This window comes from Nicotiana tabacum, chromosome 10 (genome assembly GCF_000715075.1).
Source record: "Nicotiana tabacum cultivar K326 chromosome 10, ASM71507v2, whole genome shotgun sequence".
NCBI lineage: Eukaryota > Viridiplantae > Streptophyta > Magnoliopsida > Solanales > Solanaceae > Nicotiana > Nicotiana tabacum.
Genome location: NC_134089.1, coordinates 51,897,526 through 51,969,614, shown reverse-complemented (window position 1 = coordinate 51,969,614; position 72,089 = coordinate 51,897,526). Strand labels below are relative to the sequence as shown.

The 72,089-nt window shown below is 43.3% G+C and overlaps 1 protein-coding gene across 1 annotated transcript; it reads left to right on the top strand.

Annotated features, from left to right (window-relative positions):
* Window positions 1-43,217: 43,217 nt before the first annotated feature.
* On the top strand, window positions 43,218-44,339 carry LOC142165121 (uncharacterized). The gene has a single exon (XM_075223745.1). It carries the CDS (start codon window positions 43,218-43,220, stop codon window positions 44,337-44,339), a length of 1,122 nt encoding a protein of 373 aa, XP_075079846.1.
* The last annotated feature ends 27,750 nt before the right edge of the window (window positions 44,340-72,089 follow it).

Here is a 72,089-nt window from a genome sequence, read left to right as displayed (position 1 = left end):
TCTGCAAGAGGAATTCATTTGAAGCTTGTTAGTATCAGAACACTTAGTGAATGACATAATTGTAGGAAACAGAAGAAAATAGTTGCAGATAGCATACTGTGGACCGCATAAAATGCAGTGTGGCAGCAAAGGGACCATCGTGGATGGCACAAAATAGCACCGCAGTCCGCATTGAGGTAGGGGTCAGACTACCCACTCTCTGATAAAGGACAACGTAGACTGCACAAAATGGTACCATGGTCCGCATTAAGCCACCGCGGACTGCACAAAATTCACCGCGGCCGCGGTCCTCAATTTGGGACTTTCTGAAGTTTCACCACCGCGGTCCGCACAAAATGGCATTGTGGACCGCAGAGAAGCACCGCAGACTGCAATAAATCCACCGTGGACCGCGGTAAGCCACAAGCAGTAATACCAACCTAGGGTTTTAGATTTTCCTCATTTTAAGCCTAAATGCACATATTGTGAACCTACTAGGTAGTTAATCATTGTATTTAACTAATTGATCCTAATCTAAACACATTATCCAACCCTAAGCTAAAAGTTAAAGGGAAGAAGAAGACGTATAACTAATCAATTAAAAGAAAATAAGCACAATTAAAGACTAAGGGAAGGTTAAAAGTACCAATAATGGGATGCAACACAGATGAATGAGAGTCAGAGATTGAATTCATGCAGTTAGGGCATGGATGAATAGTATTTTTCTCTATTTAGTGTGAAAATGAGCAAAAAGTTTTAAATGAAGGCCTCAAGTCCTATTTATAGAAAAAGGACATGGGGCCCACTTCACCTACCCACCGCGGACCGCAAGAAATGCTTTGCGGCCGCAGTAGTCCACCGCGGTCCGCACAAAATGCATTGTGGCCGCGGTGGCAAACTTCAGATAATCGCATTTTTTACCAATCAACTTTGAGGACCATATTGAAATGTTGCTCCCACACTAAGGCCTTTGCGGCCGCAAGAAAGGCAATACGGCTGCAGTGCAAACTTCAGAGAGTGCACATTTTTCCCAACTTGGTCCTGCACTACATCAAAACAATCCTACACACATCTCACAACCCGTTAGTCCAAAAGAACATCCTATACTATAAAGAAAATCAAAGAAAAACATAAACAAAGACACATGGGTTGCCTCCCAAGAAGCGGCTGATTTAACGTTGCGGCATGACGCAGGTTACCATCAAATCACTTAGATGGAGCAGTGCCACCACGTGGCTGTAATTTTGCCCAGGCAGTGCTTGACCCTGTGCCCATTAACTCTGAAAACCTCCCCATTTTTGTTCTTCAAGTCAAGTGCACCAAACGGAGTCACAAACACCACTTCAAAAGGTCCACTCCATTTCGACTTAAGCTTTCCCGGAAACAGACGTAACCGAGAATTGAACAAGAGAACCAAATCACCCACTTTGAACTCCTTGCCACGAGCATACTTATCATGAAGGTACTTCATCTTATCCTTTACAAGGACAAACTGGAGTAGGCATGGAATCCGAATTCATCAAGTTCATTAAGCTGCTCCAACACGAAGATTTGCTGCTACATCCCATTCAAGATTCAGCTTCCTCAAAGCCCACATGGCCTTGTGCTCTAATTCAACTGGTAGATGGCAAGCTTTCTCAAATACCAATTGGTACAGAGACATAACAATCGGAGTCTTGTAAGCAGTTCTATAAACCCATAGAGCATCATCCAATTTCTTTGACCAAACGGTCCGATTTGCATTGACCGTCTTTGACAATATACTCTTGATTTCCCTGTTTGAGACTTCAACTTGGCCACTCGCCTGAGAATGATAAGGAGTAGAAACTTTGTGATTGACACCATACTTTGCAAGCAAAGTGTCAAAAGCTCGATTACAAAAATAAGACCCCCCATCACTTATGATTGCACGAGGAGTGCCAAACCTAGTAAAAATGCTCTTTTTGAGAAACACAACAACACTCGGGGCCTCATTGTTGGGTAAAGCCATGACTTCAACCCACTCTGAAACATAGTCAACCGTCACAAGAATGTATGTGTTCCCACACGAGCTAACAAATGGGCCCATGAATCAGTGCCCCACACATCAAAAATATCAACTTCAAGAATGGTATTGAGAGGCATCTCATCTTTCTTCGAAATTCCACCCGCTCTTGACATTCGTCGCATCTCTTCAAAAGATCACTCACATCTTTGTACAAAGTTGGCCAATAAAACCCACAACTAAGAACTTTTGAAGCCGTCCTTGCCCCGCCATGATGGCCACCATAGGGAGGGGAATGACAAGGCTCTAAGATACTCAATTGCTCCTCCTCTGGGACACACCTTTGGATCACACCATCAGTGCAGATCTTGAACAAGTACGGATCATCCCAATAGAAGTCCAAACTATCTCGTTTGAGCTTCTTACTTTGGTTAGAAGAGATCTCACATGAGATTATACCAGTCACCAGGAAATTAGCAACGTGCGCAAACCATGTCATACCATTCACCGACACAAAAAGGAGTTTCTTAGAGGTATTAAGAAACTTGGTTTTCACTACCCTTCCAGTCCATAATCTCCAAATCAAACTCTTGAAGTAATAAGACCCATCGCATCAGTCTAACTTTGGAATCCTTCTTCGTCATCAAGTACTGGAGTGTGGCATGATCGGTATCAACTATGACCTTGGCACCCATGAGATATGGCCGAAATTTCTCCATTGCGAACACAATAGCCAAAAGCTCTTTCTCAGTCACCGTGTAGTTCACTTGAGCATCATTCATTATCTTGCTCACATAATACACCAGATGAAACATTTTGTTCACTCTTTGACCCTAGACCACCCCAACCGCAACATCACTCATGTCACACATGAGCTCAAAAGGCAAGCTCCAATTAGGTGTGGTAATAATAGGAGTGGTAGTCAACTTGTGATTGAGAAGTTCAAAGTCTTGTATACATCTCTCATCGAACACGAACTTGGCATCTTCTTCCAATAACTTGCATAAGGGATTCACTACCTTCGAAAAGTCTTTGATAAATCTCCGAAAGAACCCCGCATGCCCGAGAAAACTTCTAACTCCCTTGACAGAAGTAGGGGGAGGGAGCCTTGAAATAACATAAATTTTTGCTTTGTCCACCTATATACCATGCCTTGAAATTTTATGCCCAAGAACTATGCCCTCCTCAACCATGAAGTGGCATTTCTCCCAATTAAGAACAAGATTGGTTTCTTTACAAAGGGCCAACACTCTATCAAGATTTTTCAAACATTCATCAAACGAGTCACCCACAACACTAAAGTCGTCCATGAACACCTCTGAAATATCTTCCACCATATTAGTGAAAATGGCCATCATACACCGCTGAATGTAGCTGGTGCATTACATAACCCAAAAGGCATCCTAGAAAAGGCAAAGGTGCCATATGGACAAGTGAAGATGGTTTCTCCTAATCTTCTGAAGCAATCAAAATTTGGTTGTACCCAGAATACCCATCCAAGAAATAGTAGAAGGCACGACCAGCAAGTCTGTCTAACATCTGATCAAGAAAAGGCAAAGGAAAGTGATCCTTGCGGGTCACTTTATTTAACTTGCGGTAGTCCATGCACACCCTCCACCAGGTGACAGTCCTTGTTGGAATCAACTCATTCTGCGAATTTGTAACCACGGTCATACCACTCTTCTTTGGCACACATTGCACCGGCGAAGTCCAAGAGCTATCAGAGATGGGGTACACAACCCTGGCATCCAACCACTTGATCATCTCCTTTTTCACAACTTCTTGCATTGCCTCGTTCAACCTTCTTTGATGTTCCAAGGAGGGCTTTGCATCATCTTCTAGAATGATCTTGTGCATACAGAATGCGGGGCTTATCCCCCGAATATTAGCTAAGGTCCATCCAATTGCCTTCTTTCACTTTTAAAGCACCACCAATGTGGCATCAACTTGCATGTTAGCAAGACAAGAGGAAAGAATAACTGGAAAAGTTGAACTAGGGCCTAAGAATTCATACTTGAGGTATGGAGGCAACGACTTCAACTCCAACACCGGAGGTTCCTCGATTGAAGGTTTTGTTGGTGGAGTCTTCCGATTCTCAAGATCCAAAGAGAGTTTCCTAGGCTCATAAGAGTAAGATCCCATTCCATGCAAAGCATTCACACACTCCACTCGGCCTTCATCCTTATTTACATCAACTATCACTGCCGTGACAAGGTCCACAAAGGAGCACACTTTAGACTGTTGGGCTGCTTCATTGACTTGCACACATGAAAGACCACTTTCTCATCACCCACCCGGAAGGTGAGTTCCCCTGCTTCCACATCAACTAAGGCCTTCCCAGTAGTAAGGAAAGGTCTTCCCAAGATGATTGGAACCTCATAATCTACCTCACAATCCAAGATCACAAAATTAGCCAGCAAGATAAATTTGTCCACCCGGACAAGAACATCATTAATAATACCTAATGGTCTCTTCATAGTTCGATCCGCCATTTGCAATCTCATGGAAGTTGGCCTCGGTTGCCCAATACCCAAAGTCTTGAAAACTGAGTAGGGCATCAAGTTGATACTTGCCCCAAATCATATAGAGCTTTTGCAAAGTATGCACTCCCAATGATGCATGGAATGGTGAAAGCACCGTGATCTTCTAGCTTCGGGGCCATTGAGTGCACTATTGCACTAACTTGGTGAGTCCTCTTGATAGTTTCACAATTTATGGATCGTTTCTTTATCACCAAGTCCTTCATGAATTTAGCATAACCCGGTATTTTCTCTAGAGCCTCTACCAAAGGCACATTAATAGATAAGCTCTTCATCATGTCAATAAATGTTTTAAACTGATTCTCATTTTTCTGCTTCGCGAGACTTTGAGGATAAGGTGGAGGTGGCCTTGGCAAAGGAGCCTTAGCTTTAGGCACAACCATTTCTAGCATGTCTATTACGTGTTCCCTAGACGGGTTCACATCATTCTGAGTTTCCACCTCGGTATCTTGGATATCAATCCACACTTCCTCATTCACATTCTCATCAATCACATTTTCAACCACCAAAGGAATCTCATCTTCTTGAAATTCAACTTCATCACTCAAAATTTCTTTTTGTTTGGAGGCATTCACATCACCGCCTCGTCCACTTCTTGTAGTTACCACCATTACATGACCGGAATTGTTTCCACCCTTCGGGTTCACCACCGTATCACTTGGTAGAGTCCTCTTAGGTCAAGTATTCAAGAATTGTGAGATTTGGCCTAATTGAACCTCCAAGTTTCTGATTGAAGTATTGTGGGAAGCCAACTGAGCATCAGAGTCTGCATTCTTTTTCATCATATGTTCAAACATCATTTCAATTCTCCCCATTTCATTGTTGGAAGAACTAGGACCTTGGGATGGAAATGGGGGTGGATTGTTCGGTTGTTGATACATTGGGGGCCTTTGAAAGCCTTGCCCCCGATTTCCTTGATTTCCATTGTTCCAACCACCCTAAATATTGTTACCACCCAGTTGTTGTTGTTGCAATTACAATTACCCTGATTGTTGTTCTGATTGCCCAATTGGAATTTTGGTTGTTTTTCTCCCAATTACTATTCCCTTGTTGTTGTTGATTGCCCCAATTGCCTTGGGGTATCCATTGTTGTTGGTTGGAAGATTTACCCCTTTGGCCCTGATAATTATTCATATATTGCACTTCTTCATTCTGCCCATCATAACCATCATCTTGGAATCAACCTCAATCATTGTCATATTGATCCGAACTCCCTTGGTTCTGTTGACCTCTTTGTCTTCTTTTGTTCACTAGCATGTTGACACCCTCCATAGAATTTACTTGGCTTGGATTTTGAACCTGCTGTAACTATGCCTTTACTAGCTGGTTCATTGTTGTTGTCAGCTCTGCTATTGCCTGCCCATGATCATGTAGCTCTTTGTACAAGTGAATGACCGTGGGGTCACCCTATGGCACATTGGCTCTACTTTGCCAAGCGGAGGACGTGTCAGCCATCTCATCAAGAATGTCACAAGCCTCATCATAAGACAGCTTCATGAGTTACCCCCAGCAAGTTGGTTCACTATGCACTAATTTGTTGTATTAATGCCCCGGTAGAATGTCTGTTGTATCATTGCCTCAGTCATATCATTGTTGGAATATTCCTTTACCATGGTTCTATATCTCTCCCATATCTCATGTAATGGTTCGGTGGGCTCCTGCTTGAAAGCTAAGATATCATCCCTCAATGCTTCCATGTGCCCTAGCGAGAAAAACTTTGCAATGAATTTATCCGCCAACTCATCTCAAGAAGTGATGAAATGGTTGGGAAGTCTTTCAAGCCAATCCAATGCCTTCCTTCTAAGTTAGAAAGGGAATAATCTCAACCGAAGTGCATCCTCTGACACATTAGTTTGCTTGCTCCCCCAACAGGTATCCACGAAACCCTTGAGATGTTTGTAAGCATTCTGATGGGAAGCACCCGTGAAATACCCTCGCTGCTCCAACAACGTCAACATCACATTGGTAATTTGAAAATTGCCCCCGGATCCAGGGTGGGACAATTGCACTAGCATATCCTTGGTTGGGAAGCACTCGAGGAGCCACTCTTGGAGGTGGCGGGGGAGGGTCTAGAAAATTATCATTAGCTTGGCGGCCTCTTCTTTGTCCTTGAGGTCCAATAGTAACCTAATCATCTATATTGTCATCTACCTCCTCCCTCGACGGAAGATCTCCAAGAGGTGCATTGTTTGCAGACATTTTGTACCTAAATTAGCGACACACACAAATTAGTAACGCAAAAGGAAAGAAGAACAATACACAAAACTATTTAGATAGATAGCCAAAATCGTTAGCTCCCCGACAATGGCGCCAAAAAGTGATCGGAGCTAACCCTACACCACTACAAAGTGGAGAGAGTGGTCGAAGCAGCTTTTACCCGAGATTGTTGGGATCGAATCCACAGGGAGCTAGAATGGGAAGTTGGATTCCTATCTAAACTAGAAATGCATAGTGCTCTTAATTACACTTCCAATCATCTTTGGTTGTTTAGTACTTCTAATTTTTAAGATAATGATAAGCTAAATCAAACTAAGAATGATTGCTTGAAGGGTTTTCTAAATAGTTAAGGAGGCACTAGGGAAGTGACTTTCTCCTAGGTGAATACTTGACGGGATATAAAGCCTAAGGCAAAGACGTTATGTTAGGGATTGCGATATAGGCAATGCACGAAATTACTCACTCTATACCTCTCGGTAGCTTGAGTGACTTTGCCCTAATTGGCTTTCTCAAGACCAATTAGCTGTCAAAATTGTGCAAGCAATATAGGCTTAAGTCGGGTATTACTATCTCTAGGTTTAACCCTTTAATTGGGGCTATCAATCTCTTGATTATACCCCAATTCCTTGTTGGACTGATTTTCCTAGACTCAAGCTCTCTTTCTCAAGAAGAGCCCAAGTTAAATAGGCACAAATTAGTGTTTGCAACCACTAATTCAACATGGAAAACACAAATCAGTCCAAATATCAACTACCCATAAACATCTAAGCCCTAAATCAAAAGACCCATCAAATACCCACACTAGGGTTGAGCCACAACCCTAGCTAATGGGACTAGCTACTCATAATAATGGAAGAAAACAGAGACATAGGTGAAGAATAACCCATATGATTTAATTACAAACTAAAATAAAGAAGATTCAGTGTTAATCTAGCTACAAATTACTCAAAATTGACATAAAATGATGTTCACGTGCTCTGGTCTTTCACAGATTACAAAAGAGATACCCTAAAAATGTGAAAAGAAAGTATTTATACTAGGCCAAATTTTTTTGACGAAAATACCCCTGAGGAGGTATTGCGGTCCGCATAAAATGCACCACGGACTGCAATGAGGCTTCTTGGCTTGATTAATCATTCTCTGAATCGGGCCACCGCGGGCCGCATAAAATGCACCACGACTGCAGTGGCTTCAATTGCGGTCCTCACAAAAAGGACCGCGGACCGCATTAGCCTCTGTCTTCAAACTCCCAACTCTCTGAACCCTTATCTTCATGGACCACACAAAATGGGTTGCAGCCACGAAGAGGCTACTGCAACTGCACGAATCCTCCGCGGACCGCATTGCCTTAGTCTCCCAAAGGTGCACCTCTCTGAATCTCCTCAGTACGGACCGCACTAAATCGCTTGCGGCTGCGGTGGGTCTATTGTAGCTGTGCTTTGACTTGTTCTTAGTACTTGTGCATGTTTCACTCCTTTTTGAGCTGGTTTTGACTAATTGTCACCTTTTTTGCCCAAACCCTGCAAACAAGTACAACATGTAAGCCTTTGGGACTATTTTGTATATATTTTTAATCAAAACTCAAGTAAAAAGGGTTATAAAATGAACTATAATCCCTAGGTATCACATGGCAGTAATGAATCATAGCTCGATCTTACACTTCTTTGTTGTATTTTCCTTGAATATTTATTTTTCTTTTTTCATGTTGCGCACAATAATTCTGCTATAATTATTCCTGAAAAATAAAGTTAAGAATATGGATGAAACATGATAATTTATATGTTTTATGAGAGAAATTATGTGGTTAGCATCTGGTAAAATGCACTTACCAACAACTCTTTTAAGAAAGGGTTTTAAAAGAGAGAGTGCCACCTAACGAATGAAGGTGCGCTAGGGTACCTATTTGCAGATAACTCTGTTTAACCAGTTTGCGTCACCAAAGATCAAGTAAAGGCTCGAAATTACCTCAAAGAGAAGGTGTTAGGCACTCTTCAAGGTCCACAACTATGGGTCCCGACTAAACTCAATTATATGAATTAGTCTATGTGATCAAAGATAAGAAAAAAATAGGGAATCTGGAAGTTCATTAAACGCAAATAATTGATGAAAGACAAGGTGGGGGGGGGATCCTAAATTTTTTAGCCTAAAGTATCACTCAATGCAACATAAATAATACTTCGTAACTCCCTCAAGATGGGGTGTTACTCATATTATTCAGCGGATACAGACTATCATCTCCTGCTACCCGATTACTATCTTTAAGTTGTTACCTAACGTGCACTAGTTGATTCTAAATCGTACCCTATGTGTGCACCACCCGTCCTATGCCTATGGTCCAGGAGGCTTTGGACCTCTATTTAGGTAGTTCTAGACCTTAACCTAGGTTGCTTAAAAGGAAAAATAATAAGCGACAGACAAAACAGTTAGGATTTTCATTTATAAGCAAATAAGGTCTCAAGTTGGCCTCCGCAATTAGGCAACAAATGCACGCAAGTTAGGTTAACAAAGACAGTTGTTGATTTTAAATAGTTAAGATTATAGAAACCTATAGGCAGGATCTCTATATAAATCTGGATTTGTATGGGCAGACAATTTCATATATAGAATCCAATTTCTTACTATGATTTCTGAAAGACTACGCAGCTGCCTACTGATTATACATTGTATGCGGTTAAACCTATATGCATGATATCTAGGTGATTTATGCAATAGTAGACAGTGACAGGTCACAGAAATAGATCCAGAATCATTTGTTGAATCCTATAGGCATGTTGTCTAGTGAGAGTAACGGTGGCAGTGTTTGGAAACTCATGAACAAACGGGTAGAAATGATAAATTGGTTGCTTCAAACCTATAGGCATGTTTTCTGCATTTTGTTCCAATTTTTTAGATCCTATAAACATGATTTCTATAAATTTGTAAACAGAATAGCATGTGACTGAGGTTTTGCACACACATTGAATATGCAATTTCCTATAGGCATGGTTTATAACACAATTAAACTAAGTATTGAACCTAAAGGAAGGATTGCTAACATATAATGGCTGAACATAATAGGATACCTATAGGCATGATTTCTAACTGAACATGTAATAGCACATTGTTGAACCTATAGGAAGGATTTCTACCCAATTTGTGGCAAGTATAAAATACGAACCCATTCCCATTCTTACTAATACCCTAGAATTGTTATTACAAATAATTATTACAGCCCATAATTTAATGAATGAATTACAAAAATAAGTAAAACTATAAGGAGCCTACAGCAGGCCCAAATACACCTGGACAGGCCAGACCTTCAACTCACAACAGCTCCAAAAGCCCATGTTCATAGATACACAATAACCAGTAGTGAATGATTTACCCATATTTCAAGGATAAGCATACATAACCCAAATCTCTAGTGTGTCAGAGTTCCCAAGGGCTTCAAGAACACAGGGCATTGCTCACACTAGAGAAACTGATCGGAAATAGTTCAAGGAAGACTAGAGACCAAATCCTAGTATGTCAGAGTTCACAAGGGTCTCACATGGAACCCAAGCAATGCTCACACTAGGGAGGTCAAGGACAAAACCTAAATAACCTTGGCTTTCAGCCGGTTAAGAATGAGGATTCAAAATAGCATAGGTAACAAATGAAAGAGAATGGGCAATGGTTAAGGGACATAATTTGAAAAGATGTACTTAGTTTTAGGAACCAAATATAGAAAAGTTTAAAACACAGAACAATTGATCAAAAGGTGAACACGACTTAGAAAGAGGTTTATCATTTAGCAAAACAATACATAGGCAGAATCATGTTGAAAGAGTTAGGGAGAAACAAGTTTGCAGGATTTACAAAGATTGTCATACACAGATGCATAATACCAAACAAGTTAAAGCCTAAAAGGTATAATTCATGCTAAGTATATATCCCACTATTAAAAGAAAGCCACGTTAACTCACATCAGGAAACAAAACAACATTTAGGCATGGTAGGAAAACACAAATTTGATAACTACCCTAGAGTCAAGTAATCACTGAAGGAATATGGAATCAAGTGAGCCAAAAACATGTTGAGAGACATATTAGCAGGGAAGCAAGTCACAAATTATTACAAATGTGAAGCAGTTATTGCAAGAACTCAAAGTAGAGTAGGAAAATAGACTCAAGTTAATCAATAATGTAGACATTCGGGTATTGACCAGTAGACTAATATTAACTTAAAAGATTCAATGCAAGTGCAAAACTAACAAAGTTGCATACAGGAGCAGTCCGGAATTCATTAGTTAAACAAACTTAAGAGGGTTCAGATTATTCAAGTTAGGCGTGACCAATCTCAAAACTAGCAGCATTAGGTGAAATTAAAATACTAAAGAGACTTAAAACGAGTGCAAAGTTAACATAATCCCGCATAAAAATAACCCAGAAACACATTAGGCCATGAACTTTAGAGATGAGACCATATGCAAATCATAGATACATAGGAATGAAACGGCAAAGGTTCAGTAACTCACCAGTTAAGCGAAAAACAAGAAAGAACAATGTCCACAATAGCAAGAACCCAGAATTTCTGGCCTTGGCTATCAGCCGGCCAAGAACCAGAATATAGAACAAGAATATGAGGGAACAAAGAGTAGTAACTTCAGTTTTTAGTAAACATTAATGATTCGAGTCTTCCCTTAAAGGGGAATGGGGATGGGTTTATATAGTAGTGGGAATTAAACAAGTAAATAAGGAAATACTATAAAATCAAACATAAATAAGGAAACCATAGCATGCAGAATCAATAAAATCAGACTTTAGGAAAAAATAGGTAAATCCTAATTTGAGGGAAAACAGATATTGACAAAAATATAACAAAAATTGGTCACATTGTAGAATATAGGACGAACATGGTCATAATAATGTTTAAATCAGAGAATCGAACCAATTTTGATTCGATCTGAAGAGATCTGAAAACCCCAATTTATGGTAAGTAAGAATCAACAAGAGATATAGAAAATAATCCTATAAAGAGCAAATGATGAACATAGACGGAATAAACAGAAAAGTTAAGGATTTGAACCGACTTTGGTTCGATTCTTGCAAGACCTACTTGCCATGTTTAGGCAAGCAGTATAGAGAAGGACCTAGTACCATGGAAAGATCATATATGGCAAGAATCGGCCATGGAATCCCATATTAGGTGGGATTTAGGAGAAGATTTAGGGGGCGACGCTAGGGTTCTTCAGAGAGAGGTGAGATAGAGAGAGTTCGAGGGCGGGGGGCTGGGATAATGATCCCTAGGGTTAGAGGGTTTAGGATTTAAAAGGGTGGGTTTGATATGGGCCGTTGATCTCAGAGATCAACGACCACGATTAAAAAAGGGGGTTAGGTCGGGTTTATGGAATGGGTTAACGACCGGGTAATTACAGGGGTTGTTTGAATTGGGCTTTGAGGGTTTGGGCCAGAGACTTGGGGTTTGTTTGGTCTAAAATTGGTTTTAAAACTAAGCTATTATTTAAATGCACGAACATAATTTATAAAAATACTTGATAAATAAATAAAAAAATTATTTATGCACTAAAATGATTAAATATAATAATTTAGTATTATAAAAATATAAAATGCTATTTTGACACAAATAACATAAATAAAAAGTATTTATATGTGAATGCAGGCTATTACTGCAAAAATGGGGCGAATGGCTTAAAATATAAATATAATTATATAAAATGAAGTAAAAAATATTTGAAACATATATTATAGGTACAGATAATAATTTTAGGTAATTAAGTCATCATGAGATAATTTGAAGGAGTAATTAATAAATATTTAAGTAATTTAAATGAAGAAAAGTTAATTTAAAGCTCTAAAAATTATGGAAATACGTGTATAAAATTTATAAATTAAATAATGATGCAAATATGCTATTTGAAAGCATATATATTATTTTAAAAATATGAGGGTCAAAATTAGGTATCAACAATCGCCCCTTGAAACTGATGACATAACTATATGCGAACAACATAAAATGTTCTATTAGGGCATCTCCAATGCCAACTGCATTTACTATAATGCAGGTGGATTTTGGAGTAATTGGTCTCCAACGCTGCTGCATTTTTTGGCTACAAAATAGGTGATGAATAGTGTCACTCCAAACTTGGAGTGACACTATTCATCTCCTCCATTACTATTCACTATTACTTTATTATTATTATTTTTATTATTTACCTCTTTCAATTTATCTCTTTATATACCTAATTATGTTTATGTAATATCTTTATAATATTAATTTTTCATCTTGGAGGGGCCCCTTACGGCCCAAGCGCAATATCAAGCCACCCCGTGGCATCATCACTAGGCCATCGACCTCATATCAATCAAGCCACCTCGTGGCGTACATATCTCAGGCCCTCGGCCTCATAATCAGTATCAAATGTTTCCTTACAACATAGGCCCTCGGCCTTACTCAGTCAAAATCCTCACAAGCCACTCGAGCAATAGTAAAACATGATTCTCAGCCAAAAAATATCATTTAAAAGATCATGTAAGTGTTAAAATAGAGTAAACATGGCTGAGTACGAAAAACAATGAGATATAACATGACTGAGTTCAAGTATAAAATCAAAATAGTGAGGAAATACCAGTAAAAATCCCCGAAGGGTTCAAGTAGTTGGCACAAGGCCCAAATATGACATTCAGCCCAAATCATGATGATAGCAAATAGATTTCATTCAAATACGCGGTAAAATAGTAATTCGGGAAGGTCTAAGTCACAATCCCAACAGTGCACGACCCCACGCTCGTCATCAAGCGTGTGCGTCATCTCAATATAGCGCTACGATGTATAATCCGGGTCTCAAACCCTTAGAACATCATTTACAATCATTACTCACCTCGAACCGGTCAAATCTCTAGCTCGCGATGCTTTTTCCCCTCGAATCGGCCTCCACTTGCGTCGAATCTATCCAAAATCAGAACGAAGACGTCAAAATATGCTAAGAGAACGAAGCCCAAGCAAAAATAATCAATTTATAACATAAATCCCGAAATTACCAAAACCCGACCCCCGGGTCCATGTCTCGGAATTCGATAATTTTTACATCAATAAGTTCCTTATCTCCCCACGAGTTCATACATATCAAAAGTTCTGAAATCCGACCTCAAATGGTCCTTCAAATCCTCAATCAAAGGTCTAAGTTTCCAAGCCCTAGTTCTTCAATTTTTGGTTTAATTTTCATGATTATTTAGGTGGAATTCACATTAGAATCGAGTTTTAAGTCCACGAATCTTACCTCCAACTGATTCCCCTTGAATCCCTCTTCAATCCCCTTCAAAAAGCTCCAAAACGACCAACAGTGGAAGAAATATACCCCAAAATCGCGGACGAGATGACCTTTTAAACCTTCTGCCCATGCCTTAATTCCTTCTTGCGTACGAGATGACCTTTTAAACCTTCTGCCCATGCCTTAATTCCTTCTTCGCGATCGCGGTCAACGCCTCGCGTTCGCGAAGCACAAAAATGACTTTGACAAAAAATCCTTTACGCGAACACGATGGTTCCTCAGACTTACTCTTCGCGAATGCACTCCCTCTCTCGCGAACAAGATGAACAACTCGACCTCAAACCCAGCTGACCAATTTCCTCTACACGAACAGGCTCCCCTTCTCGCGAACACGAAGCACAAACTTCCAGCCCTTCGCGAACGCGTAGCCTTCCTCGCTAATGCGAAGGCTTAAATCCCAGCCTTCATCAACTGACCCTTCGCGAACACGAGGACTCACTCGCGAACGCGAAGATCTAAATCTTCTGCAATACACAACAGTTTTTTGCAATTTTAAACATCATGAAATGGTCCGATTGACCACCTGAAACTCACCCGAGGCCCCCTGGACCTCAACCAAACATGCCAACATATCCCATAACCTCATTCAAACTTTTTCCAACCTTCGGAACGCTCAAAACACATCGAAAACACCAAATTCACACCGGATTCGAGCCTAAGAATTCCAAAATCTTCTAAATTACGCTTTTAATCAAAAACCCAACCAAACCACGTCCGAATGACCTGAAATTTTGCAAACTCATCCCAAATGACACAACGGAACTACTGCAACTCTCAGAATTCTATTCCGACCCCTATATCAAAATCTGGCCTACCAACCGGAAATCGCCAAAATATCAACTTCGTCAATTCAAGCCTAAATCTAATCCGAACCTCCAAAACTCATTCTGATCGCGCTCCTAAGTCCCAAATAACCTCTCGAAGATATCCAAACCATCAGAACTCACATCCGAGCCCTCTAACACATAAGTCATCATCCGGTTGACTTTTCCAACTTAAGCTTCTTCAAAAGAGACTAAGTGTCTCAAAACTTACCAAAATCATTCCGGATTCGATCCGACCAACCCGATACCACATAACACGGATACACAAAGCATAAAGAAGCAGAAATGGGGGAAACGGAGAGGTAACTCATGAGATGACTGGCCAGGTCGTCACATCCTCCCCAACTTAAACAAACGTTCGTCCTCGAACGAGTCAAGAAACATACCTGAAGCCTCAAACAGGTGAGGATATCTGCTCCGCATCTCCCGTTCGGTCTCCCAGGTAGCCTCGTCCACGGGCCGACCTCTCTACTGCACTTTCATTGAAGCTATATCCTTTGACCTCAACTTTCAAACCTGACGACCTAAAATAGCTACTGGCTCCACATCTAAGTCAAATCATCATCCAACTGAACCATGTTGAAATTCGAAACATGAGATAGATCCACAATATACTTACAGAGCATAGAAACATGAAATACCAGATGCACACTCGATAAGCTAGGTGGCAAAGTTAGCTCATAAGCCACCTCCCCAATCCTCCGAAGCACCTCAAAAGGCCCAATGAACCGAGGACTTAATTTCCCTTTCTTCCCAAATCTCATAACACCCTTCATGGGTGAAACCTTCAACAGAACCTTCTTGCCAACCATGTAGGACACATCCCGAACCTTCCTATCAGCATAGCTCTTTTGCCTCAACTGCGCTGTACGAAGCCTCTCCTGAATCACCTTCACCTTTTCTAAGGCATCATACACGAAGTCTGTCCTGAATAGCCTAGCCTCACCAGGCTCGAACCAACTAACTGAAGATCTACACCGCCTCCCATACAAAGCCTCATACGGAGCCATCTGAATACTCGACTGGTAGCTGTTGTTATAAGCAAACTCTGCAAGCGGTAGAAACTAATCCCATGACCCTCCGAAATCAATGACACAAGCACGCAACATGTCCTCCAATATCTGAATAGTGCGCTCAGATTGCCCGTCCATCTGAGGGTGAAAAGCTGTGCTCAACTCAACCTGAGTACCCAACTCTCACTGCACCGACCTCCAAAACTGCGATGTAAATGAGTGCCCCTATCTGAAGAATAAGTAGTACACACAGGAATGAAGTGCACAGACCTGGTCAGCCGATCCACAATCACCCAAAGAGGATCGAACTTCCTCAAAGTCCGTGGAAGTCCAACTAGAAAGTCCATAGTGATCCTCTCCCACTTCCACTCTGGAATATCTATCCACTGAAGCAAGCACCGGTTTTTGATGCTCATATTTCACCTGCTGACAATTGAGACACCGAGATACAAATCCCACAATGTCTTTCTTCATTCTCATCCACGAATAGTGCTACCTCAAATGCTGATACATCTTCGCGGCACCCGGATGAATGGAATACCGCAAGCTATGGGCCTCCTCCAGAATCAACTCCCGAAGCCCGTCCACATTGGGCACACAAATCCGGCCCTGCATCCTCAACACCCTATCATCACCTATAGTCACATCTCTGGCATCATCGTACTGAACTCTGTCCTTAAGGACAAGCAAATACGGATCATCATACTGGCACTCTCTGATGCGATCATATAAAAAAGACCGAGAAACCACATAAGCTAATACCCGATTGGGCTCTGAAATGTCTAACCTCACAAATCGATTGGCCAAGGCCTTAACGTCAACTGCAAGAGGTCTCTCCCCAACTGGAATATATGCTAAACTCACCATACTCACCGCCTTTCGGCTCAAGGCATCGGCCACCACATTGGCCTTTCCCGGATGGTACAATATAGTGATATCATAATCCTTAAGAACTCCAACCACCTCCGCTGCCTCAAATTGAGATCCTTCTGTTTGAACAAGTGTTGGAGGCTACGATGATCAGTAAACACCTCGCAAGACACACCATACAAGTAATACCTCCAAATCTTTAACGCATGAACTATGACAGCCAACTCCAAATCATGAACAGGGTAGTTCTTCTCATGGGGCTTTAACTGACGAGAAACATAAGCAATAACTCTACCATCCTGCATCAATACACAACCAATACTAACTCTCTAAGCATCACAATACACGGTATATGAACTTGAAGCTGATGGAAAAACTAACACTGGAGTTGTGGTCAAAGCTGTCTTGAGCTTCTGAAAGCTCTCCTCACACTCGTCCGACCATACAAATCAAGTACCCTTCTGAGTCAACTTGGTTAAGGGCGATGCGATAGATGAGAATCCCTAAACAAAATAGCAATAATAACCTTCCAAACTAAGAAAGCTGCGAATCTCTGTGGCTGAAGACTGTCTGGGCCAGCTCTGCACCGCCTCTATCTTCTTCAGATCAACCTGAATACCCTCGCTAGACACCATGTGCCCCAAGAAAGCTACTGAACTGAGCCAAAACTTGTATATGGTGAATCTGGGGGCCTGATTCCCCCGCCATAGAACCATCTTGCAGTCATGCCCCTCGAAGCTTGAAGCCAAGGTCGAGACTCATCCTCGAGGTTTGATAAATGTCGGTCCGAAGGATATCGTATTCTGATAAGTACAGCAAACTACTACAGGCGTGAAGGAAGTTCCCAAGGCACGTGGCTTAACCTGACATGGCTGGTCTATCCGGGGCCTATTTTCAAGATGTCATGTCTAGCCGTCCTATCTCCATAATTTTACAGTTAATACGTTCTGTACCATAACGGGTTCCCCTCCTATATAAAGGGGATCCCCATTACTTTATAGGCTCGGCTGATGTTGCTCCATTTTCTCCATGAGTGCAATAATCTCTCTCTCTCTCTCTTCTTTCTAACTTACTTATTCTCACTGGCCCGAGGTCACCTTAATATCTATCGCTCTCTTACTTGTTCTTTATCATATAGCTTAGTATTGGCCGTAACGAGTCTTGCTTAATTATATATTCAACAGTTATCCCATCCCCGACTATCCCCGATAACTCGAATCCGACCTTGACGTTGACCCCGAGGTCCCCCATCGGCTAGACCTACACCCGGGTAGCAGGCCGTTCGGTTCGATTACTATCTTGTTTTAGCTTACATTTCATCATTAAACTCCATATTATTAGCATCAATTGCTCTAACAACTAGCTCGGGAATAGATCACATATTTTTAGAATCCCATTTACAAATTTAATTGTTGTTACCATTTTCATGGTAAACAGTTTGGCGCCCACCGTGGGGCTAAAATTAATAGTGATTATTTTCTTGCTGGTTCCATTGCACAAACGCACGTTATCTTTCACATTTTTTCTCGTCTAAAGATCTCTTCTTTTAGGACGAAGCGCCTAGCTCGACTAGTTAAATGGGAAGCCGAACCTTAAAGGCGACGGAGAAAAGGGCACGGCCAACCTAGAGACCGGTGTCCACATGATTATTTGGGGAGCCAATGTTCCCCGAGGACCCGTGTCCAAACAAGAGAGAACGTCCGCTATAGAGGAGGGGCCGGCCCGAGAACGCTTACCTAGAGAAACCCTCATATTCGGTGAAGAGGATCTCGAAGCTATGATGGAACCACACAACAACGCGCTGGTAATCTCATTTCTCTCAAACAACACCAGAATAAAGCATGTGCTTGTGGAACCAAGCAGCTCGGTCAACATAATTAGGGCAGAAGTAGTAGAACAGATAGGGCTACTCAATCAAGTTGTTCCCAGCCCTCGGGTCCTTCACGATTTCAACATGATCACAGAAGAAATGAAGGGAGAAATCACCCTCTCGATCGACACGTCTGGCACAACCCAGAACACCGAGTTTCAGGTCATCGACGGTGACATGAGATACAACGCCCTACTTGGCAGGCCTTGGATACACAACATAAGGGCGATGCCCTCGACCTTGCACCAGGTGATAAGGTTTCCCACCAGGGATACCATCACGACCATACATGGGAACAATGAGCAGCGAGGGAAATGTTCATGGTCCACCACGAGAAGCAAACCCCCGTTTGCCGGCCTCAGACGAGGGGGGAAGCGTGCGGACCCTTGAAGACGATGAGAAAGACTTCTTCGTACCCCGAACCTTCATCGCCCCCGAGGAATCTGACGCGACCAAGTCAACAGTCGAAGAGCTGGAGCAAATCGTCTTGATCAAACACCTCCCAGATCGCAAGGTATACCTGGGGATGGGGCTGACCCCCGAACTCAGGGCAGGGTTTATTCAATTCCTTAGTAATAATATCGATTGTTTTGCTTTGCCCCATTTAGATATGATAGGTATCCTACAGGAGATAACTGCCCACAAACTAAGCGTTGACCCCAAATTCAAACTCGTGAAGTAAAAAAGAAGACCGTAGTCCGAGATAATGCATGCCTTCATCAAAGAGGAAGTGGTGAAACTCCTTAAAATCAGATCCATCAGGGAGGTAAAGAATCCCGAATGGCTAGCTAACATAGTGGTAGTGCCAAAATAGGGGAATAAGCTAATGATGTGCGTAGTTTATAAAGATTTGAACAAAGCGTGCCCAAAAGATTCCTTCCCATTGCCTAATATCGATCGCCTGATCGATGCTACGGCCGGCCATGAGACCCTCACTTTCCTTGATGCCTAATCGGGGTACAATTAAATCCAGATGAACCCCAAGGATAGGGAAAAGACCTCATTTATCACTAAATACAGTATGCATTGTTATAACGTAATGCCCTTCGGGCTAAAAAATGCGGGAGCAACATACCAACGGCTAGTTAATAAAATGTTCGAACACAAAGTAGGAAAATCGATAGAGGTATATATTGATGATATGCTAGTCAAGTCACTGCGCGTAGAGGACCATCTGACCCATTTGCAGGAAACCTTTGACATCCTCAGAAGCTACAACATGAAGGTCAATCTTGAGAAGTGCGCCTTCAGAGTAGGCTCGGGCAAATTCCTGGGCTTCATGGTCTCAAACAGGGGGATCGAAATCAATCTCAACAAAATAAAGGCCATCAAAGAGATTACGGTGGTGAACAACGTAAAAGCCGTTCAACGGCTGACAGGTCGGATCGCAGCCCTGGGCAGATTCATGACGCGATCGTCGGACAAAAGCCACCATTTCTTTTCCCTACTCAAAAGAAAGAACAACTTCGAATAGACTCCAGAATGCCAACACGCCCTAGAAGAACTGAAATGGTACCTGTCCAGCCCGCATTTGCCGCACACACCCAAACAGGATAAAACGCTATACCTATACGTAGGTGTATCCGAAATAGCGATTAGCGGCATACTGGTCCGAGAAGAGCAAGGTACGCAATTTCCTGTTTATTATGTAAGCAGAACCTTAGGGGACAACAAAACCCAGTACCCCCATCTAGAAAAATTGGCTCTCGTACTAATAAGCGCCTCGCACAAACTGAAGCCTTACTTTTAGTGCCACCGTATCTGCGTCCTGTCAACTTATCCCCTCCGGAGTGTACTGCATAAACCTGAGTTGTCGGGTCGATTTGCCAAGTGGGCCATCGAACTCGGAGAGTATGACATCGAGTATCAACCTCGGACGGCCATCAGGTCCCAAATCCTGGCGGATTTCGTGGCCGACTTCTCGCCAACCCTCGTGCTCGAGGTAGAGAAGGAGCTTTTATTAAAATCAGGCACATCCTCCGGGGTATGGACCCTGTTCACAGATGGTGCCACAAACGTAAGAGGATTTGGACTCGGTTTAGTCTTAAAGCCGCCCGTCGGCGGCATAATCAGGCAATCCATAAAAACCACAAAGCTGACTAACAATGAAGCCGAGTATAAGGCTATGATTCCAGGTTTGCAGTTGGTCAAAAGTTTGGGAGCCGAGACTGTCGAGGCAAAATGCAACTCGCTCCTCGTGGTAAGACAAGTAAACGAAAGCTACAAAGCCCTAAAAGACAGGATGCAAAGGTATCTGGACAAAATCCAAATTGCATTATATTACGTCGCTTCAAAGAATGGACCTTAGTACATGTACCTCGAGAGCAAAATTGCGAGGCTGATGCCCTCGCGAACCTAGGATCTTCCGCTGAAGAAGAAGACCTGCTACTCGGAACCATCGTCTAGCTATTCAAATCTGTGGTCGAGGAAGGTCACACATAAATTAACTCCACCAGCCTGACATGGGATTGGAGAAATAAATACATCATTTATCTGAAGGACGGGAAGCTACCCAGGGATCCACAAGAATCGAGGGCCCAGCAAACCAAAGCGGCCCGGTTCTCACTTGACGAAAATGGGGTTCTCTACAGGAGAACTTTTGATGGTCCCCTGGCGATATGCCTGGGACCGGGCGACACGGATTATGTGCTTCAGGAGATCCACAAGGGCACCTGCAGAAATGACGCTGGGGCAAATTCCTTAGTCCAAAAAGTGATCAGAGTGGGCTAATATTGGGATAACATGGAAAATGATGCCAGGGAATTCGTCCGAAAATGCGACAAGTGTCAGAGGTTCGCTCTCATGATCTACCAGCCCGGGGAGCAACGACATTCCGTTTTATCACCATGGCCATTCATGAAGTGGGGGATGGACATTGTCGGCCCTTTGCCAACAGCACCAGGTAAGGCCAGATTCATTTTATTTATGACTGACTATTTCTCAAAATGGGTGGAAGTGCAGGCCTTCAAGAAAATAAGAGAGAAGGAAGTCATCAATTTTATATGGGAACACATCATATGCCGGTTCGAGATCCCGTCCGAAATAACATGCGACAACGGGAGGCAATTCATCGGGAGCAAGGTAACACAGTTCCTTGAAGACAACAAAATCAAGAGAATCCTGTCGACACCATACCACCCGTGTGCGAATGGCCAAGCTAAATCTACAAATAAAACCATTATTCAAAGCTTGAAAATGTAGTTGGAAAGCGCCAAAGGAAATTGGAGAGAAACGCTGCCCGAGGTGTTGTGGGCATATCGGAGAACTCCAAAATAAGCACCGGGCAAAGACACCTTTCTCCCTAGTGTATGGCACCAAGGCACTGATATCGGTGGAGAACGAGGAACCAAGCGCCAGATTCCGACACACTAGTGAGGGATCAAACAACGAAGCCATGTCAACGGCCCTCGAGCTGCTCGACGAAAGATGGGAAGCCTCACTAGTTCGGATGGCTGCCCAGAAGCAGAAAATCGAAAGATACTACAATAGAAGAACGAATCTCCGATACTTTGGAATCGGAGACTTGGTCTTAATAAGGTTACCCTCAACACCAAAAACCCTAAAGAAGGGAATCTAGGTCAAAATTGGGAAGGACCGTACCGTATCCTTGGGATATTGGCAAAGGATCCTATAAACTTGGTACCATGAAGGGCGAGCAGCTTCTGAGTAACTGGAATGTATCGATGCTAAAGCGGTATTACTACTAGGGTGGCCGGATGAGGAACCCCACACATATCCTCGAACAAACATCACACTCTTTTCTTTCGACCAGGTTTTTTACCCCGAAACGTGTTTTTGCCAGTAAGGTTTTTAACGAGATGACGTCCATACATCTCCCAAGAAGGATTTGAAGAGCCTGCAAGATTTCTTTCGCAATCAGCCCCGCCCCGGGAAAAAGACGAATAAGGCTCCGATAGGGAACAACGAATCAGGTCGAACGACCCAAGGAGCCGCACCCGTGCGGGCCGACCTCGCAAAAACAAAATAGCATGTATTTATTCCAAGCAATAAAGAATATCTTTCGGCATCTCGTACTCCAAAAAAGGGGATTTCGACATGCCCACGACGAAGGCCTCTCCACCAAACGCATCCCATGATACTCGAAGACTTAGCTTCAGCAATTCAGCACCCGCATGACCCCAGGGTCGGAACTCCGGGTTCATAAAGCCCCTACAAGGCAATTCCAAGCTCACAAAAAGCGGTTTTCAAGCTTAAACAAACTCAATAACACGGAGACTGTTATTAATCGCCATGCGCTGGAAAACCCAAAACTTTAAGACCCCTAGCGGGCAGACTCGGCATAACCAGATCTATTCTACATTACAACAAAAATTATAAGACCTCAATAGGCATGACAAACTATAAGACCTCAGCAGGCATGACAAACTATAAGAGTCCCGAAAGGGCATACCCTCAGTGTATACGCCTGAACTATCACTCGGGATCAAAATTGTTCCGACCAAACACACATGACTACGGTCAAAACGGCTGATACAACCAAACTAATGCGACTTGGGGAGGCCCGACCATCGCTAAACAAAAATCGCAGGCCACTACTTCGAATATACTTCGAAAAGAACCGGTTAAAACAGGCTTCCCTCAACAAACAAAAACGAGCTTTGACCATGTCAGCTCCAAATCACAAGGCTTCGACCTACTCAGCCTATGAGCTATAAACCTTCTGAGGTGCTCAAACATTGCCGATAATGACTTGAAATCAAGGTTCTTCCAGAACCGACGATAGGTTAGGCAAAATTATTTCAAAAGACCTTAACGAGAAGAAAATAGAGCCTACAGAAAGCCCACGGGCAAAATAGCGTAAGAGCCATTGTCACCAGCCAAACGAGCCTCTAGGATGCACATTGAAAGGTCTCTATGACCAAAATAGCATAAGAGCCATTGTCGCCAGCTTAAAAATTGACAACTTGAGGATTAAAATAAGCTCGAGTCGTAACCCGATTCGGAGACCGGATCCAAAATAGTTAACTATGAAAGCCTCCGGGACACATATTAAAAGGTTTCAATGACCAAAATAGCGTCAGAGGCACTATTGCCGGTCTAAAAATTCTTAAGGGTCAATTAAAGCTCTAATCACAACGCGACTCGGAGACTGGACCCGATATAGTTAAACCACAAAATGCCTAAAGGGCCGGCATAAATGCCATTGTCGACCAGCTGATTAAGCCTCCGGGCCATGCACCTGTAAGGTCACTTCGACCCGAAACACATAAGGCCATTGTTGCCCGCCCATGCAGGAAGGACAGAACTTTAAGGTCAATTAAAGCTCAAATCGCGACTCGGAGACTGGACCCAAAATGGTTGAAACAACAAAATTCCCAAGTGCAAAAGATAAGAACCGTTATCACCTGACCGTGCGGGCACGGGAGAGCGGAAATCAACAAGGCTCGGGACAAACCTAGCCTAGAAGCCCAATGCAAGACGGCAAGGCAAAAATGTGAGATAGCTCACGGCGGTTCACATCGGAGGCTGCATCAACCGGCAATACAACAATTCCCGAGCCAGCCCAAAAAGGCCACGGGGCTATATCGCAGGTCTAAAGGTTTTTTTGCCGATCGCTATTGAATCCAAAACAGAAAGGCAATAAGGGAAACAGGGTCGCAGAATTCTCCTCATACATATGCCAAAATAAAAATACTGTACAACAAACAGGGAAATCAACAGGAAAAAATAACAGATCCTAATCTATCGCCGAACGAACGGCCCCAAAGGTTGCATCTAGGCGATTAATAATCCCCCGATGGCCCCTTCTCGACGGCATCCCCCCTCTTCAGGGATCCACCCCCATTTTTAACCCCGCTCGAGCTGCCTTCCAATATGCCCTCGACGGTCAGCCCTCAGGAACCCGGCCAAGTGTGATCCATGGTTCGAGGAAAAATTGGGCCATCCCCCTCGAACACCCTCTCTACGCAGGAATCTGCGACAACCGCTCCTCCCCTATGCGAAGATACAAGCGCCTCGGCCTCAACTTTGATCCGAAACAATGCAACTACCAACTCGGAATGAAGGCTCTTATACTTGTCGCTATCCTCCTTCGCGCCCTGAAGCTGACGCTCAATCAAGGTAACTCTCTCCATGAGGTTGTCCCTTTCAGAAGACACCTCGCTCACATGTCGACTAAGCTCAGAGATTTCAGTGTCCCTGGCCCGAAGCTCCCCTCTTAGCAGGGCGTTTCCTTCTCAAACTGCACAGATCGGGGCACGAAGAGTTAAAAGCAGTGAAATTTTACAAGGGCTCAAATGATAGAGAAAAAAAGGGATGGATAACTTGTTCGATGAAAAGGGCTTTCTTGCGCTAACAAAGACTCACCTCGTCCTGATACTGGTGAGGGCCTGGTTATAAAGCACCTCGGCCTGAAACCGCATAAAAAAGTTAAGAGGATCAAGGATGGAGCAACCCGAAGCAGCAAACAAGGCTAGATGAAGTTACCCGCTCACAAAGCCTGCCTATCTCGCCAAAAAAATAGATGAGGCATTGACCTCGGAATTACCCTCAAGAATGATCGTTGGCCTCCCGAGTGCATCTCCACCTTTGATCAGTGCTCCCGCCACGAAAGGCTCCTCGCGAGACTCCTCTTGCATTTCGGAAGGTGGAAGGATCTCCCCCTTTGGAGAATCAACGATATCCAACGGGCCAACGGGATTAACCTAAATCTCTATCCTCTGTTCATTACGGGTCCCAGCTCGAGGTCCCTCCAAACTACCTGTCAAGGGTGTGCCGGATCGGGGGGAACTCCAGCCACCTATCAATTTAAGGTCAGTGCTCGATACCCCATCCACTGCATCAATACCACGAATCTGAGCCATGCCGGCATCAAACTCCTGTCTAGAATCATCTATTCCCATGGCTCGAGGATCAATCAACCCCAAACACTTTACGAAGGGTGCCGAGAAGTTGCTTTCTCCCTCACCTTCAGTATGAGGATTTCTCGTTTCACCGCATACTGGAGCCAATGGGTTAACTTTGGAATCCTCCACTCTGATCCTCTTGGGATCTAGTGTCTCAACCGATAGGCTCTCCCACCTCTTCCTCTCCTCGTCATGCATCAGAATGTCCCCTCCAACGGACAGCAGCTCCCTCATCAGTAGGATCCCTCCTAGACCTGCATAGAAGCAGATGGTAAAATGCACGGTACTGAGAAAGCTACTAACAGCAAGCTACATCAAAATGCATGGATGCATCAAGACTCAAGGCTTACCAGGGCCTCCGGCCTCCCACCGAGCTCGGGATAAATCCCGCCACGCTTGGTCGGTATACGGGCAGATTGAGTGCAAACAACCAACCCAACCCTAAAAGTCCGGCACCGCGCCAGGGTAGATTGCTGCGGCTAAAAAGACAAGAAATCCAGAGTCAGATGTATGAAGAAAAATTATCAAGAAAGGACAAGGGCACCACGTCTACTTACGCTCAGCGTTCCACTTCTCAGGGAACAACATCTTTTCTGCTGGAATCAGATCAAATGTTCTCACTCGGATGAATCGGCTTAACCTTCCATCATCCTCAAACTCCTCGGTAGGGGCAAAAAGGGACCTCGAGACTTGACATCGAAGCTTGATTAAGCCTCCGCGAAGCAGATGAGGGCAATATATCCAGATCAAATGGTTCAGGGTGAAGGGCATTCCCTCTATCATGCTTGAATAATGCCTGATAATATAAACCATGTTCCAGAACAAAGGATGGACTTGACTTAGAGTTACCTGATAACTCCAACAGAAGTCGAGAATCACGGGGTCCATCAGGGAGGAGGATAGCCCCACCGACCCTAGAGAGAATGGGTAGGTGTACACACTCAAAAAGCCAGCTTTATGAGCCGTAATATACTCATCCCGAGCGGGAATCTCCATGAGCACGGTATCTCCCTAGCATCAGTCTGCCTTCGCTCTTTTGATGTCCTTTATAGAGCAAATATATCGAGTTACAGCCTCGTGACGCCTTGAATTCGAGGAAGGTCTCTTGACCCTAAAATCAGAGGTCATCACAAAGGGTCCCAGAATGCTTTCCTCGGTACGAGGGGGAGTGGCCACTTCGCCTTGAGAGAAAAGCGAAGAAGATGAGACCACAGCCTCCTGGGAAGCAGAAGTGGAAATATTCGTCATCCTAGGGGAAAATCTGAGGAAAGAAGAAAAAGGGGATTGCGTCCCTGGGAAAGAGTGAGAACAAAGGGAAACAGACCTCACTAAGGGTTTTGAACACAAGATGGAATCTACAAAGGAAGAGACGAGTATATATAAAAGAATCATGGGTATATTGAAGGAAGCCAACCACCACAGTTAATGCTAAAATATGTAGGAACGATGCGTGTAATGTGCCTTAATACCTTGTATCCATTCGCAAGGGCACCAGGGGAAACAGGGGTTTCAGAACCGTTTCTTATCATTTCTTGTCGTCTTTACTGTAAGAAACGCGGAGACTATCTGTATGCGGTGAATCCGGGGGCCTGATTCCCCTACCATAGAACCATCTTGCGGTCATGACCCTCGAAGCTCGAAGCCAAGTTCAAGACTCATCCTCGAGGTTTGATACATGTCAGTCCGAAGGATATCATATTCTGACAAGTACATCAAGCTTCAACAAGCACAAAGGAAGTTCCCAAGGCACACGGCTTAACCTAACATGGCTAGTCTATCCGGGGCCTATTTTCAAGATGTCATGTCTTGCCATCCTATCTCCATAACTTTAAAGTTAATACGTTTTGCACCATAACGGGTTCCCCTCCTATATAAAGGGGATCTCCATCACTTTGTAGGCTCAGCTGATGTTGCTCCATTTCTCCACGAGTGCAATAATATCTCTCTCTCTCTCTCTCTCTCTCTTTTCTTTCTAACTTACTTGTTCTCACTGGCCCGAGGTTACCTTAATATCCATCGCTCTCTTACTTGTTATTCATCATATAGCTTAGTATTGGCCGTAAGGTGCCTTGTTTAATTATATCTTCAACTATTATCCCATCCCCGATAACTCGAATCCAAACCTGACGTTGACCCCGAGGTCCCCCATCGGCCAGACCTACACTGCAGCAGGCCCTTCGGTTCGATTACTATCTCATTTTAGCTTACATTTCATCATTAAACTCTATATTATTAGCATCAATTGCTCTAACAACTAGCTCGGGAATAGATCACATATTTTTAGAATCCCATTTACAAATTGAATTGTTGTTACCATTTTCACGGTAAACAGTTTGTCGCCCACCGTGGGGCTAAAAATAATAGTGATTATTTTCTTGCTGGTTCCACTGCACAAATGCACATTATCTTTCACACTTTTTCTCGTCCAAAGATCTCTTCTTTTAGGACGAAACGTCTGGCTCGACTAGTGAAATGGGAAGCCGAAACCTCAAAGGCGACAGAGAAAAGGGCATGGCCGACCTAGAGGTCGGTGTCCACATGATTACTGGGGGAGCCAACGTTCCCCGAGGACCCGTGTCCAAATGAGCGAGAACATCCACTACAGAGGAGGGACTGACCCGAGAATGCTTACCTGGAGAAACCCTCGTATTCAGCGAAGAGGATCTCAAAGCTATGATGGAACCACACAACGAGGCGTTAGTAATCTCGTTTCTCTCAAACAACACCAGAATAAAGCACGTACTTGTGGATCCAGGCAGCTCGGTCAACATAATCAGGGCAGAAGTAGTACAACAGCTAGGGCTACTCAATCAAATTGTTCCCACCCCTCGGGTCCTTCATGGTTTCAACATGATCAGAAAAGAAACGAAGGGAGAAATCACCCTCCCGATCAACACGTCTGGCACAACCCAGAACACCGAGTTTCAGGTCATCGACGGTGACACGAGATACAACGCCCTACTTGGCAGGCCTTGGATACACAACATAAAGGTGGTGCCCTCGACCTTGCACCAAGTGATAAGGTTTCCCACCAGGGATGGCATTACGACCATATATGGAGAACAACGGGCAGCGAGGGAAATTTTCGCAGTCCACCACGAGATGCCAACCCTCGCATGCCCGGTCTCAAATGAGGGGGGAAGCGTGCAGACCCTTGAAGACGACGAGGAAGACTTCTTCACACCCTGAACCTTCGTCTCCCTCGAGGAATCCAATGCGACCAAGTCAACATACGAAGAGCTGGAGTAGATCGTCTTGATCAAACACCTCCCGGATCGCAAGGTATACCTGGGGATGGGGCTGACCCCCGAACTCAGGGTAGGGTTTATTCAATTCCTTAATAATAATATCGACTATTTTTCTTGGTCCCATTTAGATATTACAGGTATCCCACCGGAGATAACCGTCCACAAACTAAGCGTTGACCCCAAATTCAAACCCGTGAAGCAAAAGTAAGACCGCAGTCTGAGGTAAAGCATGCCTTCATCAAAGAGGAAGTGGCAAAACTCCTTAAAATTGGATCCATCAGGGAGGTAAAGTATCCCGAATGGCTAGCTAACTTAGTGGTAGTGCCAAAAAGGGGAATAAGCTAAGGATGTGCGTAGACAATAAAGATATGAACAAAGCGCGCCCAAAAGATTCCTTCCCATTGCCTAATATGGATCGCCTGATCGATTCTATGGCCGGCCACGAGACCCTCACTTTCCTCGATGCCTACTCGGGGTACAATCAAATCCGTATGAACCCTGAGGATAAGGAAAAGACCTCATTTATCACTAAATACGGTACGCATTGTTATAACGTAATGCCCTTCGGGCTAAAAAATTCGGAAGCAACATACTAACGGCTAGTTAATAAAATGTTCGAACACCAAGTAGGAAAATCGATGGAGGTATATATTTATGATATGCTAGTCAAGTCCCTGTGCATAGAGGACCATCTGACCCATTTGCAGGAAACCTTCGACATCCTCAGAAGCTACAACATGAAGCTCAATCCTGAGAAGTGCACCTTCGGAGTAGGCTCGGGAAAATTCCTGGGCTTCATGGTCTCGAACAGGGGGATCGAAATCAATCCTAACAAAATAAAGGCCATCGAAAAGATTACGGTGGTGAACAACGTAAAAGTCGTTCAATGGCTGACAGGGCGGATCGCGGCCCTAGGTAGATTCATATCGAGATCGTTGGACAAAAGCCACCATTTATTTGCCCTACTCAAAAGAAATAACAACTTCGAATGGACTCCAGAATGCCAACACGCCCTGGAAGAACTAAAATAGTACCTGTCCGACCCGCCTTTGTTGCACACACCAAAGAAGGATAAACTTATCTGCATATCTGCGTCCTGTCAACTTATCCCATCCGGAGTGTACTGCATAAACCTGAGTTGTCGGGTCGATTGACCAAGTGGGCCATCGAAATCGGAGAGTATGACATCGAGTATCAACCTCAGACGGCCATCAGGTCCCAAATCCTAGCGGATTTTGTGGCCGACTTCTCGCTAACCTCGTGCTCGAGGTAGAGAAGGAGATTTTATAAAATTCTAGCACATCCTCTGAGGTATGGACCCTGTTCACATATGGTGCCACAAACATAAGAGGATTCAGACTCGGTATAGTCCTAAAGCCGCCCGTCGGCGGCATAATCAGGCAATCCATAAAAACCAAAAAGCTGACTAATAATGAAGCCGAGTATGAGGCTATGATTCCAGGTTTGGAGTTGGCCAAAAGTTTGGGAGCTGAGATTGTCGAGGCGAAATGCGACTCGCTCCTCGTGGTAAGCCAAGTAAACAAAAGCTACGAAGCCCGAGAAAACAAGATGCAAAGGTATCTGGACAAAATCAAAATCGCAATATATTACGTCGCTTCAAAGAATGGACCTTAGTCCATGTACCTCGAGAGCAAAATTGCAAGGCCGATGCCCTTGCGAACCTAGGATCTTCCGATGAAGAAGAAGACCTGATCCCTGGAACCATCGTCCAACTAGTCAAATCTGAGGTCGATGAAGGTCACGCGGAATTAACTCCACCAGCCTGACATAGGATTGGAGAAACAAATACATCATTTATCTGAAGGACGGGAAGCTACCCACGGATCCAAAAGAATCGAGGGCCCTACGAACCAAAGTGGCCCAGTTCTCACTCGACGAAAATGGGGCTCTCTACAAGAGAACTTTTGATGGTCCCCTGGCGATATGCTTGGGACCGGGCGACACGGATTATGTGCTTCGGGAGATCCACGAGGGCACCTGCGGAAATGACTCCGGGGCAGATTCCTTATTTCGAAAAGTGATCAGAGCGGGATACTATTAGGACAACATGGAAAATGATGCCAGGGAATTCGTCCGAAAATGTGACAAGTGTCAGAGGTTCGCTCCCATGATCCACCAGCCCGGGGAGCAACTGCATTCCGTTTTATCACCATGGCCATTCATGAAGTGGGGGATGGACATTGTCGACCCTTTGTCGACAGCGCCAGGTAAGGCCAGATTCATTTTATTTATGACCGACTATTTCTCAAAATGGGTAGAAGCGCAGGACTTCAAGAAAATAAGAGAGAAGGAAGTCATCAATTTTATATGGGAACACATCATATGCCGGTTCGGGATCCCGTCCGAAATAACATGCGACAATGGAAGGCAATTCATCGGGAGCAAGGTAACACGGTTCCTTGAAGACTACAAAATCAAGAGAATCCTGTCGACCCCATACCACCCGTGTGTGAATGGCCAAGCTGAATCTACAAATAAAACCATTATTCAAAGCTTGAAAATGAAGTTTTAAAGAGCCAAGGGAAAATTGAGAGAAACGCTGCCCGAGGTGCTGTGGGCATATCGGACAACTCCAAAATCAAGCATCGGGGAGACACCTTTCTCCCTAGTCTATGGTGCCAAGACACTGATATCGGTGGAGACCGAGGAACCAAGCACCAGATTCCGACACACTAGCGAGGGATCAAACAATGAAGCCATGTCAATGGCCCTCGAGCTGCTCGACGAAAGACGGGAAGCCTTGCTGGTTCGAATGGCTGCCCAGAAGCAGAAAATCGAAAGATACTACAACAGAAGAACGAATCTCCGATACTTCGGAATTGGAGACTTGGTCCTAAGGAAGGTTACCCTCAACACCAAAAACCCTAAAGAAGGGAAGCTGGGTCAAAATTGGGAAGGACCGTACCATATCTTTGGGATAGTTGGCAAAGGATCCTATAAACTTGGTACCATGGAGGGCAAGCAGCTTCCGAGTAACTGGAATGTATCGATGCTTAAGCGGTATTACTACTAGGGCGGCCAGATGAGGAACCCCACACATATCCTCGAGCAAACATCGCACTCTTTTCCTTTGACCAGGTTTTTTACCACGGAACGTGTTTTTGCCAGCAAGGTTTTTAACGAGATGACGTCCATACATCTCCCAAGAAGGATTCGAAGAGCCTACAAGATTTCTTTTGCAATCAGCCCCGCCGCGGGAAAAAGACGAATAAGGCTCCGATAGGGAACAATGAATCAGGTCAAACGGCCCAAGGAGCCGCACCCGCGTGGGCCAACCTCGCAAAAACAAAACAGCATGTATTTACGCCAAGCAATAAAGAATATCTTTCGGCATCTCGTACTCCAGAAAAGGGGATTTCAACATGCCCACGGCGAAGGCCTCTCCACCAAACGCATCCCATGATACTAGAAGACATAGCTTCAGCAATTCAGCACCCGCATGACCCCAGGGTCGGAACTCCGGGTTCAAAGCCCCTACAAGGCAATTCCAAGCTCACAAAAAGCGGTCTTCAAGCTTAAACAAACTTGATAACTCGGAGACTGTCATTAATCGCCATGCGCTAGAAAACCCAAAACTTTAAGACCCCTAGCGGGCAGACTCAACATAACCAGATCTATTCTACATTACAACAAAAATTGTAAGACCTTAACAGGGATGACAAACTATAAGACCTCAACAGGCAGGACAAACTGTATGACCTCAACAGGCATGACAAACTGTAAGACCTCAACAGGCATGACAAACTGTAAGACCTCAACAGGCATTTGTAAGAGTTCCGAAAGGGCATACCCTCGGTGTAGACGCCTGAACTATCACTCGGGATCAAAATTTCTCCGACCAAACACACATGACTATGGTCAAAACGGCTAATAGAACCAAACTAACGCGATTTAGGGAGGCCCTGACTGTCGCTAAACAAAAATCGCAGGCCACTAAAATAGGCTTCCCTCAACAGACAAAAACGAGCTTTGACCAAGTCAGCTCCAAATCACAAGGCTTCGACCTACTCAACCTACGAGCTATGAACCTTCCGAGGTGCTCAAACATCGCCGATAATGGCTTGAAATCAAGGTTCTTCTAGAATCGACGACGGGTCAGGCAAAATTATTTCAAAAGACCTTAACGAGCGGAAAATAGATCCTACAGAAAGCCCACGGGCAAAACAGCGTAAGAGCCATTGTCGCCAGCCAAACGAGCCTCCGGGCCGCACATTGAAAGGTCTCTATGACCAAAATAGCGTAAGAGCCATTATCACCAGCTTAAAAATTGAAAACTTGAGGATTAAAATGAGCTCGAGTCGTAACCCGATTCGGAGACCGGATCCAAAATAGTTAACAATGCAAGCCGACAGGACACATATTAAAAGGCCTCAATGACCAAAATAGCGTAAGAGGCACTATTGCCGGTCTAAAAATTCTTAAGGGTCAATTATAGCTCGAATCGCAACGCGACTCGGAGACTAGACCCAAAATAGTTAAACCACAACATGCCTAAAGGGCCGGCATAAATGCCACTGTCGACCAGCCGATTAAGCCTCCAGGCCACGCGCCTGTAAGGTCACTTTGACCCGAAACACAAAAGGCCATTGTTGCCCGCCCATGTAGGAAGGAAAGAACTTTAGGGTCAATTAAAGCTTGAATTGCGACTCGGAGACTGGACCCAAAATGGTTGAAACAGCAAAATTCCCACGTGCAAAAGATAAGAACTGTCATCACCCGACCACGTGGGCACGGGAGAGCAGAAATCAACAAGGCTCGGGACAAACCCAGCCTAGAAGCCCAATGCAAGACGGCGAGTCAAAAGCATGAGATCCCTCACAGCGGTTCACGTAGGAGGCCGCATCAACCGGCCACACAACAATTCCCGAGTCAGCCCAAAAGGGCCACAAGGCTATCGCAGGTCAAAAGGTTTTTTTGCCGATCACTATTGAATCCAAAACAGAAAGGGAATAAGGGAAACAGAGTCGCAGAATTCTCCTCATACATATGCCAAAATAAAAATACTGTACAACAAACAGGGAAATCAACAGGAAAAAATAGCAGATCCTAATCTATCGCCGAACCAACAACCCCAAAGGTTGCATCTAGGAGATTAATAATCCCCCGATGGCCCCTTCTCAACGGCATCCCCCCTCTCCAGGGATCCACCCCCATTTTTAACCCCGTTCGAGCTGTCTTCCAATATGCCCTCAGGAACCCGGCCAAGTGTGATCCACGGTTCGAGGAAAAATTGCGCCAGCCCCCTCGAACACCCTCTCAACGCAGGAATCTGCGACAACCGCTCCTCCCCCATGTGAAGATACAAGCGCCTCGGCCTCAAAGAAGAAAACTCAAAAAAATGGGTCAGTTAGAATCCCCAGCATTTTCCATTTAGCCAGCATTAGGGCTCCAACCCCTGAACTGAGCATTTTTTCTGTTAGCCAGCATTAGGGCTCCAACCCCTGAACTAAGCATTTTTTCTATTAGCCAGCATTAGGGCTCCAACCCCTGAACTGAGCATTTTTTCTGTTAGCCAGCATTAGGGTTCCAACCCCTGAACTGAGCATTTTTTCTGTTAGCCAGCATTAGGGCTCCAATCCCTGAACTGAGCACAGTTTCACTTAGCCAGCATTAGGGCTCCAATCCCTGAACTGAGCACTTTTTCACTTAGCCAGCATTAGGGCTCCAACCCCTGAACTGAGCATTTTTTTTTCTGTCAGCCAGCATTAAGGTTTAGGGCTCCAACCCCTGAACTGAGCATTTTTTTCTGTTAGCCAGCATTAGGGCTCCAACCCCTGAACTGAGCATTTTTCTGTTAGCCAGCATTAGGGCTCCAATCCCTGAACTGAGCGTTTTGTTTTAGCCAGCATTAGGGCTCCAATCCCTGAGTTGAGCATTTTGTTTTAGCCAGCATTAGGGCTCCAATCCCTGAACTGAGCACTTTTTCACTTAGCCAGCATTAGGGCTCCAACCAGTGAATTGAGCGTTTATTTTCTGTTAGCCGACATTAGGGCTCCAACCCCTGAGTTGAGCACTTTTTTTCTGTTAGCCAGCATTAGGGCCCCAGCCCCTGAACTGAGCATTTTTTCTGTTAGCCAGCATTAGGGCTCCAACCCCTGAACTGAGCGTTTGCCTGTTAGCCGACATTAGGGCTCGAATCCCTGAGTTGAGCATTTTGTTTAGCCAGCATTAGGGCTCCAATCCCTAAACTGAGCGTTTATTTTCTGTTAGCTGACATTAGGGCTCCAATCCCTGAGTCGAGCACTTTTTCATTTAGCCAGCATTAGGGCTCCAATCCCTGAACTGAGCGTTTTTCCTTTAGCCGACATTAGGGCTCCAATCCCTGAGTTAAACAACCTTCCTTCAGCCGACATCGGGGCTCCAATCCCTGAGTCGTGCATTTTTACCTTTGGCGACATTAGGTCTCCAATCCCTGAGTTGCGTTTTGTAGACTAGAGTTTTTTTCTCAATCCCCGCATCAGTACTGTAGATTTATTATGGCAATTAACTCACGAAATTGTCCTAGTGAAACTGGGGCAGAAAAATTTCGTTCGTTTGTTTTGTTTGTCTCAGTAGGTTTGACCTCGAGGCGCATGGATCGAGATGACCTACGGGATGAGTCTCAATCTTGAATAAAGAAAATAAGAAAAGAACAAATAGAGAAGATGTTCCAAATACTAGAACAAACAAATGGCGGGTCGTTCCAAAAGTTGATCAAAGTCCCGAGCTCCGCCAATCCCGTCTTACTCAATACCTCAGAAATAAACAGGCGCCTACAACTTGCAAGCATCAAGATTCGGATCGAAGTCTACAAGCAGAATCAGCTAAGACCCAAGATCAAGTTGCAAAAGAATTATAGATAGGAATCTTGTAACTAGCGGTTGACAGGCATAAATAGTTAGTTCAGTTTCAATTTCCTTTGGTTGTAATAAGGAGGTCAGTTAAAGCAGTTGTGGCAACAGCGACAACAGTAACAGCAAGCATTGCAATCCCATGGTAGCCCCAGCTACCAAAGTTTCCCGAACTACATTAACCTGATTCCTGTTTAGCCCAGGATATGTAGGAAATCTTTGAAGCAAAGATTCGGTCAAATCTTTCAAAATGTGCTTCACACGGAGTAGTCCAATGGGCAAAATCGCTCATATCCGCTCACTTTATCTTCGCACGAAAACTCTTCGTGTTTTCGGACAAAGAGGGGCAGCTGTGAGCACGTGATTTTTGTTTACACGACAATTACTCCAAAAGAAATAAAAAATAATAACAAATGGTCTTGCTGTACAATTTTTGGAATTTACGTGGCATTTTTGGTAGTTATTTGTGGTCTTGTCCGTTTTTATTTAGTCTTATCAAACAGAAATACAAAAAAAATATATGTCATGTGTAATTAAACCATAATTCGGTTATTAAAAGGAAAATCACAAAATATGCATCTTTTATTCTATTTGTTGCCATGGTGTGATTTTACCTATTTAAATATTTTAATATGTGTGTGATAATTGTGTTAAGTGTTAATTAATATGTGTTTAGTTTTACTTTAATTAGGTATTGTGTTTTAAATTAGAAAATAAAAGAAAAGAGTGCAAATTGGTCTAAAAATCAGACCGGGCCAGTTTCTTTAGGAAAATTCGATTCCCAAAAGCACCAAAACCAGCCCAAGGCAGTCGGTCCAAGAGACCCATATCCCAGGCCACCAAACGACGTAGTTTGATGCCAAAACTACGTCGTTTCAAGAACAACCCATCTCAGTCGTTCAAACCAAGTTGATATGACGACCCTCGTCCCATCTTCCTTACCCGTTACCTGACCCGACCCATTCCACCCAAAGACCAACCTGGTCTCACTTAACCAAACGATGTCGTTTTCTTTAAGTGAGAGATCCAGGCCGTTGATCTCGACTGATCTAACAGCTATGATCAAACGACCACCCCGTATATAATCCCTCATCCCTTACCCCCACGCCCCCTAAGCCAGACCCCCCCTTCCTTTAGGTCGTCTCCCTCACCAGACCCAAACCCCACGAAACCCTAGCGCCGCCCCCTTACCCCATCGCCTGAAACCCGGAGGCATCAACGCCGCCGGTCACCAAATTAACACCCCTAGTCCACCTTGACCCCCTGAACACGAATCTACGAACCGTTTGGCTCGAATCAACCTACATCGTCTCGAATCTTCATTTGAAGATTCAAGCCAAACCCCAACCCATGCCAAACACCCTCAAATCCATGCCAGGCACTCCCCTGACCTCCCTCGTGACCAAACCAGGCTTGGTTTGGTCCGAATCTAACCAGAAAAACTTGAATCCCAAATCTGCCCCAGGAACCCTAGAAGTCCAGAATCCGAGTTTTTGTCCGTTTAAACAAGAAGTTTGAGGTCTAATAGATTTTAATCGAAGTATTCTCAGTTGAGAACACTTCGATTAAAGTCCGTTCAACCCCAAAAGAGGTTCGAGTCAAAATCCGAGACATGGTCTCTGATTTTCAATTCTTTAAGGTATTTTCTTCTTCTTTTTCCTTGCCAATTCATGTTGTTTGTTTTGATTAATGTTTGTTAATGTGTTTAAATGGTAGTGGATTTGTTTTGTGTTGATTGTCCTGTCCACCTTGCCCGGACCTTTATTTGTTCAAGTTTTTCTATCAACTGATTAAGTGTATGTGTGTAAACTATATAATCGATTGAAAATACATTGGGTCGATTAATTAGTTTCAGGGTTAATTTTGTTTTGGGCAGTACAATTTGCACCCCCTGTTAGTACCATTCGATTCTGATTCCTTTGGTATGATTTGAATGTACGCAGTGTAATTCACACAGTCGATTCGATACATGTCATCAAATAGTTTCAGTTTGGAATGATAGTAATTTGATTCCTGTTGGTTTGATTTTATTCAAATCAGTTGAGAACTGATTACATTGTGTGTTAACCTTTTATTTGAATCAGAAATCACCTAAGGATTGGATAGCTGTTAGTGTTAGCATAGATTTCAGATTGTGGTTTAAATTGATAGCATGTTTACTCACTTTAGGCTTTGGGCAGCATGTGTTTTGTCAGTTGTTTAATGAATTAGAGTAAAATGGACAGCATGTGCTGTCAGGACACACTCATGCTGCCCATACTTGCTTAAATTAACAAAGGATAAACTTTTCATAAGGAAAAGAGGGCTGTCAGAGGGAATCTCATGGGGAATACTTTTATTTTAATCTTTTGAGTGGAAAAATAGGAGGAGAACATGGGAGGGGGTTCAGTTTGTTAAACAGGCTGTTTGAATGGGCTGATGGAAACTATAAAAACAGAAGGGTTTCCATTAGTTTAGGGGAGGAGATCAGGACATCAAAAAGAGAGGGAGGCAAAAATAGTTCTGAAAAATCAGAAAAGTGAGGGTTTTCAGAGAGAAAAGAATTGACGGAGATAGAAAAGAAGATTTCTGTTGTTTGATTGAAGCTGAAAACTCTGCTTTTCCTCACCTTTTTCTGTTTGGAAATTAGCCTTAACCTGCTATTTGTTCTGTCAAACTTAGGGTCCTTCCTTTGAGTGTTTGAGAAATCAGAAATTGTGTTCCATTATTGTGTCGGATTCACCTATTACTGCCTGTTGATTAACATTGGTACTTCCGAGTCTCAACTGAGTCTGCTGAGTGTGATTGTTTGGGTACTGGGTACTTGTTTCATTGGGCTACTTCTGGTTTGTCCATCTGGGGTTGATTCTGCTCTACTGTTGCTGCTGTATTTGTTGTTGTTGCTGCTATTCTTGTTACTGCTGCTGACTTCTCTACCTTCTTCTTCTTCTTTGCGTTTCAACATCCATGTACACACTAGAATCTCACATTGTTGTAACGGTGAAAGCATGAAATGAAAGATGTGAAGAAGTTTAATCATTTGCTGTGTAATTACAGCTTTGTAGATGTTGTTAGATTTGTGTAACTTGTTAGGTTGTAACTCAATAGCATAATACAACATTTAGTTTCGTACTTAATTGAAACTTAGTTGTTTAGGTACTGTGATTTATAGCGGTTCAGTTGTATGTATGATAATTACGCAATTTGTAAAATGCACGAGTAGTTGGTAATAGCAATAACTAGACTTCATCTTTAGTTATATTTTGTACATAAGGTACTGTTTCTAATCTTGCCAAATGTAATATAGTTTCTTTTTCATCATTTGAGCTAACTTTATTAAATCTGATTCCGTTAGGCAGTCTATAGAACCATATTCGAATCCCATTAGTAGCAGTTTCTAGTAGTTAACTCCATTAATCTAGTTTAAATAAGTTAGTTTAAATTCGAACTTGAAGAACATTTAGCGTAAGTTTAGCATTTTCATTAATCTTGTACGTTAATCTCCTTTAGCGAATTAAAAGCATGCTCGCTCATGGAATAAGGCTCGAAACGATTCCCTGCCTCGTAAATAATTAATCCAATAACTAATAAGAGGCCAGAATTGGCCAAGCATGTAATTTAATTAGCATGTATTTTCTTTCTTCTATTTTTTAGAGACAAACATAATAGAAATGTAGTCGCTGTAGGTTTATCCTTTCAAATAATGAGACGAGCCTCGCCAAATAAAAATGCAAATCGTGGGGCCCTCAATAATTGATCATAATAAATACTTAGAATTTGGGAAGGACTGTTTAGTGAATTTCACTGCCTTCCCCAAAGATAATAACGCATCAGACTCTTTAGGCGCGACTTAATTAAATTACATTCTTAAATTAGGGTGCGCATTTATGTGACCCAAATTCAAATCTCAACGGAGTCGAAATGTGTTAACAACTACGGGTACATTGATTCTGACGTGGTTCGAGATGCATTTTCACGACGTAGCAATTCTATAAAAAAATAAATGATAATAATAAAAGCGGTTTAAACTTAATAAAAGCACATAAGTCATAACATGTATTTAAATCAGATATTTAGCCATTATAACAATTTAAGCGACCGTGCTAGAACCACGGGATTCAAGGGTGCCTAACACCTTCCCTCGGGTCAACAGAATTCCTTACTTAGAATTTCTGGTTCACAGACTTCATTTGGAAAGTCGAATATTTTCCTCGAATTGGGATTCAAGATAAACCGGTGACTTGGGACACCAAAAGCCAAACCTTTCCCAAGTGGCGACTCTGAATTAAATAAATAATCCCATTTTCGAATATTGTCACTTAAATTGGAAAAACTCCCTCGCATATTTACCCTTTGGGGCGGGCGCGCAAAAGGAGGTGTGACAACTTTGGCGACTCTACTGAGGATAGTAACCCAGAACCACTGGTTTAGGGTTCAAGAATTCGAGCTTAGAATAATTGTTATATTTGGCTTTATTATCTGATCTTTATTACATGTTTTGGCATAACGTGCTAAATGTTGTCTTTTACCGCTTTGATATTATCTGAACTGTATATAAACTATGCCGAAACCCTTCTCTCTTCACCTCCGGGGATGTGCTTACTGGTTGAGACTCCCTATTCTGTTAGTGTCATACCTTGAAATAAAAATGAGGCTCAGACAAGTTACGAAGCCGGATGGCCTTTTGGTTCCCGGTAAGTTGCCCCCTCCTCGACTCGAGTTGTCCGCTCGGGTACACAGTCTAGAACATATACCCAGGTTATAAACCTAGTATAACAAAACCTCATGCCGGATCCCTAGTAGGAACGCTTATTTGCATCATGTTGCATTTGACATAGGGGACTCAACACAGGGGTTGGATTCGTCTAGGACAGGCAACCTGAAATGAAAAGACCATCCTGCTGCATCCCGTTTGTTTTGCGCATTTATTTGCTTCAGATCTGCATGCTGACCGGTTTCTAAAAAAAATTCAAAAAAAAAGGAAAGAAAAATAGCAGTGTAGGGAGATAATTACTTATTTTTGGAAAAATAAAACCAATGTCCAAGTAGTGTCAAAACCTCGCCGGAATTTCCTTAAAAAAAATGAAAACAAAATTTGTCTTTTAGTTTGATTTATTAAAAAAAATCTTTTAATCACTTTCAAAATCAAAAAATAAGAAAAAAAACCCCACCCCAAAATCCTCTACCTTCTCTCTACTTTCTCTCTCTAGAAAATTTCCGCCGTCACTGTAGCATTGCATACGAGTTACTGTTCATCGCAGCATTTTTTGCGATTTGAACTTGCTCATGCTCGTGTAAGGCAGCAATGGCTGCGTTGAACTCTCCCCAGTCCTTGGCTGTGGGAGAGCAAGCACCTGGGATCAACATTCCTCCAAAAATGAGTTATGCAGCAACTGTGACTAAAGCAAATGTGCGACAAATCCAACATACAGTGCTATGTCCAGTTAGATTCGAACATGGAGAACCAATCGTTGAATTCACCACAGATGAGGTGAAAGAGTTTGTCATAGAGGAAGGTTTACACCAAGCAGTTGTCATCAAATTCTCTTATGGAAAACCAGAACTTCACGACCTCAGAAGAATTTTTCCAAAATAGTTCGATCTGAAGGGATCATGTAACATCGGGCAGCTGGAGTTTAGACATTTACTGGTGTGATTCGATCTTTATGAAGATTATGTAAACTTTGTTTCCAGATCTACTGGGCACATTAACTCAAATGGATATGAGTTCTTCTTCAGAACTTTTCCTTGGACGATTGGATTCGATCCAAGAATTGAGACATCGAAGGCTGTGGTGTGGATCTCATTCCCAGATCTTCCACCAAATTATTTTGCTAAGAAATCTTTGATGTCAATTGCATCTGCAGTTGGAAAACCTCTTGCTATTGATAAGGCGACGAAAGATCGAACAAGGCCAAGCACTACGAGGGTTAAAGTGTTGCTGGATCTGCTGGATAAGCATCCAAAAAAAGTAAAGATTTCAGTCGTCGACAAACTTTCTGGAAAATTTAATAATTTCAGTCAAAAGGTTATATATGATTACCTTCCAATGTATTGTACATGTTGTAAGCACCAAGGGCATGATGAAATTTCATGTCGCGCGATGAAAGGAAGAAATAAAAATGCAAAGGAAAATACAGAGCAAAATAGTCGAACTGATTTGATGAGAATTGTGTTGAACAGCTTCAGGGTGATGCAAGGCAATTATTGAATGCAATAAGAGATGCCAATCAGCTGGAAGATAATGACAATGTGACTAAAATGCAGGGAGTGGTCGATGACACTTCACATACTCAGAATAAGTCTAAAGGTAAGGCTACTGCTACAGGAACTCTGGCGATCTTCACAGGTCAAAAGCCTACTGGACATGTAGGAGGACAATGGAAAGAGGTGAAGGATAAGCGTGTGAAACCTGTCAATAATGAGAATTGTGTTCAAACAAAAACAGGACATGAGACTATGGCATAGAGTGCTGCAACCAAGGAGAATCAGATGATAAATGTTTTGGCATTGGTGGAGATCGAAGATGAGCAGGCAGACCATGTCCAGATTCGGAATAGCTTTGCAGTTTTAGGAATGGAAAAACCTGATGACAATGAAGGAAATAATCTGATGTTGATAGGGGAAACCTCTGCTGCCAAAAACAGAGCTAACATGGAACCAAATGGCAATGTGACTGCAACTGCAGATGCTATTACTCAACTTCCAAAATATGATGCTCGTACAAAACAATTTTCAAAAGATACAAACCAGTTAAATCCAAATGCTATGGCTTTTAATCTTTCTGCTAAAGAGAATGAGCATCAAAAGCATACAAAACAAGAGTCCACAGCACAATGGGCTAATAAGATTTTTGGAAGCAAGTTAGTTACCACTAATCACTCGTGTCAGGATATCCCATCTCAAGATACATATGGATCATCAGAACAAGTGAATGAGAAGGACAGACTAGCTCTGACTAGTGGCAAACTTTGGGAGGATCAAGCTGAGGAGGATTCTGAAGAAGGAGAAATTCCAAAAGGAATAAATGAAGAAGCTGAAGCTGATCAGGAGGACATAGAGGAGGAAGATCAAAGTGTAAATGATAATGCAATTGTTGTAGCAGAACATACTCGAGATCCAAACAGAGCAAATACTCTGTTTCAAAATAGAGAAAAGGTCAAAAACATACCAGAGGAGGAAAATAATGCTGCAGACTGCAGTGAAGCCAGGAAACAACCAGCTACAACAAATACAGGCGCATCAATGCACTTGGACAAAAATGATAAATTGGATGGATTAATATGCAACACTGAAGGGGAACAAGGGATGAGTAAAAAAAATGACAATCAAAAAGAGGTTGGTCATAATAGTAGGGTGAGGATACTCAAGTATAATGATACCAAAGGCGTAATGACTCGTTGTCCCTCTCATGAATTGGCAAGACCAGTTATTAATCAAGAAAAAGAAGATGAAAACATTCTGGGAAATGGTAGAGATTTAGATGAGGAATCCACAACTCAAAACTTCATCAACGTGGCAAGAAAAGGTGATATCTCTCCAACTCATATAGCCAAAGTTAATTCTGCTGCAAAAGGAAAAAAAGGAAAGATTAACAGAAACAATTCTGGCATGCCTACTGCTGGGATACAAACTCGACGAGGTTGTTCTAAATCAAATAATTGTTAATGGATGCAATTATTTGGAATATTAGATCCGTCAATACGCAGCGAGCCTTTGAGAGGCTCGTTAAAATGTATAGACAACATAATTTCGATTTTGTTGGTCTCATGGAACCAATGCAGGATGGTTCAAAGCTGGAATTATACAGAAGACAGATAGGATTTTCTCAAGCATTTTCTAACATTTTAAATAAGGTGTGGGCTTTCGTTGATGAACTGTACGACGTCACAATTCTATATGACATGGAGCAGCAGCTGACATTACAAATGACTCATACAGAAACACGCATTGTCCAAAATGTTACTTTGGTCTATGCCAAGTGTGATGCAATAGAAAGAATAGAGCTTTGGGATTCATTATACGCAATGGCAGCAGATATGGATGTTCCTTGGCTTGTTGGAGGTGACTTCAATGTCATATGGGATGATGAGGAGAAGTTTGGGGGACGTCCATTGACTTTGAAAGAAGTCGATGATTTCCGACATTGCATGAACACCTGTAATCTATTTGATTTAGGATTCAAGGGAAGTATATATACTTGGTGGAATGGAAGAGCGGAGGAAGATTGCATTTTCAAGAGACTTGACAGATGTATGGCTAACATTGAATTTCAACAAATGTTTCCTGGAATAGAAGTCACTCATCTGCCAAAAACTGGATCCGACCATTGTCCCATGTTGCTAAAATGTAATCTTGAATCGACTGTGATAAAGAAATCCTTCAGATTTCTCAATTTTTGGACAAAACATCCGACGTTTAAAGATGTGGTCAATGAAAATTGGAACGCAGATTTTGAAGCAAATCCTTTCACTTTATTCAACCACAAAATGAAAAAAGTGAAAAAAGGACTGTCACAATGGAGCAAGTCGACATATGGAGATATTTTCAAGAAGATATCTAGTTTGGAAGAGGTCGTCAAGGTTCATGAGGCTCAATTTGAAATAAATCCAACTCGGGCAAATAGGGAAAGACTGTGTAAAGTTCAAGCACAACTTATCAAATTTCTTGCTCTTGAGGAACAATTTTGGAAACAAAAGGCAGGGATGGCATGGTTCAAAGATGGAGATAGAAACAATAAATTCTTCCACGCTCAAGTCAACGGCAGAAGGAAGAGATTGCAACTATGAGGGATTCAAAACAGAGATGGAATCTGGATAGATGACAATACTCAAATCGCAGAAGAAGCAGTTCATTTCTTTAAAGAATAGTTCCATGAAGAAAGATGCCCATCTGATTTTGAAATTATAGGTCATGTTCCAAAATTAGTAGGAACGGAGCAGAACATTCAGCTGATGAAGCAGCCCACAAAAGATGAGGTCCAACAGGCTACGATGGGGTTAAATGGAGAAAGCGCAGCTGGCCCGGATGGTTTCACAGGAGCTTTTTTTCATTCATGTTGGGATATCATTGGTGACGATGTCTTTAACATGGTTAAGAGTTTCTTCAATGGTCATGAACTACCAAGATATGTTACACAAACAAATCTAGTTCTATTACCAAAGAAGAAAGATGTGCAAACATTTTCAGATCTACGTCCAATAAGCCTGAGCAATTTCATCAACAAAGTTATTTCAAGGGTCATCCACGAGAGGCTAGTTAGTCTACTACCTACTCTTATTTCTGACGAACAAGCGGGGTTTGTAAAGGGTCGAAACATAGTTGAAAATGTGCTCCTCACTCAAGAGATAATCACTGATATTAGACTGAGATCGAAGCCCGGACCAAACGTAGTGATTAAACTAGATATGACGAAAGCCTATGATCGTCTTTCTTGTTTATTCCTCACTAAAGTCCTGAGGCAGATGGGTTTCTGTGAAACATTTATTGACTTGGTATATGGAATTGTGTCTAACAATTGGTACACCGTTCTTATCAACGGTCAGCCACATGGATTTTTCAAGTCTACTAGGGGCGTCAAGCAAGGAGGCCCTCTATCACCAACCCTCTTCATACTTGCAGCTGAGGCGTTTTCAAGGGCGTTAAATGATTTGCACCTTAATTTGTACTTCTGTGGTTTTGGAATGCCAAAGTGGAGTCCAAAAATAAACCATCTAGCATACACCGACGACACTATAATTTTTTCTTCTTCAGATGCTAAGTCGTTGCAGCTGCTAGTTGGGATTTTGGCAGCATATGAAAGAGCTTCTGGACAACTCATTAATAAGTCCAAATCAGTAGTCTACATGCATGATTCTTCACCTGAAGATGTTGTAAATAAGGTTCAAAGAATCACGGGTATTTGCAAGCAGGAATTCCCTTTCATATACCTTGGATGCCCAATTTTCTACACACGAAGGAAAATGGAATACTATGATGGTTTGATCAATAAAGTCATGGACAAATTGCAAGCATGGAAAGGAAAATTATTATCGATTGGTGGTAGGGCGATTTTAATCAAACATGTCCTACAAAGCATGCCTATCCATCTCTTATCGGCAATGAATCCACCTCCATTTGTCATTAATAAGCTACACAAGATATTCGCACAATTCTTCTGGAGTAGCTCTATTGGTGGCAAAAGTAGGCACTGGGCATCATGGAGTACTCTATGTCGACCTTATGAAGAAGGAGGAGCAGGTTTTCGATCTCTACACGATGTTGCAAAAGCTCTTTTTTGTAAGCTCCGGTGGAACTTCAGGACAAAACCAACTTTATGGAGCTCTTTCATGTCCCAAAAATACTGCAAAAAATTAAATCCTATTGTAGTACCTTGGAAAAATGGTTCGCATGTTTGGAGACGAATGCTGGAATGTCGGGACATTATAGAACATCAAATTAGGTGGCGTCTGAAAATGGGATCTTCGCTTTTTTGGTTTGACAACTGGACTGGATTGGGAGCATTATACTTCAACACACCTGATGACTTTTACATTGATGAATCAGTTAACAATGTTACTGATGTTATGCATACAGGATCTTGGGATGCAGACAAGTTAACCAACATTCTGCCTAAGGAATATGCAGCACACATTATCGACAATATCAAACCACCAGGGGAGCACCAATTGCTTGACATACCTTACTGGTGCCTTGAGACTGGAGGTAATTTTTCAGTGAAATCAGCGTGGGAGTATTTAAGGCAGAGAAAGGACACGGGGGAAGCATACATAAAGATGTGGGTAAAGGGTTTACCATTCAAGATATCGTTCTTTATGTGGAAAGTATGGAAAGCAAAACTACCCCTAGACGACCATATAAAGAAAATGGGATACGCAATGCCTTCTCGATGCTGGTGCTATGTGCAACCAGGAGAAGAAACGTTATATCATCTTTTCTTTACCTCGTTTGCTGCGAAAAAAGTGTGGTCATACTTCCTAATGCATGCTGGAATTAAAATAGAGGGACTGTCTATGCACCAGGCAATTGTGAAGTGTTGGACACTTAGAGTAATATCAAGATTGCAGCCAATTTTTCAAGCACTTCCTGCCATCATTATGTGGGAGCTGTGGAAGAGAAGAAACAGTTACAAACATGGGGAAGCAGTGACGATTAGAAGGGTGATTTATCAGGTGTCCACAACCATTCAATCGCTTGTTAGATTGAGGAAACCTGCAGTAGCTAACATTCCTCAGAACTGGCCAGACATCCTGCAAATCATGGAACAGTACACGCCTAAATTGAATATTACTAAATTCTTATGGGAATTGCCAACACAAGGATGGATTAAAGTTAATTGCGATGGGGCATCGAGGGGAAATCCGGGCAGGAGCTCAATTGGATATGCACTTCGAGATGATGAAGGCAATATAAAGTATGCTTGTGGAAAGTTGATACATGACACAACAAACAATGAGGCAGAGGCATTGGCAATTCTGGAAGCTCTAAAATGCTGTGAGGAGAAAGGATTCAACAGAGTTATTTTGCAAACTGATTCGCTACTCTTGAAGAACGCTATAGAAGGATTGTGGAATGTTCCTTGGGTCATTGCAGAATATGTAGAAGATATTGCAAAGGTCATGTAAACAATTCATGTGAATCTGTCACATATCTTGAGAGAAGGGAATTGCTTGGCAGACCATCTGGCGAATCAATCACTTGACATGGGCAATATCGAAGCACATAGTTTTCAGGAACTAGATACAAAAGGCAGGAGAATTGTCAATAATAACAAATTACAATGCCCATATCTAAGGGTGAAAGTTGCGAGACAATAAGGATGAGCAAGACAAACGAGATGGGGACTGCTGAAAGATTACAATTTTACAATAACTCAGATTTCTTTTTTGCAGGAACAATTTTTATACCATACTTGTGGTTTGGAATTCAAAGGGGGATGTTACCAAATAATGTTCATTCGGTCGGAGAAAAAATTACAATAAGCTCACACAGTTTGGCTTGTGAGCAGGAAGGATGTCAGCTCGTGCGCAAACTAGAAGTAAACATATACTTGACAAGGCCAATGGACAGGTGTGCTGCCAGAAATTCACAGCAAATACACAATACGACTCCCAGTACAAACATCGAGTCATTGGTACAAGAAAATGGATGACAAATCTATGCATACAAAAATAATGTTTGGGGCAGAACTGAACAAGAATTTTTTATTACATCTGTGGACCATCTCATAATGCCGTTTCCAGAACTGTGGGAACAAGGTAGTGGCTCAAATCTGGGATTCGATTCCTACTCTAATTTACACGACCAATGCAGCAAAACGAGTAGAACCAATCGTACACACAAAATCTGGTACAACAATATACCAGCGACAACACAGTGCTTGTATGGCAATAAAAAGGGATGCTCATTTCCCTCATATGACAAGTCTGGGCGGCTGCATTCATGTGAAGAAAGCAACAAAAGCAGACGCTGGGACATTCAAAGAACAGGCAATATTCATGTTCGAATCCTTATGGAGGCGAACATGATAAAGCAGGGAGATATCACACGTACTGAACATGCTTTGCTTCAAACACGCTCGTCAAGCCAAAAGGAGCAACAATCATTTTATTATCAAGTGTGTTGTATCCGTAGGTGGCTACTAAGATTAAAAAGTATAATTTTCCAGATTATACATCATCACATTAGGCGCATTATTAGTATACAATTTGTACTATCAATGATGAGTATTCTACTTAACATTGGTAATAGGATGTATGTGCGTCTTATATTTTACTTCTTTCATCGTTTAAGACCACCGGAATTTTTGTAATAGTTGTAATACTCTATTTTTTACTTTTATATATAAAAATATTAGCCCTAGGCACTTGCCTAGAGGTTTGCCAAAAAAAAATCAAAAAATATATATTTAAAAGTAAAAAAAAGGAATATTCAAAATTCAAAAAAAATGTATTGTTTCTTTTGTAGTATCTCTTTTATAAATTCAGACTAGTAGTCCAAATACTTCCTTAAAAAGATTTTTCTTTAGTCTTTATCTCTTTTCAAAAAATAAAAAAAAATAATATAAAAATCCAGAAAATATAAAAGATTGTATTTAGAAGGGGTTTAGTTTATTTACTCTACGCTTGATCAAGACCGAACTACGCCGGTTTGATTCTCACAGGGTGTGAGATACGTAGGCAACCCCCATCGGGTCCAACCTCCCGTTGAGAAATGTTGCCACTTTTATAAAAGGGTCGGGTGATGCCATTTTTGTAAAAATGGCCGAATGTTCCTAAGCGGGACGCTGGAAGGCGGACATTGCATAAGCGGCCATTTTGGGTCATCATTTTTTATTTTTGACCGGTTGATCCCCGCAGCTTTAAAATCTTCGTTCCCGAAGTGCTAAAAGCCGCATCTGAAAACCGAGTCCATCGTTTTGAAAACAAAAATCTTGGAAAAGAGCATAGATAGTTTTATTCTGAGTCTAATAAAAGTTTTTCGTTGGTATAATCACCTTAATAAATGTGCAGGATGAGCACAATACAAAACAAACCCTTTTCAATAATAACCAAGATCCCTTTTGAGTTGCGATTATGGTGGAATGACCTAGGCAAGGAAGGGCAAGACAAAGTAAAGAAGTATCTGAAAGATCTCCCGGATTTACTAGACATCCAGCCTCAGGGTGATATTATCAGATCATTGGTCACTTGCTGGGATTCCAGCACACAATGTATTTCATTTCTCGGACTTTGAGCTCACCCCGACGTTGGAAGAAATAGCGGGATACATCGAAAGTGATGAAGCTCCGTTAAGGTTCAAGTACTTGATTGCACCTAGGGCCGTCACGGTACACCGGTTTCTGGATTTCCTAAAAATACCCCGAACATTTCACCATCCAGATCTTGCAAAAGGTTTCTGCAGTCTCCGCCTCATATATGCTAGATACGGCCACGTGGGCGGGTTCAATAAGCCAGACTTCAAACTATGCAGTAGAGGTAACCGACAAAAGTGGGACGAACACAGGCTGGTAGCTTTTATGACAGCTTTTTTGGGTCTTATAGTGTTCCCAAGGAAAGACGGAAACATCGATCTAAAAGTAGTTGGGGTCGTCAGTACCTTGCTCACCCAAGATAAAAGTACTCTGGCGCCTATGATTATGGCTGACATCTTCCTGGCTCTCACTGCTTGCCGAGCCGGGGGTGACTTTTTCGAAGGATGTAACCTTTTGTTGCAAATGTGGATAACCGATCATTTATGCCACCGCTCCCCGCTCTTGGGTTATGGTTTGCCCGAGAAGACTTGTATTGGAGAATTCTACACAAGAATCAAAGGGTTTAGTCTACCCGAGGGAGTCACAGCATGGACGTCATTTTTCCGAACTCTCACTGCCAACCAAATCCAGTGGACGCTCGGATGGTTGCCTGTTGAGGAAATCATATACATGCCGGCAACCAGGCCCCACTTTCTATTGATGGGACTTAAAAGCATCCAACCCTATGCACTGTATCGGGTTTTGAGGCAACTTGGGAGGTATCAAGTAGTGCCGAAAGATGAAGACTTGAGCACCCAAGTGGTTGAAATCAGTCCGGACGATCGGTTCCCCGAAGAAGAAGTTCGCCAGATCTGGAGTGAGTGTCAACATCTGACGGCAAACACTTGTCTGATGGATACGACTAAAGGGGAAGTTGCTCCGGGGTATCACGCTTGGTTTAGAGGTGACATGTCCTGCGAGAGACCAGCTAAAAGACCTCATCTCAAAGATTTCATTGAGTCATCCCAAGAGCAATGGAACTGGTTAGCAAAGGAAAAGGGGTATCGGGCGAAGATCGGTGAGTTGAAGCAACAGGTTGAAAGTCTGAAATTCAATAACAGTATGCAAATCGCCGCGGATCGAGGCGAAAAGAATAGATTGGCCCAAGAAAATGAAGAACTTAGGGCCCAAATCCAGAAATTGAGAATGGCTCCTGATAAACAACCAAGGAGTCGATCAGACGAGCAATTGATAAAAGGGTTGAAAAATGAAGTCAGGGAATGGCGAGATGGTTTAGAAGAATCTGAAAACGTCATGGCAGAGCTCAAGGTACAGTGGGGTACAAGAGCAGATAAGCATCGCCGATACTTGAATCAATTGAAACACGACTACGAGAAAACTGATGCCAACATGAAGAGAAAGGTGGCTACACTTGAGGTTAAAGCAGTTAAGCAAGCCGAGGATTTCCAAATTGAGAGCAGACACTGTTACGACGTGTTGGCCCAAATGGAGGTAGAAGTGCGGCAACTGAAGAATCAGCATATGCAGGATTCTCAGGCTTTTAAAACATGCAGTGATTAGATAAAACGCCTGCTTATAGAGAAGAGGCAAACCAGAGATAAGATTAGGACCATTGTCCATGCCATCATCAGAAGGTGTCTACGATGTGAAAACATGACCAGCATTACCGTTCTCTCGGCAGTAATGGTTTATGTCAAGCAGACCATGCATGAGCTGGAACAACTTGAAAGGGATCTCACACCTAAGACCGCGGCGAAGCCGAACGATGCCCCGCGGGCGCCAATTCTCGAAACCTTAATGTATTCATAGGTCAAGTCTGTATCTTAGCATCTTCTGTCCGTCTTTTCGCATCAGGGTGCATTAGTCCGTTTGAGTCTGTACTTATTATCAAGGTTTGTTATTTTCCCTTTTTCAAATGTTGGTTGTAATGGATTGCTTCAGTAATAAAATGTGTGCTTCTTTTATACTCCTCTATTTTGAACTACGTAATGATCTGATTCATGCGGCATCGTGATACGTAGGCAATCCTCATCGGATCCGGTCACATTTTTAACCGCAAATAATGAAAACAATAATAATAGAAAAAAAAACAAAGAAAGAAAAATGGTGATAAATAAAAGGAAAGCCTAAAGAGAAGCCGGAATGACGCATGTCTTTGTTGCAAACATGTAGAAATTCACTTAACTGTGTAGGTGCATCACGCCCCAACATGCGATTACCTATCTGTTATTTGTTTCACACTAACCGATTGCTTGCTGCTGAGTCATCCACGTTTGTAGAAAAGGTGGTTGGTTTGGTGAAGGTCTGGCCTCACATTTATACTTCACGAGGTCGAAAGTGAGTGTTCAGTTACCCGTTGTTAAGTCGAGAGGGAGTATTCACACTTACTTCACAAGATAAAAGGGAAGCATAAGAATGTCTTCAGAAATTCCTTTGCTGACAGTTCCTATTTCCGAGGAGAGTTCAATATCGGCCGTCTTGACGCCCGAGTCAGCAACTGCTGAGGTAAACAGAATCCTGCGGCTCCGCATGTTGGAAATGTTGGATGACTGGAATAACGGAAAAGAGCCACCGAGTGTGATCCCTGGGTTCCCTGAGTTGTTCTCCAGGACAAGTGGGACTTCCAACGTCCCCAAAAGCTATCCGGCTACCCCGTTAGGGTACCCAGCCCTCTCTGCTGGATCGCCCTCTGATTCTTATCCCCGGATGTCAACAACAGATGTAGCTACAAACATATTTACTGCACCTCCCTGTCCAATCGTGTCACAACCTGTTACATACAAGCCAAATTTTGACTCATCCTCATTCACATTCCAAGCACCATCCTTCTCACAGGAACCAACTCGGTTCACCACCAGCACTCAACAGCCTCAATACGAGTTTGCACCTGGGCAGGATCAAAACCCCAAAACTGCTGAACAAGATGAGATGGCAAAAAGAATGAGGAGCCTTGAGCAGAGTTTGAAAAACATGCAAGGTTTAAGCGGACAGAAGAGTGTCTCCTATACCGATCTATGCATGTTCCCTCACGTGCACCTACCCGTGGGTTTCAAAACCCCAAAATTTGAGAAGTATGACGGATACGGCGACCCCATTACTCATCTCAAAAAGTATTGCAACCAGTTGCGGGGAGCCGGCGGCAAAGAGGAATTGCTGATGGCATACTTCGGAGAAAGTCTGATAGGAATGGCTTTAGAGTGGTATATGGACCAAGACATATCTCGATGGCATATATGGGATGATCTCGCCAGAGATTTTGTGAGACAATTCTAGTATAACATCGACATTGCACCAGACAGAAATTCTCTGTCAAACTTGAAGAAGAAAACCTTCAGAAAGCTTCAGAGAATATGCTATTAAGTGGCGCGAGCATGCATCGAGGGTAAAACCTCCCATGGACGAGATAGAAATGGTCACTACTTTTCTCCAGGCTCAAGAATCAGACTATTTCCAGAACATGATGTCAGCCATGGGAAAGCCTTTCGCGGAAGCAATCAAGATCGGGGAGATGGTAGATAATGGTTTGAAAACGGGTAGAATCTTAAGTCAAGCAGCCATAAGGGCAACCTCCCAAGCCGTCCAAAGCGGGTCCGGAGGAATGACAAGAGGAAAGAAAAAGGAAGAAACATCCATGGCAGCATCAGAAGCGAGGGAATATCGTAATCCTAGGCCCCGTTTTCCAGAAAGAACCCCACAGCATTACTACCCCCACCAAAATGTGACTTATGCTCCTCAACCCTACATGGTCATGAATACCCAGCCCTATGTCCATCCACCACAGCAAGCCAATCGAGGCCTAAATCTACCTCCTAGAAATCAGCCTCCCTACCGGAACCACTATAATCCACAGCCTCCTCAAAATAACTTCCGCCCTCAGGAACCACCTAGAAGACGGACTTTCACACTCATCGGTGAACCATATTCTACCTTGTTCCAAAATCTAGTCCAGATGGGTTTCCTGCAGCCAGCCCCTCTGATAAGGCACAATCCGGCATCACCTGCTTACAAAGCCGGTGTTAGGTGCGCTTATCATTCAGGAGCAGAAGGACACGATACAAATGATTGTTGGACTTTGAGAAGGTTGGTTGAGAACTTGATAGAGCAGGGGAAGATAGTACTAAGGGACGAGGAAGTCCCAAATGTGACCAATAATCCGTTGCCCGCTCACAATAACGGGCCGTTGATTGGAATGATTTGTGAGGACAAAGAATTTGATCCTGCCTTAAAAGTTATAATCGCCATCGTCGATGCAGGGAAAAAGCCTAAAACCACCCCGAAGCCAGAGAAAGGGGAAAAGAAGGTCAGTACTGTCAAGGTTGAGCCCGAAGAGAAAGTTGAGGAAAAGACAATGACGATGGTGCCTGTGAGGAGTGAAGTTTTTTACGTTCCACGAGGTCGAGCAGAGAATCCACAGAGATTCGAAGTCAAAAGGGAAAAACCAATGTACGTACCAAAAGGGGCCTATGTGGTCCGGGGGACGATTCAACCACCTCGGCTGAATGAGCCAGTGGTTATCGGACGCGTGCCACAGAAGCCGATGACAGACCCGTCCACAGTACCGTGGAACTATCAAAGAATGTTGGTTACGTACAAAGGCAGAGAAGTCACGGGAGAACTTCCGGAGAACACTTTCATTGGAAGGTATTCGAACACTCAAGAGTTAAACAACGCCACACGGAAGCGCTTCCCACCCAAAGAGCCTGTAAGCGTTGAGGAAGCGGAAGCTTTCTTCCAAAAGATGAAAATGCCAGACTACGAAGTGGTAGATCAACTACGCAAGTGCCCCGAGCAAGTGTCCATGCTATCTCTGCTGATGAGGTCGGCCGAACACCAAAAGATCTTGCTCAAGACCCTGAACGAAGCGTACGTACCAGTTGAAACCTCAGTCGAACAACTGGAACGAATGACGGAGAGGTTCTTCGCCATTAACCAGGTTTCTTTCAGCAAGAACGACTTACCTCCAGAGGGAGCAGTTCACAACAAAGCCCTACATCTGACAGTTAAATGCGAAGACTACTACATCAAGCGGGTAATATTGGATGGAGGATCAGGTGTTGACATTTGTCCGCTCTCCACACTGCAGAGAATGGAAATTGGGACTGGAAGAATCCGCCCCAATAATGTCTGCGTAAGGGCTTTTGATGGCGTCAAGAGGGACACCCTCGGGGAAATAGACTTGGTGTTGACTATAGGACCAGTGGAGTTTGAAATAACTTTCCAGGGGCTTGACATGGATACGTCTTACAATTTTCTCCTCGGCAGACCTTGGATTCATGCGGCAGGGGCTGTACCTTCCATTCTTCACCAAATGGTGAAGTTTGAATACGAAGATCGGGAAATTGTGTTCCACGGAGAAGACGAACAGTCTATTTATCGGGACCCATCCATCCCATATCTTGAATCAAGGGAAGGGAGCGAGCACACGGTTTATCAGGCTTTCGAAGTTGTGCTAGCAGAGCAGTATGAAGAAGGAAGACCTTGCCCCCAACCTTTCTTGTCCAACGCCTCAATCATGGTGGCTAAAGAAATGATCCGACATGGATTCAGGCCAGGGAAAGGGCTTGGACGAACGTTGCAAGGAATAACGGAACCCATTGCCCTGCTTTACACCAAGAAACTTTTTGTGATAGGTTTTCAATCCACTCCAAAACACGAAGAGTGGGCAAGGAAGAGGAAAAATGAGGGTTGGAAACTGCCTCGGCCTTTGCTAGATTTGTACGAGACTTTCGTCGGACCGAAATACATCAAAGAAGAAGACGATGAGGTTTTCACGACCGAAGAGATCGAGGAGATATGTGGGGCAATGAGAGGAATGCTCTACGAAGCTCACATAGTTCAACCGGGAGAAGGCACAAGCACCGCTGAGATGCTATATGTGGGGCCATACGCCAAGCTTCGAAACTGGGAGGCCACGTCATTCCTAACTAGATAGGAGTCCGGGTAGACCTGTCCTGCCACCTTTCCTGCATCACGAGTTATCCCCAGGATATAACTTGGATGTTTTTCCCTTCAGTTGTTGTTTTGAATTCCTGAAATATAAACATTGTTATCTTCCAAATTCCAAGAAATAAAAATCATTGTTTTCTCATTTTTTCCTTTGTTCTGATTTTTTGTTATTTTTCCTTTATCTTTTCTTTCAGTTATAATAATGCGGCTTTAAATAATATGACATGCTTGCGGACTTCACGCCCAGATCACAACGAGCTGTTTAATTGTGAAATAATGAACCAAGAATCAGAATATGACGAATAAGAGGCTTTTAGGGAGATAAATCGAGAATTGGAACACTTTAAGAATAATCCTAAGCCGAATCTGAATGACACTGAACCGGTTAATTTGAGAATTCCTGAAGAAATCCGAGAGACCAAAATAAGCATTCACACGGATGAGAAAACACGAGACGTGATAATTCAACTCCTTTTTGAATTTAAAGATGTGTTTGCTTGGTCATACGATGACATGCCGGGATTAGGTATTGATCTAGTGGTTCATAAATTGCCAATTCACCCTGATTGTCCTCCAGTTCAATAAAAGCAAAGAAACTTCAAAACTGATGTCAGTGACAAAATTAAAGAAGAGATCACCAAGAAGCTGAAAACAGGAGTAATTCGGGTAGTCCAGTACACCACGTGGTTGGCGAATGTAGTTCCAGTGCCGAAAAAAGATGGGAAGACTCGGGTATGTGTGGATTATCGAGATTAGAACAGGGCGAGTCCCAAAGACAATTTCCCATTGCCCAACATCCAAATCCTTGTTGATAATTGCGCCAAACATGAAATCCAGTCTTTCGTAGATTGTTACGCTGGGTATCATCAGGTGTTGATGGATGAAGGAGACGCCGAGAAGACTGCTTTCACTACACCTTGGGGCACTTACTGCTATCGAGTTGTGTCATTCGGTCTGAAGAATGTTGGGGCAACTTACACGAGGGCCATGATTGCCATTTTTCATGACATGATGCATCAAGAAATAGAGGTGTATGTGGACGACGTGATAGTCAAGTCCAGGACGCGGGACAATCATATCCAAGACTTGAGGAAATTCTTCGAGAGACTAAGGAAGTACGACTTGAAGTTGAACCCAGCCAAATGCGCTTTCGGAGTCCCATCAGGCAAGCTTTTGGGTTTCATAGTAAGCAGGAGAGGTATCGAATTAGATCCAACAAAGATAAAATCTATCAGAGATCTACCTCCCCCAAGAACGAAGAAAGACGTGATGAGTCTGTTGGGCAGGTTAAACTATATCAGTCGATTCATTGCCCAGCTGACTAGCACGTGTGAGCCCATATTTAAGCTATTGAGGAAAGATGCAACGATCAAATGGATGGCTGAGTGTCAAGAAGCTTTTGACAAAATCAAAGAATATCTTTCAAATCCCCCAGTTTTTGTCCCGCCAGAGCCAGAGAGACCCCTGTTCTTGTATCTGACAGTCTTGGAAAATTCTTTCGGTTGCGTCCTCAGGCAACATGACATAATCGGAAAGAAGGATCAAGCGATCTACTACCTGAGCAAGAAATTCACCGGCTACGAGGCCAAGTACACTCTGCTGGAAAGAACGTGTTGTGCTTTGACGTGGGTTGCTCAAAAATTGAGACATTATCTCCAGGCTCACACTACTTACCTCATAAGCAGGTTGGATCCTTTGAAGTACATATTTCAGAAGCCAATGCCTGCGGGAAGACTGGACAAGTGGCAAATCTTGCTTATCGAATTTGACATAGTCTATGTCACCCGCACGGCGATGAAAGCCCAGGCGTTAGTAGATCATCTAGCCGAAAATCCGGTTGATGAGGAATACCAGCCATTGAGTACTTATTTTACAGATGAAGAAATAAATACCATAGAAGTGGTCTCGGAAAACACTCACGTTTGGAAGATGTTCTTTGATGGGGCCGTAAACGCCAAAGGTGTAGGAATCGGGGCAATTTTGATCTCGCCATCTGGTCAGCACTATCCTGCTACAGCTAGACTGCGTTTCTTTTGCACGAACAATACAGCTAAATATGAAGCCTACATCATGGGCATGCATATGGCGATCGATCAGGATGTTGAAGATTTATTGATTATGGGAGATTCTGACCTGATTATCCGGCAAGCCCAAGGTGAATGGAAAACTCGGGATGTCAAGCTTATTCCTTACCGACAGCACGTAGAGGACCTCGACAAGCGTTTTAAATCAATAGAGTTCAGGTATATCCCGCGGTGTCACAATGAACTAGCGGATGCACTTGCCACCTTAGCTTCAATGTTACCCTACCCAGGCAACGCCCACGTCGATCCCTTGGAAATCCAAATCAGGGAAAGACACGGTTACTGTAACGTAATCGAGGCAGGATCGTGTACACAGCCATGGTACCATGATATCAAGAGGTTCTTGAAGAGACAAGAATACTCCGAACATGCTACTGGAGATCAAAAGAGAACCATTAGGCGGCATGCAGGTGGTTTCTTTTTGAGCGGCGAGTTATTGTATAAAAGGACCCTGGACCTCAATCTGCTAAGATGTGTTGACGCCGAGGAGGCGGGAAGGATCATGCATGAAGTACACGCAGGAGTGTGCGGGCCCCACATGAACGGGTATGTTTTGGCAAAGAAAATCCTTCGAGCATGTTATTACTGGATGACCATGGAAAAGGACTGTTTTAGCTTCGTTCGAAAGTGTCATCAGTGTCAGGTGCACGGTGATTTGATTCATACACCTCCCACGGAATTGCATCCCATGTCTGCACCTTGGCCATTTGTTACCTGGGGCATGGACGTCATTGGTCCGATCGAGCCGAAGGCCTCAAATGGACACAGATTTATATTGGTTGTTATCGACTACTTCACGAAATGGGTAGAGGCTGTCACTCTCAAGTCGGTCACTAAAAAGGCTGTAGTGGATTTTGTGCATTCAAATCTTATTTGTCATTTTGGTATTCCTGCAACTATCATCACAGATAACGCGGCAAACCTGAATAGTCACTTGATGGGGGATGTATGCGAACAGTTCAAAATAACGCATAGGAATTCCACTCCTTATCGGCCCAAGGTCAATGGCGTTGTTGAAGCAGCAAACAAGAACATCAAGAAGATTTTGAGGAAGACGATCCAGAGTTCCCGACAATGGCATGAACAGTTACCCTTTGCATTGCTGGGATATCGCACCACAGTACGCACGTCAGTAGGAGCAACCCCTTATCTGTTGGTTTATGGGACCGAGGCTGTGATACCAGCAGAGCTAGAAATTCCTTCGCTCCGAACCATTGTCGAAGCAAAAATTGAAGATAGTGAGTGGGTTAAGACTCGATTGGAACAGTTGACTTTGATTGACGAGAAACGAATGGCTACGGTTTGTTATGGACAGTTGTACCAACAAAGAATGGCCCGTGCTTACAACAAGAAGGTCCGACCCAAGAATTTTGAAGTGGGTCAACTGGTACTAAGGCGCATTCTGCCACATCACCAGGAAGCGAAAGGAAAATTCACTCCTAATTAGAAAGTCCCATACATCATCCGGAAGATATTGCCGAGAGGAGCATTGTATTTGGGCGATATTGAAGGAAATGATCCTGAAACAGCAGTGAATGCAGATGCAGTCAAAAGATATTACGTCTGAGTTTTACTTCGGTGATGTCTTGGCACATTTGAGATGATGAAGGATTTGTTCCCACTGCCCAAACACTATCAACTCTCTCCACAAGCCCTTTGAGCCGGTTGCATTTCTTTGGCTACCTAAAAAAGAAAAAGAAAAAAAAGGAAAAAAAAAAGAAAGAAAAAAAACATTGATTGAGCCTGAACTACGTCTGACTTGATTCCGAAAGGATACGTAGGCAGCCTCTTTCTGGGGTTCAGTCACACCAAAATAAAATCCAATATACCCTGAAATTGAAATCGGGGCACACCAAACGGCTTAGAAGTTGTAGTTTCATCTACCATTCTTTTACCAAGCACAAGTCCTTCGGATCAATTGCCAAAGGCAGGGGAGGCCAAGAGATGTCATGATTGGAGGCCGGTACATTCATAATTGAAAGAAAATAAAACGAGAGAGTCTTGTCGGTGAAAACCTTCGGGCACCGTGAGGCGACGGGAGTAGAGAAATAAAAAATGAGAGAGCTTGTTCAGTAAAAACTCGCAAAGAGTGCTATCAAACGACAACAAGAAGAGAAATGAGAGAGGTCGACTAGCGAAAACCCGCAAAGGGCGTTGTCGGCCGAAAAGATAATTCCGCATCAGAAAGTCTTGGCAAAATTCAACCGGTTTGGAAACATAGATCCGCTTTGGTTCATGAGGAAGTACAAGTTTGTGAAGGTCAGGCGTCCAGTCTAAAAAGCATGTCATGTCAATTTAAAGTTAGCATGTTTCCCTCAGATAAGTCTTTCTTGTCCCGAAAGAGACACTTCTCTTCTAAAATTTGCTTTCTCCGTTCTTTGTTTTTACTTTTCTTTGAATCCCTTTCATTTTTAACCCCAAGTTCCAGATATACTGGAAAGAATAGGTGGCAGGGCCGGTTTCACGGAGCTCCATTTCGTAAGAAGTAAATACCCCGCTTCAGTGGTACGTTTGTCCAATCCCGATGGATCATAATGTTGGCTGCATTCGAAGTAAATCCACACACACCCACACACACACACACAAAAAAAATGACAAATCCCCACATGGTCCCCCTTTGTACAAATCCGCACAGGGTCCCCCTTTGTACAAATCCCCACAGGGTCCCCCTTTGTAAAAATCCCCACAGAGCCTCCCTTTGTAAAAATTCCCAAAGAGTCTGCCCCAGCTAATCCCCAACGAGTCTGTCTTGTACAAATCCCCAAAGAGTCTCCCCAATAAAAATCCCCACTGAAAATCCCCAAGCAGAATGGGATGGAAGAACCAAAGCCTTACACGGGCAAATCATCACAAAATCTGGAAATGCGAGTCTGAGCAGTCTAAAAGGGTTTCGCCTGTGAATCCAATCAATGGAAGAGTTTTTCAACAGAAATAAGGACGCGAAAAAGCAATTGGAACAATCAAGGTCACCGAACCAACCACCATTTTCAAACTAACAATTGTTCTTTGTTTGGAAAATTGAAACAGTTGTGATCCAAAGCAACCATTGCAAGAAGCAGGGGTCGCCCAAAAAGAAAAGGAATACGTGAATGCAAGAAACAGTGTGGCAATAAGGAATCTACTCAAAAGGGAAGTTTTCCCAAAATTCTCTCTTACATTTTACTAAAAGAAGAAAACTCAAAAAAATTGGTCAGTTAGAATCCCCAGCATTTTCCATTTAGCCAGCATTAGGGCTCCAACCCCTGAACTGAGCATTTTTTCTTTTAGCCAGCATTAGGGCTCCAATCCCTGAACTGAGCATTTTTTCTGTTAGCCAGCATTAGGGCTCCAACCCCTGAACTGAGCATTTTTTCTGTTAGCCAGCATTAGGGTTCCAACCCCTGAACTGAGCATTTTTCTGTTAGCCAGCATAAGGGCTCCAACCCCTGAACTGAGCATAGTTTCACTTAGCCAGCATTAGGGCTCCAATCCCTGAACTGAGCACTTTTTCACTTAGCCAGCATTAGGGCTCCAACCCCTGAACTGAGCATTTTTTTTGTTTTAGCCAGCATTAAGGCTCCAATCCCTGAACTGAGCACTTTTTCTGTCAGCCAGCATTAGGGCTTCAACCCCTGAACTGAGCATTTTTTTCTGTTAGCCAGCATTAGGGCTCCAACCCCTGAACTGAGCATTTTTCTGTTAGCCAGCATTAGGGCTCCAATCCCTGAACTGAGCGTTTTGTTTTAGCCAGCATTAGGGCTCTAATCCCTGAGTTGAGCATTTTGTTTTAGCCAGCATTAGGGCTCTAATCCCTGAACTGAGCACTTTTTCACTTAGCCAGCATTAGGGCTCCAACCCCTGAATTGAGCGTTTATTTTCTGTTAGCCGACATTAGGGCTCCAACCCCTGAGTTGAGCACTTTTTTTCTGTTAGCCAGCATTAGGGCCCCAGCCCCTGAACTGAGCATTTTTTCTGTTAGCCAGCATTAGGGCTCCAACCCCTGAACTGAGCGTTTGCCTGTTAGCCGACATTAGGGCTCCAATCCCTGAGTTGAGCATTTTGTTTAGCCAGCATTAGGGCTCCAATCCCTGAACTGAGCATTTATTTTCTGTTAGCCGACATTAGGTCTCCAATCCCTGAGTTGAGCACTTTTTCATTTAGCCAGCATTAGGGCTCCAATCCCTGAACTGAGCGTTTTTCCTTTAGCCGACATTAGGGCTCCAATCCCTGAGTTAAGCAACCTTCCTTCAGCCGACATCGGGGCTCCAATCCCTGAGTCGTGCATTTTTACCTTTGGCGACATTAGGTCTCCAATCCCTGAGTTGCGTTTTGTAGACTATAGTTTTTTTTTCTCAATCCCCGCATCAGTACTGTAGCTTTATTATGGCAATTAACTCACGAAATTGTCCTAGTGAAACTGGGGCAGAAAAATTTCGTTCGTTTGTTTTGTTTGTCTCAGTAGGTTTGACCTCGAGGCGCATGGATCGAGATGACCTACGGGATGAGTCTCAATCTTGAATAAAGAAAAGAAGAAAAGAATAAAAAGAGAAGATGTTCCCAAATACTAGAACAAACAAACGGCGGGTCGCTCCAAAAGTTGATCAAAGTCCCGAGCTTTGCCAATCCCGTCTCACTCAATACCGTAGAAATAAACAGGCGCCTACAACTTGCAAGCATCAAGATTCGGATCGAAGTCTACAAGCAGAATCAGCTAAGACCCAATATCAAGTTGCAAAAGAATTATAGATAGGAATCTTGTAACTAGCAGTTGACAAGCATAAATAGTTAGTTCAGTTTCAATTTCCTTTGGTTGTAATAAGGAGGTCAGTTAAAGCAGTTGTGGCAACAGCGACAGCAGTAACAGCAAGCATTGCAATCCCATGGTAGCCCCAGCTACCAAAGTTTCACGAACTACATTGACCTGATTCCTGTTTAGCCCAGGATATGTAGGAAATCTTTGAAGCAAAGATTCGGTCAAATCTTTCAAAATGTGCTTCACACGGAGTAGTCCAATGGGCAAAATCGCTCATATCCGCTCACTTCATCTTTGCACGAAAACTCTTCGTGTTTTCGGACAAAGAGGGGCAGCTGTGAGCACGTTTTTATTTAGTCTTATCAAACAGAAATACAAAAAAAATATATGTCGTGTGTAATTAAACCATAATTCGGTTATTAAAAGGAAAATCACAAAATATGCATCTTTTATTCTATTTGTTGCCATGGTGTGATTTTACCTATTTAAATATTTTAATATGTGTGTGATAATTGTGTTAAGTGTTAATTAATATGTGTTTAGTTTTACTTTAATTAGGTATTGTGTTTTAAAGTAGAAAATAAAAGAAAAGAGTGCAAATTGGTCTAAAAATCGGACCGGGCCAGTTTCTTTAGGAAAATTCGAGGCCCAAAAGCACCAAAACCAGCCCAAGGCAGCCGGTCCAAGAGTCCCATCTCCCAGGCCACCAAACGACGTAGTTTGATGCCAAAACTACGTCGTTTCAAGAACAACCCATCTCAGTCGTTCAAACCAAGTTGATCTGATGGCCCTCGTCCCATCTTCCTTACCCGTTACCTGACCCGACCCATTCCACCCAAAGACCAACCCGGTCTCACTTAACCAAACGATGTCGTTTTCTTTAAGTGAGAGATCCAGGCCGTTGATCTCGACTGATCTAACGGCTATGATCAAACGACCACCCCGTATATAATCCCTCATCCCTTACCCCCACGCCCCCTAAGCCAGACCCCCCCCCCTTCCTTTAGGTCGTCTCCCTCACCAGACCCAAACCCCACGAAACCCTAGCGCCGCCCCCTTATCCCATCGCCTGAAACCCGGAGGCATCAACGCCGCCGGTCACCAAATTAACACCCCTAGTCCACCTTGACCCCCTGAACACGAATCTACGAACCGTTTGGCTCGAATCAACCTACATCGTCTCGAATCTTCATTTGAAGATTCAAGCCAAACCCCAACCCATGCCAAACACCCTCAAATCCATGCCAGGCACTCCCCTGACCTCCCTCGTGACCAAACCAGGCTTGGTTTGGTCCGAATCTAACCAGAAAAACTTGAATCCCAAATCTGCCCCAGGAACCCTAGAAGTCCAGAATCCGAGTTTTTGTCCGTTTAAACAAGAAAAATGAGGTCTAATAGATTTTAGTTGAAGTATTCTCAGTTGAGAACACTTCGATTAAAGTCCGTTCAACCCCAAAAGAGGTTCGAGTCAAAATCCGAGACATGGTCATCTGATTTTCAATTCTTTAAGGTATTTTCTTCTTCTTTTTCCTTGCCAATTCATATTGTTTGTTTTGCTTAATGTTTGTTCATGTGTTTAAATGGTAGTGGATTTGTTTTGTGTTGACTGTCCTGTCCACCTTGCCCGGACCTTTATTTGTTCAAGTTTTTCTATCAACTGATTAAGTGTATGTGTGTAAACTATATAATCGATTGAAAATACATTGGGTCGATTAATTAGTTTCAGGGTTAACTTTGTTTTGGGCAGTACAATTTGCACCCCCTGTTAGTACCATTCGATTCTGATTCCTTTGGTATGATTTGAATGTACTCAGTATAATTCACACAGTCGATTCGATACATGTCGTCAAATAGTTTCAATTTGGAATGATAGTAATTTGATTCCTGTTGGTTTGATTTTATTCAAATCAGTTGAGAAGTGATTACATTGTGTGTTAGCCTTTTATTTGAATCAGAAATCACCTAAGGATTGGATAGCTGTTAGTGTTAGCATAAATTTCAGATTGTGGTTTAAATTGATAGCATGTTTACTCACTTTAGGCTTTGGGCAGCATGTGTTTTGTCAGCTGTTTAATGAATTAGAGTAAAATGGACAGCATGTGCTGTCAGGACACACTCATGCTGCCCATACTTGCTTAAATTAACAAAGGATAAACTTTCCATAAGGAAAAGAGGGCTGTCAGGGGGAATCTCATGGGGAATACTTTTATTTTAATCTTTTGAGTGGAAAAACAGGAGGAGAACATGGGAGGGGGTTCAGTTTGTTAAACAGGCTGTTTGAATGGGCTGATGGAAGCTATAAAAACAGAAGGGTTTCCATTAGTTCAGGGGAGGAGATCAGGACATCAAAAAGAGAGGGAGGCAAAAATAGTTCTGAAAAATCAGAAAAGTGAGGGTTTTCAGAGAGAAAAGAATTGAGGGAGATAGAAAAGAAGATTTCTGCTGTTTGATTGAAGCTGAAAACTCTGCTTTTCCTCACCTTTTTCTGTTTGGAAATTAGCCTTAACCTGCTATTTGTTCTGTCAAACTTAGGGTCCTTCCTTTGAGTGTTTGAAAAATCAGAAATTGTATTCCATTATTGTGTCGGATTCACCTATTACTGCCTGTTGATTAACATTGGTACTTCCGAGTCTCAACTGAGTCTGCTGAGTGTGATTGTTTGGGTATTGGGTACTTGTTTCATTGGGCTACTTCTGGTTTGTCCATCTAGGGTTGATTCTGCTCTACTGTTGCTGTTGTATTTGTTGTCGTTGCTGCTATTCTTATTACTGCTGCTGACTTCTCTACCTTCTTCTTCTTCTTTGCGTTTCAACATCCAGGTACACACTAGAATCTCACATTGTTGTAACGGTGAAAGCATGAAATGAAAGATGTGAAGAAGTTTAATCATTTGCTGCGTAATTATAGCTTTGTAGATGTTGTTAGATTTGTGTAATTTGTTAGGTTGTAACTAAATAGCATAATACAACAGTTAGTTTCGTACTTAATTGAAACTTAGTTGTTTAGGTACTGTGATTTATAGCGGTTCAGTTGTATGTATGATAATTACGCAATTTGTAAAATGCACAAGTAGTTGGTAATAGCAATAACTAGACTTCATCTTTAGTTATATTTTGTACATAAGGTACTGTTTCTAATCTTGCCAAATGTAATATAGTTTCTTTTTCATCATTTGAGCTAACTTTATTAAATCTGATTCCGTTAGGCAATCTATAGAACCATGTTCGAATCCCATTAGTAGCAGTTTCTAGTAGTTAACTCCATTAATCTAGTTTAAATAAGTTAGTTTAAATTCGAACTTGAAGAACATTTAGCGTAAGTTTAGCATTTTCATTAATCTTGTACGTTAATCTCCTTTAGCGAATTAAAAGCATGCTCGCTCATGGAATAAGGCTCGAAACGATTCCCCGCCTCGTAAATAATTAATCCAATAACTAAAAAAGGCCAGAATTGGCCAAGCATGTAATTTAATTAGCATGTATTTTCTTTCTTCTATTTTTTAGAGACAAACATAATAGAAATGTAGTCGTTGTAGGTTTATCCTTTCAAATAATGAGACGAGCCTCGCCAAATAAAAATGCAAATCACGGGGCCCTCAATAATTGATCATAATAAATACTTAGAATTTGGGAAGGACTGTTTAGTGAATTTCACTACCTTCCCCAAAGATAATAACGCGTCAGACTCTTTAGGCGCGACTTAATTAAATTACATTCTTAAATTCGGGTGCGCATTTATGTGACCCAAATTCAAATCTCAACGGAGTCGAAATGTGTTAACAACTACGGGTGCATTGATTGTGACGTGGTTTGAGATGCATTTTCACGACGTTGCAATTCTATAAAAAAATAAATGATAATAATAAAAGCGGTTTAAAATTAATAAAAGCACATAAGTCATAACATGTATTTAAATCAGATATTTAGCCATTATAACAATTTAAGCGACCGTGCTAGAACCACGGGATTCGAGGGTGCCTAACACCTTCCCTCGGGTCAACAGAATTCCTTACTTAGAATTTCTGGTTCGCAAACTTCATTTGGAAAGTCGAATACTTTCCTCGAATTGGGATTCAAGATAAACCGGTGACTTGGGACACCAAAAGCCAAACCTTTCCCAAGTGGCGACTCTGAATTAAATAAATAATCCCATTTTCGAATATTGCCACTTAAATTGGAAAAACTCCCTCGCATATTTACCCTTTGGGGCGGGCGCGCAAAAGGAGGTGTGACACTGAGTGCGTCTCCGTCTTTGATCAGTGCTCCCACCACGAAAGGCTCCTCGCGAAACTCCTTTTGCATTTTGGAAGGTGGAAGGATCTCCCCCTTTGAAGAATCAACTATATCCAATGGGGCAACGGGATTAACCTGAATCTCCGTCCTCTGTTCATCACGGGTCCCAGCTCGAGGTCCCTCCAAACCGCCTGTCAAGGGTGTGCCAGATCGGGGGGAACTCTAGCCAACTATCAATTTAAGGTCAGTGTTCGATACCCCATCCACTGCATCACCACCACGAATCTGAGCCACGCCAGCATCAAACTCCTATCCGGAAGCATCTATTCCCACGACCCGAGGATCAATCAACCCCAAACACTTTTCGAAGGGTGCCGAGAAGTTGCTTTCTCCCTCACCTTCAGCATGAGGATTTCTCGTCGCCCCGCATACTGGAGCCAATGGGTCAACTTTGGAATCCTCCACTCTGATCCTCTTGGGATCCGGTGGCTCAACCGATAGGCTCTCCTGCCTCTTCCTCTCCTCGTCATACATCAGAATGTCCCCTCCAACGGACAGCACCTCCCTCATCAGTAGGATCCCTCCTAGACCTGCATAGATGCAGATGGTAAAATGCACGATATTGAGAAAGCTACTAACAGCAAGCTACATCAAAATGCACGGATGCATCAAGACTCAAGGCTTACCAGGGCATCCAGCCTCCCACCGAGATCGGGATAAATCCCGCTACGCTTGGTCGGTATACGGGCAGATTGAGTGCAAACAACCAACCCAATGCTAAAGGTCCGGCACCGTGCCAGGATAGATCGCTGCGGCCAAAAAGATAAGAAAGGTACAGTTAGATGTATGAAGAAAAATTATCAATAAAGGACAAGGGCACCACGTCTACTTACGCTCAGCGTTCCACTTCTTAGGGAACGACATCTTTTCTGCTGGAATCAGATCAGACGTCCTCACTCGGATGAATCGGCTTAACCACCCATCATCCTCAAACTCCTCGGTAGGGGCAAAAAGGTACCTCGAGACTCGACAGTGAAGCTTAATTAAGCCTCCGCGAAGCAGACGAGGGCTATACATCCAGATCAAATGATTCAGGGTGAAAGGCATTCCCTTTATCATGCTTGAATAATGCCTAATAATATAAACCACGGGCCAGAACGAAGGATGGACTTGACTTAGAGTTACCTGGTAACTCCAGCAGAAGTCGAGAATCACGGGATCGATTAGGGGCGAGGATGGCCCCACCGGCCCCAAAGAGAATAGGTAGGTGTACACACTCAGAAAGCCGGCTTTATGAGCCATAATATCCTTATCCCGAGCGAGAATCTCCACGAGCACGGTATCTTCCCAGCAGCAATCTGCCTTTGCTCTTTTGATGTCCGTTATAGAGCTAATATATCGAGTTACAGGCTCGCGACGCCTTGACTTCGAGGAAGGTCTCTTGACCCTAAAATCAAAGGTCATCACAAAGGGTCCCGGAATGCATTCCTCGGCATGAGGGGGGGACTGGCCACTTCACCTCAAGGGAAAAGCGAAGAAGATGAGCCTGTAGCCTTCTGGGAAGCAGAAGTGGAAATATTCGTCATCCTAGGAGAAAATCTGAGGAAAGAAGAAAAAAGGGGTTGCGTCCCTGGGAAAGAGTGAGAACGAAGGGAAACAGACCTCACTAAGGGTTTTGAACACAAGATGGAATCTAGAAAGGAAGAGATGGGTATTTATAAAAGCATCATGGGTATATTAAAGGAAGCCAACCGCCACAGTCAATGCTAAAATCTGCAGGAACGGTGTGCGTAATGCGCCTTAATACCTTGTATCCATTCGCAAGGGCAGCAGGGGTTTCAGAACCGTTTCTTATCATTTCTTGTCGTCTTCACTGTAAGAAACGCGGAGACTATCTGTATGCGGCGAATCCGGGGGCCTGATTCCCCTGCCATAGAACCATCTAGCGGGCATGCCCCTCGAAGCTCGAAGCCAAGGTCGAGACTCATCCTCGATGTTCGATACATGTCGGTCCGAAGGATATCGTATTCTAATAAGTACATCAAGCTACTACAGGCACAAAGGAAGTTCCCAAGGCACGCGGCTTAACCTGACATGGCTGGTCTATTCGGGGCCTATTTTCAAGATGTCATGTCTAGCCGTCCTATCTCTATAACTTTACAGTTAATACGTTCTGTACCATAACGGGTTCCCCTCCTATATAAAGGGGATCCCCATTACTTTGTAGGCTCGGCTGATATTTTTCCATTTTCTCCACGAGTGCAATAATCTCTCTCTCTCTCTCTCTCTCTCTCTCTCTCTCTTTTCTTTCTAACTTACTTGTCCTCACTGGCCTGAGGTCACCTTAATATCCATCGCTCTCTTACTTGTTCTTCATCATATAGCTTAGTATTGGCCGTAAGGAGCCTTGTTTAATTATATCTTCAATTGTTATCCCATCCCCGACTATCCCCGATAGCTCGAACTTGACCCTAACGCCCCGAGGTCCCCATCGGCCAAACCTACACCCGGGCAGCAGGCCCTTCGGTTCGATTACTATCTCATTTTAGCTTACATTTAATCATTAAACTCTATATTATTAGCATCAATTGCGCTAACAACTAGCTCGGGAATAGATCATATATTTTTAGAATCCCATTTAGAAATTTAATTGTTGTTACCATTTCCACGGTAAACAGTTTGGCGCCCACCGGGGGGCTAAAAATAATAGTGATTATTTTCTTGCTGGTTCCATTGCAAAAACGCACGTTATCTTTCAAACTTTTTCTCGTCCAAAGATCTCTTCTTTCAGGACAAAGCGCCTGACTCGACTAGTGAAATGTGAAGCCGAAACCTCAAAGGCGACAGAAAAAATGGCGCGGCCGACCTAGAGGCCGGTGTCCACATGATTACTGGGGGAGCCAACATTCCCCAAGGACCCATGTCATAACGAGCGAAAACATCCACTATAGAGGAGGGACCGGCCCGAGAACGCTTACCTGGAGAAACCCTCGTATTCAGCGAAGAGGATCTCGAAGCTATGATGGAACCACACAACGACGCGCTAGTAATCTCGTTTCTCTCAAACAACACCAGAATAAAGCGCGTTCTTATGGATCCAGGCAGCTCGGTCAACATAATCAGGGCAGAAGTAGTAGAACAGCTAGGGCTACTCAATCAAGTTGTTCCCACCCCTCGGGTCCTTCACGATTTCAACATGATCAGAAAGGAAATGAAGGGAGAAATCACCCTCCCGATCGACACGTCTGGCACAACCTAGAATACCGAGTTTTAGGTCATCGACGGTGACATGAGATACAACGCCCTACTTGGCAGGCCTTGGATACACAACATAAAGGCGGTGACCTCGACCTTGCACCAAGTGATAAGGTTTCCCACCAGGGATGGCATCACGACCATACAAGGAGAACAATGGGCAGTGAGGGAAATGTTTGCGGTCCACCACAAGACGCCAACCCTCGCATGCCCGGCCTTGGACGAGGGGGGAAGCGTGCGGACCCTTGAAGACAACGAGGTTGACTTCTTCACACCCCTAACCTTTGTCGCCCTCGAGGAATCTGGCGCGACCAAGTCAATAGTCGAAGAGCTGGAGCAGACTGTCTCGATCAAACACCTCCCGGATCGCAAGATATACTTGGGGATGGGGCTGACCCCCAAACTTAGGGCAGGGTTTATTCAATTCCTTAGTAATAATATCGACTATTTCGCTTGGTCCCATTTAGATATGACAGGTATCCCATCAGAGATAATCGTCCACAAACTAAGCGTTGACCCCAAATTCAAACCCGTGAAGCAAAAGATAAGACCGCAGTCTGAGATAAAGCATGCCTTCATCAAAGAGGAAGTGGCGAAACTCCTTAAAATCGGATCCATCAGGGAGGTAAAGTATCCTGAATGGCTAGCTAATGTAGTGGTAGTGCCAAAAAAGGGGAATAAGCTAAGGATGTGCGTAGACTATAAAGATTTGAACAAAGCGTGCCCAAAAGATTCCTTCCCATTGCCTAATATCGATCGCCTGATCGATGCTACGGCCGACCACGAGACCCTCACTTTCCTCAATGCCTACTCAGGGTACAATCAAATCCAGATGAACCCCGAGGATAGGGAAAAAACTTCATTTATCATTAAATATGGTACGCATTGTTATAACGTAATGCCCTTCGGGCTAAAAAATGCGAAAACAATATACCAACGGCTAGTTAATAAAATGTTCGAACACCAAGTAGGAAAATCTATGGAGGTATATATTTATGATATGCTAGTCAAGTCCCTGCACGCAGAGGACCATCTGATCCATTTGCAGGAAACCTTCGACATCCTTAGAAGTGCGCCTTCGGAGTAGGCTCGGGAAAATTCCTGGGCTTCATGGTCTCAAACAGGGGGATCGAAATCAATCCTGACAAAATAAAGGTCATCGAAGAGATTACGGTGGTGAACAACGTAAAAGCCATTAAATGGCTAACAGGGCGGATCGGGGCCCTGGGCAGATTCATATCGAGATCGTCGGACAAAAGCCACCATTTATTTGCCCTACTCAAAAGAAAGAACAACTTTGAATGGACTCCAAAATGCCAACACACCCTGGAAGAACTCAAACAGTACCTGTCCAGCCCGCCTTTGCTGCACACACCCAAGGAGAATAAACGCTATACCTATACCTGGCCGTATCCAAAATAGCAGTTAGCTGTGTACTGGTCTGAGAAGAGCACGGTACGCATATTTCTATTTATTATGTAAGACAAACCTTGGGGGACACCGAAACCTGGTACCCCCATCTGGAAAAATTGGCTCTTGCACTAATAAGCGCCTCGCACAAACTGAAGCCTTACTTTTAGTGACACCGTATCTGCGTCCTATCAACTTATCCCCTCTGGAGTGTAGTGCATAAACCTGAGTTGTCAAGTTGATTGGACAAGTGGGCCATCGAACTCGGAGGGTATGACATCGAGTATCAACCTCGGACGGCCATTAGGTCCCAAATCCTGGCGGATTTTGTCGCCGACTTCTCGCCAACCCTCGTGCTCGAGGTAGAGAAGGAGCTTTTATTAAAATAAAGCACATCCTCTGGGGTATGGACCCTGTTCACAGATGGTGCCACAAACGTAAGAGGATTCAGACTCGGTATAGTCCTAAAGCCGCCTGTCGGCGGCATAATCAGGCAATCCATAAAAACCACAAAGCTGACTAACAATGAAACCGAGTATGAGGATATGATTCCAGGTTTGGAGTTGGCCAAAAGTTTGGGAGCCGAGACTGTCAAGGCAAAATGCGACTCGCTCCTCGTGGTAAGACAAGTAAACGAAAGCTGCGAAGCCCGAGATGACAGGATGCAAAGGTATCTGGACAAAATCCAAATCGCATTACGTCGCTTCAAAGAATGGACCTTAGTCCATATACCTCGAGAGCAAAATTGTGAGGTTGATGCCCTCGCGAACCTAGGATCTTCCGCTGAAGAAGAAGACCTTCTCCCTGGAACCTTCGTCCAACTATTCAAATCTGTGGTCAAGAAAGGTCACGCGGAAATTAACTCCACCAGCCTGACATGGTATTGGAGAAACAAATACATCGTTTATCTGAAGGACGGGAAGCTACCCACGGATCCAAAAGAATCAAGGGCCCTGCGAACCAAAGCGGCCCCAGTTCTCACTCGACGAAAATGGTGCTCTCTACAGGAGAACTTTTGATGGTCCCCTGGCGATATGCCTGGGACCGGGCGACACAGATTATGTGCTCCGGGAGATCCACAAGGTCACCTGCGGAAATCACTCCGGGGCAGATTCCTTAGTCCGAAA

Bases quoted from the DNA above. Each gene is read 5' to 3' on its own strand.
- LOC142165121 (XM_075223745.1), top strand. From the start codon at position 43,218: ATGGATGCAATTATTTGGAATATTAGATCCGTCAATACGCAGCGAGCC.